Below are 72089 nucleotides of genomic sequence, written 5' to 3'. Positions count from 1 at the left end.
ATTTGCTGGCTAGCTTGGCTCTCTTTGTAGGGCGTGGGACCCTAACATTGATCTCCACAAAAGCCATATGGGTTCAGCCTAGCCTTTATTACAAGGTCTAGCCAAATTCATTGTTGAACACAGTGAACCCCTGAGCCCATCAGTATGGGCTTTTAGTAGGCCCAACATTTACACTAAATGGTCCTTGGGTCTAGTCACCTTATGAAGGCCCAAGGACTATGGACTTAAGTAAGATTAGCCCATCAGGTAAAAGCCCTAAATGGTCTTACACTTAACCTCTCGACCCATAATGATCAAACACTGCCTGACAAGAGAGGACCTCTCCCTCAGTTGCAAGGTGCAGTGTTGCACTCTCTACTCATGATGGATCTTGGGAATTAAAACCTTTTGCAAACATTTTTCATAAAACATAATATATATATATATATATATATATATATATATGTATGTATGTATGTATGCATGTATATGTATATATATTGCAAAACAATCTCAAACTAGTTTAAAATCCACTACCGACAGTTTAGGTTTCCATCAGAGAGAGTGTTGTCCTCGATCATTCTCTTTGTTCGACAAAGGGGCTGATTTTGTCACTATGATCACCCACTTAGGTGAATTCTTAGACTGCTCCAACATACCTAGGTTTTGACCCCTGCTAAGGACTTCACTGATTGGCATATCAAAGATAGCCCAATCCAACACCTAGTGTTGTATCATAATCGAGGCTAGGGGTTAGGTGTAACTTTCCAGTTTTTCCCATCTGTCTCCAAGGTCCAGGGTACAACTGGAAACTGGTCCGGTTCAGAGTTTTAAACAAACCCACACTACATGCGTTTCGGGTCTAACCCTGGTAGCTAAGACAAGCCACCCCAACCGGCTTGACAACACATTAGTGTTAGCATTGGTAGGATAAACCTCCAATGACTATGAACATTCTAAACTAACACGAGTCTCATAAGTGTCTAGTTTAAGGGTATTGCATAGAAACACACCAGATATAACATGAATCAATTATGTACTTTTATTCATTTACAATAAATGCCAAATGTACATCAATTTGATTGGAGCTAAGGGCATACACTGTCTAATAGTCACCTCTTTGATACCCACTGCTATTGCTCTAGAGGTTTCAATCCTCACCCTCATCCTTAGAAAACGACCCTAGCAATGTAGGTCCTCTTCTTTCTCTACATCCCTAGTCAAAACTTGCTCAATAATCTTAGCCTCCTTGGCCAATCTTCTTGTCCATGTAGTAGTCATCATCTCCACCGGGACGTCTAAGACTCGGACTGTAATGACCATGTCTGAAAAAACCAACTCACGAGGAACAACGTTCGGCTCCCACCTCCTAAATAGCAGAGGATAGTCTTTTACCATCCACGTTTCTTTATCAAGCACCCATTCAAGATCCGCAGCTTTCCTAAAGGAAATCCACATCACATCCCCCATCAGTCATTCAACTTCATACTTCATCGTTCTACTCCACAGATTTCAGACCGCATCTAAAGTGCCTTTTGCATTGAGTTGTTTATCTGCAATCACCTTGCCAAAGAGACATCGGTCGAAAATATTTTGCCAAGTTTCTCCGTAACACTCCATGATGATTGATTTCAGAGAGCATACCTACAAGCTCCGAGCTTCTTGGACACTCCACTCTTCACTCTACGCCGAGAGCACTCACTTCTTGTTTGGAAAGGTAGGAAAACGTGGTGAACTTCTCCTAAGAATATAAAGTTAACAGTCAAAAAATTACAAGAATACTTTATATTTATACAAGGTATCATGACCCATCGGGATGGGTCAGCCAAAACCCAAATCCAATTCGAGCTCAAGAATCAAAACCCTAATTTGACCCTAACTGACCGTTAGGTAAAACCAGATTTACCATTTAACCCGATCCATTAACATCCATATCAGATATATCATCGAAAGTGTTTGTCACGTGGCTATATTAACGAAGTTAATATCTCCGAAGGGATCCAAGAAAGTAGAAAGAGAGGACTGATGTGGATTGGGTGAATGAGGACATGGTCAATTCGTAGCGGTCTTTTACTCGAGACAGTTATTTCATATTTGAACGGCCCCATCAAGTGTCCACGTGGCAAGTAGGTAGGACAAGAGGCCCGGTGAAGGACGAATTTATGTAGCACTTGGGAATATCGGGATACCTCATAGGCTCATACCCCAGTCATCCCTATCCTGTCTGTAGGGCGATGTATCTAAGAGTTGCATACAGTCGTTGTATCAAATCTAAAATGCCAAGTAGTGATTGATGCTCGAGGACCATCCAAGCATTCCTCAGTCGCGCTCTAGAAGTTTCCGTAAAGCCCTAAAATTACATGAAACAAAAACGTAAACTGGTTACAGCTTCAGCCTTCAGACGGAGTTTTTCGTATTCTTACTCTGTTATACAACGCTGCTAACGATTTTAGCTGGAAACTGAAGAATTGCCAATGGCGGAAGAATTGGCGCTGGATTTGGAGGAGCTTCGCCAGCTTCAAAGCATTGCAAAAAGGCCTCGGATTGTCTCCCTCCTCTCCTCCGAGATCCACAACTTGGAGAAGGTCTTTCCATTTCCTTTCTTTTCCATCGTACTTCGACTGTGGGTGTTTAGCAAAGTTGGTTCTGTTTGAAATGTTTGTTTCTCTGTTGATTGATAAGCTTTTGACGTTACCCTGTTAATGAATGCATGCATCTTCTTTCTTGTTTTTGCAATGTTGGAAATGGATTCTGAAAGCATGGATAGGGGATTTATTCCATCGTACTTCGACTGTGGGTGTTTAGCAAAGTTGGTTCTGTTTGAAATGTTTGTTTTTCTGTTGATTGATAAGCTTTTGACGTTACCCTGTTAATGAATGCATGCATCTTCTTTCTTGTTTTTGCAATGTTGGAAATGGATTCTGAAAGCATGGATAGGGGATTTATTTAATCGTAGTTGAGTTGATACATACTCTAAGTGTTGGTTTTTGGGAAGTAGGTTCGTTTCGGGTTGATTTTCCATTTAGTTAGCCAATTTGGGTTGGAACTGCTTAACGTGTAGAGCTTGTACTCTCTGTAGGAAATCTGTACGGGAGTTCGAAAGGGGAATGGGGAGTGAGGGTTTCTCTAGATAGCACTCTCAGAGGAAAACCTCATTATAATGAGCTTTCCTTATTAATGTTAGTACTTAATTAAGAATATTGGAAATTAGGAAGCGGGATTCCCTTGTGTTCTATTCTGTTCTTGCTCATGTCCATAGGAAATTAGGAAGGCATAATAGATTGGATTTGATGGTTGGAAGAAAACATTGATGATTAACAATTTCAGAAACTGAATTTGCATGCAATTGTTGCAGACGATGCAGCATAGGAGTTATCTACATTGTATATTTGTTCACGGTTGATGGTCTATTAGCATAATGCTCACTGGAACTTGACCTTTCTGATTGCTAGCTTCAGCATGTATAGTTGCGTTTTAAGTGATGTCTGTATCTTCTAGTGTAGGTGTACGAGCATAGATTTGCAAACCGCCACAGACCTGGTTTAATCCATCCTAAGTCCATCCAGTCCAGTCTGGTCCAATTCTTAACTCAAGGTACGGAGTGCAGCCCCTCCCGTTGTCTGGCTACTTTCCATTCTCCCCAACGCCCAACCCATTTTTCTCTGCAGACCTTCAAAGCCAACAGTCTTTGCCAAGTCTATGGGCCTACAGTAGTTTCTCCCCACAATTGGTATATGTCTGTTATAAATCTATTCGAATCAAAAGCCATTTGGATAACCTACTACCCCTGCTTTTGTCCTTTCTCGGAGTATGGTTTGTATTGTTTATGATAAACTAATTATTCTTTTATTTGTTGTCAACAGCCTTCAAATACATGTACATGAAATCTGATTGCAAGTAGGGCATTCAAAGTTGATTTGTTAGCATTCAGATTCAAATAGAATCTTATGTGTCTGTTTTAGATTGAACTCAGATCAAACATGGATATTGAATACTGTTTGTAAATTAAGCTAAGAAACGATTAGAATGTTACATGCTATTATAGCTTGATCTCATATTGTTGGGACGAGGCTTAGATGATGATGATGTTATATAGTACTATGAATGGGAAATGAATTTGGTATTGTATATCATGAATAAAATAACTTGTAAACAACTTATTCTTTTGCAATCATACAACATTAGAATTTAGAACCAACTTTACTAATAAATACATATTAGTTTTATGTAGATTTAGGCATATCATAGCAGATAGGATTGGGGTAGATCTATACTCAATTCAATTATAAATAGATTGGATTCAGATTACCTTAATCGGATAGGACTTAAATTTGGAGAAATGGACAACCTCTGTGGCCATTCTGCAATATTTTCAGCTAACTTGATATAGTGTGAAACATTGGATATCTTAGCTTGGTTATGCTATTCTAACTTTTCGAATTAAATTTTCTGTTTAGGGTGGAATCTGTGTTTTGCATAAATACTGAATCTTACTTGATACACTTTGCAGTTATCTAAAGATGCTGCTTCAGAAGCTAGTGCCCAGACTCCAGCACCGGCCATGAAGATGCCAGCAACCACTCCATTGAACTATGTTACACTTAGTTCATTCAGCTGGGATCAAGACAGTGACAAAATCAAGGTATGGGAATAAAACAGAAAACAGTTTAATGTTATACATGCTGAAGGGAAAATATTAGAAAATAATTCATTTGGAGGTGTTTTTCTTAATGCTTGATTGAATAAGTGTAGTGATGTATAGATGGACAGGACGTTCAACAACTAGATTATCCACAAGAGTATTTTCTTTTGTACAATTGCTTGGTTATATACTTGTATGCCCCCCTCCCCCCATTTTTTACTTTTTTCTTTAACCTGTTTTGGACATGCTATGAAAGAACTTTGTCGTTCTGTATTTAGTCATCCTGACGATGTCTTTAGAAGTTTGAGGTTTGTTTAATTATGAACTATATATGTTCTTTCTTCAGATATATGCTTCTTTAGAGGGAGTTGAGCAAGAGAAGGTGGAGACTGTGTTCAAGCCAATGTCTGTTGATATAAAATTCCATGATGTCCAAGGGAAGAACTACCGATGTGCAATACCAAAATTGAACAAGGAGATTATTCCAGAAAAATCGAAGGTGGTTGTCAAGCCCACAAGGGTTATCATAACATTGGTTAAAGCTTCAAAAGGCAGCTGGTTGGATTTGTACTACAAGGAAGATAAGGTATGTATTGCATATTTCTTCTCTAAACTTTGCTAGTAGTGGTACCATAGAAGGAAGCTACTACAGTTAGACTATTTTGATGATTGTCTGAGATAATGAATGACAACTTCATGTCATGTTTTCTAATAGTTGAAGCCAAACCTCGACAATGATCGTGACCCCATGGCGGGAATAATGGACTTAATGAAGGTAAGTTTTCTATCTGTTGCTTGCTTGTTTCAATGGTGTTTATGATGTTTGACGTGGGCCTGAATCCTGTGAGAATACATTATAGTTACAATGGTGTGATGTGCATTTGGCAGAACATGTACAAGGAAGGGGATGATGAAATGAAGCGAACAATTGCAAAAGCATGGACTGATGCAAGGTCTGGGAAAGTAGCTGACCCAATGAAGGGGTACCGCTGAATTAAAGGGCAAAACAGTATGAGAAAAAAGGAATTATTGAAGCGTAATTTCCCACAGTTAATTGTATTCTTCCTTTAGTATGAGGTATCCACTAGAGGGTCTCTGTCTTTTGAAAAGGAGAACATGGTTAAATATCAATCAGTCTTAACTGCATCTTGAATTCCAGGTGCGATGGGTCACTCGATTTTTCACTTCTTGACTTTCTTTTGCATCACAATTATTAGCCGACTCAACTCAGGCTGCGTTTGGTAGAGGTGTAAAATCGAACCGGGGTTTACATTTTACCAACTAATTACATCGGTAATCGATGTAATAATTACATTGAAATTATTTATGCATTTATTATATCGCGCTCTCTCTCCTCTTCTTCTCCTTGCTCGCTTGTTCTCTCTCTCCCTTTCTCTTCTCCTCTTTTCTTCGTCCTCCCTTTTTCTCTCTTTCCATCACCGCCGCGGCAGATCTGAACCCACCTCCGCCTCTTGCTTTCTCGCTCTCTCTCTCTCTCTCTCTCTCGCCACTGCTAACTGACGCTCCTCTCCTTCTGACGGAGTTCTTCCTCGCCCTTTCGGTGCCTCTTCCACTATCAACCAAACCTCCTTCCACACCGTCGATTCGTCTCCGGTCAGTTTCTACGTCTTTTCTTTGAATACATATCATGGAAACCAATTCTTGTTCGAAATTGTATTCTTCATTCTTTTAGTTTTAGCGATTAAAAGCGAGTGAATTGAAGGTTCGTGAAGTATAATCGATCATTTTATCACTTTTGCTGATTTCTTTAGTTGTCATTTTGGCTTGACCTCGACGTTGGGGTGGGCGGTTAGGAACTGCTCTTACTCTGTTTACTGGGCTGTTAGTAAAATTCCTTACTCAAGGACAGAGAATCAGGAGTATCTCGCGTCTGTTCGCAGAATCCTGTTCCGCAGATTTGCTTCCGTTTTGTTGTGCATTTCTCGCCGGCTGAAAATACGAGAGAGTGACTGATCGGTGAAGAATATTATGTACAGTTGTAATAATCAGTTGTCCTAGTCAGCACTTTCTTGTTTTCTTGTTAGTTAGTCGGTTATCCTGCATCTATTTATAGCTGTACTGTGGAGCTAATTAATCAAGAAACACAGACGCAGTTTCTTTTTTTCTTGGTGTTCATCTGCATCCGTTTTGTTTTGATCTTGTTCTTGAATATTTTTTTCTATTTCTGATCATGGTATCAGAGCTCCAGTTCTGAATCTTGTGCGCTACGCTGAAGTAATCTGTATTTGAAGTTTTCTCTTGATTTGAGAGTATCATCTCTGCAAAGATGACTGACGGAAGCGCGAGTACAAGAGATGGAAACAGGCTTCGAACAATCGTTCGGTGAAGACGTTAATGCAGTTGCACTCGTCCGATCATCCTGGTATAAGTCTCGTAACTAATTCACTTAACATGAACAATTACATGATTTGGAGTAGGTCTATGAGAATTGCTTTAAGGGCCAAGAAAAAATTAGGCTTTATAGAAGGTACTTGTGAGGAACCTGATCCTACATCAGCTGAATATGAAGAATGGAGTCATGTAGATTCTATGGTGATTTCATGGATATTGAACTCGATGTCAAAGGAGATGACAGAGGCATTTGTGTACACTCCTACTGCTAGGGCATTATGGTTAGAATTGGAAGAGAAATTTGGCCAAAGTAATGGATCGCAATTGTATCAACTCAAGAGACAAATAACTTCAATAGAGTAAGGTAACAATACTGTTGCTGTGTATTCAAACAATTTAAAAAAACTATGGGATGAACTCAATTGTTTGGTCACAGTTCGAATTGTTTTGGCTTTGGCCGCAGTTAATCAATGGCCTTTGAATCAATTGGATATCAACAATGCATTTTTACATGGTTATCTCAATGAAGATGTGTATATGTCTTCCCCACCTGGATATCTTAAGGCTGCAGTAGGTCAAGTGCGCAAATTAAAACGATCTTTATATGGCTTGAAACAAGCCTCTTGATAGTGGAATTTTGAGCTCACATCTAAGCTTCTACAGGTTGGTTTTCGGCAATCCGCACATGACCACTGCTTGTTTGTTAAGAAGTCAGATTCTGAGTTCATTATTTTGTTAGTTTACATGGATGATATTCTTGTCACTAGCAGTTCCTAGAGTGGTATTACTTTTGTGAAACAGTTTCTGCACAATGAATTTACGATTAAAGATATTGGTCCTGCGAAATATTTTTTAGGTTTTGAAATATGTCGATCACGACGAGGAACATATGTGAATCAACGCAAGTATACTCTTGACTTGCTTACTGATATAGGGATGATTGGTGCTAAACCCGCAAGTACTCTATTGCCGAAAACACAACAGCAGGATACTCCATTTGCAGAACCTGATAAATTTCGCAGATTGATTAGGAGATTACTGTATTTGGGTTTCACACGACCGGATATCACTTATGCAACACAACAACTCAGTCAATTTGTACAGAACCCGTGTGATTCTCACTGGAAAGCTGCTTTACATATACTAAAATATTTGAAAGGTTTTCCTTCCAAGGGTCTCTTTTTCCCCGCTGGTAACACACTTAAGTTGGAAGGCTATTGTGATGTTGATTGGGCATCTTGTGTTGATACTCGCCGGTCCTTAACAGGATATTGTATCTTCTTAGGTCCTTAATATCTTGGAAGACTAAGAAGCAAGCCACGGTGTCCCGTTCCTCCACCGAGGCTGAATATCGCAACTTAGCATCTACCGTTTGTGAACTTCAATGGATCCATTACATCCTCCGTGATCTTTGTATACCTGTTCAGTTGCCCATCAGATTGTGGTGTGACAATTAGGCTGCTTTGCATATTGTTCCGAACCCTGTTTTCCATGAACGGACGAAGCATTTGGAGATTGATTGTCACCTCGTCCGTGAACAGTATAAGGATGGTTTTGTGCTTCCTTCGTATATTCCATCCAAGTTGCTACTTGCTGACTTTTTTACGAAGTGTTTAGCAGCTCCACAGTTTGCTCTTTTACTGTCCAAGTTGGGGCTTTTTGATCCTCATCAGCCTCCAACTTGAGGGGGGGGGGGGGGGGGATGAAGAATATTATGTACAGTTGTAATAATCAGTTAGTTGTTGTCCTAGTCAGCACTTTCTTGTTTTCTTGTTAGTTAGTCGGTTATCCTGCATCTATTTATAGCTGTACTGTGGAGCTAATTAAGCAAGAAACACATATGATGTTTCTTTTTTTCTTGGTGCTCCTCTGCATCCGTTTTGCTTCGATCTTGTTCTTAAATATTTTCTTCTATTTCTGATCAATCGAAAACCGGTTCCATGTCAACTAGATCTAACAAGTCACAAGCTTTTCGTTTTTTGGGTGACAACAAAGCCACTGCTAACTCTAACGGCTAGGTAATAGTTGTTGGGTTTCGTCTCCAATGGAGGAGATCTCCAATAGTTGTTGGATTTCGTCTCCCTTTCTCTTCTTCCCTCTCTGATAAATCTCCTCAAAAAATAGGGTAACCTCTAACCAAACAGGATGAGTGTAAATGGGCACAATCACCGGTCCGTATTTTACACTCTCACCAAACTATCGTGTCTCAATTCCATCGGTATAAATGCACTTACACCAGAAACAAATGCAGCCTCAAAGAAGGGTGTTGGTCATTATTTTTCGATCCTGAAATAAGTTAAATTTGTATTTTAATTAGCAGCAGGTAGGAATCACGCATCTGATAATACTGTTGTATTCCTCTTTCAGACATGTGGCATCCTATTAATTTAAGTAGGATTCAAAAAGTGTGGTTTTTACATCTTAACACTGTCAATAAATAGTTATTTATTAGCTTAATACATGTTTATCTATAAAATTTAATTAAACACGTGGCATGTTAAAATTTAATTAAACAATATCCAGAAGTGGGTTCATCACACTTAAAAAATTGTCAAAATGATTATTTTCAGTTACAAACAAATTTGAATTAAGAACCAATATTCAGTAATTAAATATTGATTATTAATAAGAATATAAGAAAATAATCATCACCATTACTAATTAGAAATAATATTAATATTTAATTAAATAATTAAGTAAATATTACATTCTGATTATTCTTTAAATTTTTATGGTAAAGATTTTAATTGTAATAATTATTATGATAATGAAATCATTAATTAAATACTTAATAATAACAACAATAGTTAATTAATTATTACAATACAAATAATCTTTAAAAATAAAGAGATAATAATAAAAAGTTAGACATTTTTTGTTTATTTAAAATAAAATTATCAAAAAATATTAACCCTGTACTACCTCTAGTAATACTTTAAACGTAGACATCCATTCCACTCATCATATTCATATCCAACTTAAAAGTAATCTAATAAAATTGGAACTCTTTCACTAGTGTTAATAAACTGATGATTTAATGAAAGTGTTATTGATCAAAAAAAAAACTGTACAGCAGCGAACGCACAATGCCAGCATAGAGGGCGTAATATTCTCTTCCTCCCCGTTCTGAATTCTGTAATAGAAGGCGCTAGCTGGATCAGCCTATTACTGCCTCTATTCAAAATCCTAATTCTACATTATTAGCGGAGGGCCCCTGCTGCTCCGTAGGAACTATCATTCGATTATTTTAGTTATCCTGAATAAAAATATAAAATTGTGAATTTTATAATTTTAATTAATCTATAATGGTGTATAGGAATTGAAGGGAGAGTATAAAAGCGATTTATCAAATACTCCATTTAGCGTTAAGTAAATGTTGGAGAGAAGGTGATTTGTTGGAAGAGTAATAGTGATGGCAAAATAAGGGAAGTAATATATGACAGATAAGAAACAAAAGGAAAAGATTGTTGAATAAGTTATGTTATATTGAAAAGCATGAGTATCAATAGGTTATGTTAGAACCAAGATTGTTGAAGTGTATGTTTAGGAGCATGAGTGCATGACAGTACGAGGACCCTATGAGTTCATGTTGTAAAGAAAGCGGGTGCAAATCTTGTATAATATATGAATTTAATTGGCAACCATGCTTATTTCACTTCAGATGTGTGCATTTACACTTAGCAATAGAGAAGAAAAAAGAGTCTTGGGTACAATGTATAGATTTCTCCCTTGTCTATATTACAAAGAAACATACCTACTCACTTCATTGTTCTAGGCAATAAATGGGATGTATCATAAAAGATTATAAAAAATTATTAAATGTTATAGTAACCGCGAAATTAGTTGTTGTTACCTCTCTTCCCCTCACTGTTCTTTTGTCATTCCTTTCATATACTTTTTCACTTGTATCAACTGTTAAAGAGCATCAGAAGTAGGACGACAATCTTGCAAAAATGAATGGGAAGCTTAAATAAAAGAGGGGCGAAAGAAAAAAAAAATGCTTGTTTCAGCCATGTCCATGTAATTAATGCTTGTAGGGAAGCAAATGTTGGTTTCCTTAGTCAACAAAGTTTGCATCTTCATTGATCGCAATATTCTTGCTTAATTCTATCAACTACAGTCCTTGAGGTAGATTGTCGAGATTCATTAATTGAAAGGCTGGGATACCCACTAAATTTCAATTGCTCTCCATTGACCAAAATCATAGTTCAATACAATACTCATCAACAACTCGACTAAGCACCCATTCAAGTTCAAGAAGGTCTAATTCTTCCAACACTAACTGCAAAACTGATTTACCTTAGTAGAAGCATACATCAATTTTATAATTATCAATTGCATCATTCAATTTAAATAGATCTTTCATTGGTTAAGTGGCTACTTGTGCCCTTGTAATGCTTTTAACTTGGGGCGAAGTTGGTAATCCAAGTCTCAAATTCTTCACCTAATTTAATATATGATTTTAGCATAAAGTCCCTTATCTAATTCATTACAGTGCAATACAAATAGGACAAATTTCACAACCAAACACATCCATTTAACTATTGAAAAAGTAAGATTCCATTTCGGGCCCTCTCGTTGATTGGAAAATTATAAGTTAAGACTATGATTTGAACTAAATCTGTTAATCCACTCCTCTGATAAAAAATCCATAGCTTCCATTAGATTCAAGACAACCAAAAGTGCCTACCTACCAATTTTCATCCCAAAATTTCCTTATTGGACCTTTCATCAAATCAAGCTCATATTTCAACAAATCTCATTGATTCGAACTTGTCAACCATAGATCTCAATCATCCTAACCCAATTTGACCAATCAGACATCACCACTATGCTCAGAGACCACCCCCCCCCCCCCAAAAAAAAAAAGACCCAACATGCCAAATTTCATGACTAGATTCATCTGTTTAATCATTAAACTGGAAAGATATCATTTCGACACACCATATTAAATTGCTACGTCATATCTCCCAACCTGAAGCCTCTAAAGGGTGATGGCTGATGTAAGACCCATTCTTGACCCATTAGAACACTTGGACCAATGAAATAAAGCCTAATAAACCAAAAACCCCAAGATATCTCTACTTGAAACCAAGAAAAGACAAAATAGCATTTTAGAGTTCATTAAATTTATATTTTCTACCATTGACAACCCCAAATATGAGACAGTCATAAAAGACACACCCCAAACTCCCATTGGACGCACAAAACCCAAGAAAACCACCCTCAAATCAAAGAAAATGTTTCACCAAATAGAAAAGCTTGACTAGGCATCTGTTTCTTCGAAGAATATTTATCTATTTGTGTGAAAAAACGTTGTTGAGTCCTAGGCACTATAGATGAATGAGTTTTAAACCCTTTCTCCTCCCTTTTTTCTATAAATTTCTATAAATAAAGGCCAACTCAAGCTTGAGAGGGGGGGGGGGGGCAGTTTCCCAACTTTTATAATACACCAATTCTATTTGAAATCCCAAAATCTTTGAAGTCAAGATCAAGCCTCAAATTTGTTTCCCCTATTTTCTAAATATAATACTAGAAACGCTCAACCCATCCCCGTAACTTGCTCAAGCTTTGTTTGAAGTCTTTCTAGCAGCCAGAAAGTTTATTTCAAGGTCACACATGAGAGGTAAGTCTCTTCCACCGTCTCTCTGCTTTTAATTTAGTTTTAGATTGCTTAAAGTCCTAAAACCATGAGAAATTTGCATTCCCAACTTCCTCCAGATTGAGAAAAAGAGGTAGATATGTGAGGGTCTTAGGGAAACCAATACCTAAGACCCGATAACATCACCCTAAATCAATTTTGGGAAAATTTGGGAGCGCTTTCGCCAAATTTCAAGAGCTTTGAGAAATCCTATTAATTCGCGTTTCGTTAGAATTTGAGCCCGAACAACTCCCGTATTGGATTGTTACACAGCTTGGAGAGAGGGGTGCCTAATACCTTCCCTCTCCCAATTCTTAGAATCCAAAATCTCTCGGTTGTGTGCCTTTTCCATGGAGAATGGAGTCACTATCAAAGACTTAAATCGATTTTTCAAATATAAAAGTGAGGGCCCATTTCCTCTAAAAAAATGGGTGGCGACTCCATCCTTTTAAGCCGGCCATGAGCTTTTCGAAGCTCATAGCTGCGACTCCATTGGGGAATTATCAAGACCTTTATAGGGTGTTATTCGGGTTTAATTTCACGTTTTTTTATTGTGTGCTGTGAAGATTTAAGAATTTAAGGAGACCAAGTGACTTGTCTCCTCGCTAGGGACATAGGTTGGGTCTTACTACTCTGAGGTGTGTGTCCTGACTTGGTCACCAAGGACGTCGCAAGGTTGACGACACTCATCCAGTAGGGGAGTTGGACGGTTTTGCTACTAGTCTTGAGTTTGATTTTGATTCTGAGGGGGGTTCTAGTTCTATGGTGGCGGCAGTTGCACTGGTCCCATGAACTAGGGATGCATTGGCCTGAGGGTAACCATGTGTTACTCCAAGGACTACATATGCAGGTCAATGTTCCTCATGTAGTTCATGAGCTCCATGAACTATTGCATTCCAATGCCAACAAAAACCATTGAAGGCTCAACCATCGGAGTTTTCCCCCTAGACAAACTAGCGTCAACCTAGGTATCCTTGTTTTGTGGAGAAGACATTATTGGTAGATGCTTGAAGAGAGAGAGAGAGAGAGAGAGAGAGAGAGAGAGAGAGAAAAGAAGAAGAAGAAGAGTTGGATTTTCGCTCGTTTTCCTACAGACAACATCGATTGATGATGCTTAGATCGCCCACATTCTTGCTGGATGACAGCTCAAATAGAGAGATGCTGAGGTCGGCAAACCGATGTACAAGACAAACACAATCAGAGTTCCCAGGGGTTTGGACCTGGACTGGGTGCTCCGATGCTTAAGTTAGCCAAGATCATTACAAGAAAGCAAGGAAGCTAAGAGCAAAAGAGTAATATAATTTGCACTTAATCGCGCATTCCCTATGAAGAAATGGAGGAGCCTTTATATAGGCTTCGGGGTCTAAGTGAGGTGCTCAAGATATTCGGGGCAATAAGCCTTATCAATCCATCATCCCCGGAGTGCGTTCTACTGATGCTAGTTGTGATCCTTATCCAGCTCCTCGCAAATTGGGTGGAACCGGGGATCATCTTTGCCTAGTGGGTGACATGCCATCGTTTGTTTCAGAACGGTTAGGCGTGCTCCCCGAATAAGGACAACATGTCGCATAGGTTGGTACCCCAGTCCACAGCTGGCTACTTAGGTCGTTGGTTGCCTAGGTCAGGGGAGCACAAGTTGTCACTCAAGGTCGTGGGCCTGCTCTATCAAGGTGAGGTGCTCCACCCTGTTGAGGAGCGACAAGCATGTCTCTTGCGGGTCAAGGTCCACTTCAGACTGGTTGGCTCTACTCGATCTTTAAAAAAGTAGTCTCCACATGGCACCAATATGTCATAAAACGGTATGAGCTCGCTACATGGCACTTCGTGATTGGCGAGCCAAATCAACCCTCATCAACATCTAGGCATCCTAATATAATAAATATAATGTATTTTTTCCTATATACCATTATAAAATATACATTTCCTATGTATTTATACACTACTCGTGGTTATTTTGTCATTAAATTTAGTGGTATTAATATAATTACGAATTTTGTATGCATTTCGTAGCGTATCCAAGCATTTTCATATTTTTCCTTTGTATTCATGTGTTCCTAAAGCGTACCCATATCTGTATCCATATCCAAGTTGTCTGATACGATACTTTAATCCTTAATGTATACACATGTTTCTATGGTGATGTTTGAATGGTATGCTTCCTTTATTGCAAGTTATTTCAAGGTTCACTTGATGTGGATAATCTGAAGACCACTAGTTCTTCAGATGCCCAATGATGAAAACCTTTTTGGTTTGGTGTTTCAATCACTTTACGGATTGACACTCATCCAAATTAATCATTTAAAATTTGGCTTATGCATTGGATCACTTGAGAAACGAAGGGTTTGTTTCTTCTCCTTCAATGTGCAATTGTGCTTTGGCATTCACAAAAATGGCACTATAGGAAAGTGTTGAGGGAATCAACTTTACCCCTAACATTATAATGGCTATTGCTAATGCACATATCAATGAATTAGTTAATCAAACTCAATGAAAATACGGTTGTGGGTGATTTGTTGCACCAAAATATGCAGGTCTGGGCAATAAGATGGCAGCCTCCTCTTGTTGGATATTTCAAAATCAATATAGATGGGTCCTCTTGCTCTAATAAGGCAGGTGTTGATGAACTTCTATTTTTGGTCAAACTGTTAGGCCATGTTTAGTTCAACTCTCATTCTTTCTCATTCTTATCCAATATGAAATTCGAAAATGGACAAGAATAGGTAAAAATGGGCAGAGTGAGAAAATATTACTATGGATCATTTTTTTTATTCCTAGAAAATGATTTGTTTTCACACTGACACCGGTCCTTTGTTGCTCATTTTCATTCTTCAAAAAACTCTATACCGACGGTCATAAATTGTTGGCCTACGTCTTCAAAACCATTGGCATAGATATTTACTAGTGGATGAACAATACTTAATGTTTGCTGGCATAAGTTTCCACAGCAGACCACCAAATAAACATTTATGGCGGCTGTTTTATAGGCCTAAGCCATCATCAACATAATGTTTCTTTAAAGAATGAAAATGAGCAAGATGGGGCATGATGCCATGATTCATGTTGTAGGCTACCTTAAATTTTGTACTATGAGCTGATTTTTCATTCAAAAAGATTGAAACCATGGTAAAATTTTGTAACTAAACACTCTAATATTATTCATTCTTTGCCCAAACATGGTCCCTGCAACAAACCAAACATAGCCTATTTGCCCATGGTCCTTGATAAAGTGGCCAAATCCTATACCTTTCTATTTGCACTGAGGTAGTGAGGTTGGATTATCATGTGCCCTTGCTAAAAGTGATTGCTTGTCTCTCGTAAAGCTTCTTTTAGTGGGAAAGAATCCGTCCTAATTACAGAAGTTCGATGCCTTTACTAATTGTGCACTCTCCTTTAAGGTCGTCAATCTTCACCCCAACCCATTTGACCCACCCAACCCATCCACCTATACACACCCAATCGACTGGCATGTCAATATGAGTAGAATAACCCATTAGGGTCAGTGGAAAAGGGTCAGGGTGGGTTGGGTCGAGGGTACCCATTAGGGTCAGGATGGGTTGGGTCAAAGTTAGCTCTATACTTGCCAAATCTAAAAAAAATCAACAAGTGACTCGAATTCAGACCTACTAACACAACTATATCTCATTAGAACAACAAACCACCATGCCACATTTCATTTTGTGATTAAAAGTGAAATAAAATAGATTTTATTAACTTTCGTGTTCACATGCAATTTTACACAGAAGCACTTCTATAAAACAATTTTATAAAATAATTTTATGAAAAAGACTTTTACGAAAGTACTTTTATAAAAGTACTTTTACACGAAAGCATTTCTATAAAAGTACTTTTACAAAAGTACTTCCACAAAAGCATTTTTATACAAAAACACTTTATGAAAGTACTTTTACGAAAATACTTTTATGAAAGCACTTTTAGAAAAGTACTTTCACATGAAAGCAATTTTATAAAAGTACTTTTATGAAAGAATAGAAGCACTTTTTATGTAAGTACTTTTATAGAAGTACTTTTGTGAAAGCACTTTTACGAAAGTACTTTTATAAAAGTAATGCATTTTTTTTGCATTTTCTGCAATTTCCTGCATTTTTTATATTTTTGGTATTTTTCTACAGTTTCTAAAATTTTCTGATATTTTTCTGCATTTTCTACAATTTTTTGGTGCTTAATGCATAATTTTTACAATTTTCTTATGTTTTTCATGCATTTTCTGCAATTTTCTAGTATTTTTTGCATATTTTCTGATTTCTTCTACAAAACTTCTAAATCTTTTGCGGTTTTAGTATTTTTCTGAAATTTTTATAATTTTATATTTTTTTTGCATTTTCTGTAATTTTCTACTATTTTCTACATTTATCTACAATTTTTGCATTTTTTGGTATATGGATTAACTTGACTCATTTTTGTCATGTGACAATCTTGAGAGATTATTCTCTCAAAAGTTGTTCGAAAGCGTGTCATTAAACACCCCAAAACACCAATTTAAACATTTATAATTTTTATCGTTTCTCAAACAACTACTAACGTAATAAATTGGTGAGAACGAGTCATATCCATAAGGAAGCAAGTGAAAAATTAATATATACTTAGATCCGGACAAGAAAATGCAATCAAGAATGGCAGAAAATACGAAAATAAAATCTATTATTGCTGAAATTAAATGTTTCAAATTTAAACAAGACAATAAATAAAAATCAGAATTTAATAAAGTATGAGAATCAACAAAGGAAATAAAAGAAATAAATAAAAACAAAAAAAATGATCCAGAATCCGGATTCAGTGGCGATAACTGTAGATCGATCAGACAGCTTGCAGAAACCCCTCCTGACAAGAACCGCACATCCGTCCTTTCTACAACCCTCAAACCCTTCAAGACACCTTAACTTTGAACCGAACAAATTCAAATCTATTTGTATATATAGATAAAGATAGGTGGATTATTATAGGTGAAAGTGGTTAAAGACTAATATAAATGGATCAAATGGGTCAATATGGATGAGTTAGAATGAATTATAACCCTTACCCAATCCCCCCATTTCCACCCTTACTCTCCTTTATTCGTAGATCATCTAAATATCTAATCGAGTGGCAAGTTGTTCAGCAAAATTTGCTTATTCTATACAAATCATCTATACTTAGGTCTGTGGAGCCTTTTTTATTCATGATATTATTATATTAGTCATCTCTTAATTAATGGATGCTTTGTTTATAAAAAATGTACGGGTCAATGTTGATGACAGCTCAAATCGGGCCAGATGTCTAACCATTTTGAAGATGTCATTATACGCTTCAACCTTTTTAAAACCGGGAAGATGGAAGACAGTATTGTCTAATGCCTACTAGTTCATTCCCACCATGGTCTAATTGTCTGGTTTGGTCCGGTTCTGACAACATTAGAAAAGACCTCACCTCACATTAAATGATATGCCAAATCAGCAAAAAGGTGTTACTTGATGTATTCTCTAAGACAACAATATTGTTTTGGATGATCTGGCGGTCAATTTCATTCTAAAAAATATTACCACCCAACTATAAAAATGCCTAAGCGTGACAATTCAGGATATATGACCATAAGCATTTGGCAAAAGTTTTAACGTTGGCTACTGATGTAATATGCACTATGTGCTGTAAGGGCATATTTTTATCTTTTCTCCTTTTATTTTGTACGGTTGTCCTAATCTATATATACAAAGGCTTGTAATCGGATCGGATTCATCTAAATCGGAATTCGATTCAACAGGATGTTAGCTGCATCTGACTCCGATGGGATTGTGTGCAGGGCATACAATTCTTTACTTGAAACAAAAGTAATTTATTCAGAAATGAAAAGATAATCTATAATCTATAATTTAAACAATAATAGATCAAATTAAACCTGTAATCTGTAATCTGTGATATATAACCACTTTTAATCTGTAATTTGTAAGGTAAGTTAAACCTGCAAGAGAATGGCGAGAATGAAGAAAAGGGCAGAATAAAGAATAGTGAATTGGCGACGGCAAAAAAGAACGGTGATGACGAGAGTAGTAGTCATGTTCTTGTTGGTTGTTGCAGAGAGTGAGAGTTAAGAGAGGAAAGAACGGCAAGGCGACGGCAAGACTTAGTCTTGTTCCTGTTGGTTGTTACAAATAGAGAGTTGAGAGAGGAGAGACAGCAAGGCAATGGCGAGAGTTGTAGTCTTGTTCTTGTTGGTTGTAGATAGTGAGAGTTGAGAGAGGAGAGAACGGCAAGGCAACAGCGAGAGAGAAGAAAACCTGGGATGAGAAGAAAATGTTGAGTGATTTAGGGTTTAGGGCTGGCCGACTGGGGGTTTGAGGAACAGATTTCCTCATTTACCCCTAAGAGATTTTATTTATTATATTAATGTATTATATAATATATAATATATAAAATATATTTATATTAATATATACCGGACATGGATTTTCATCGGATCAGATGAGGGTGACAAACTGAAACTTCCTAAGAGATCAGCTGTTACCTTCTCTTCCATTTCTTATTTTTTTCTTGGACTGGAAACTCTAGAACCTCTCGGACTGAACAAGGGCAGAAGCTAAACTCCTTTTTTCTTGGTTCTTGGTGTTGTTACCAAGAACAGGTTAAGGTTTGCCTTAACCGAATGGTATAAGGGAAGTTTAAAGACTCTTTGTGGGTCTGATGATCCAGAAACCTATGTGCATGTGGAAATTTTGTAGGTCAAGAGTGACCTGGTTCAGCTGGTTGGTACAACAGTAGTGTATTGATGATGTGGTTCATAGACTTGGAGAGGTCTGTTCAACCTGTGAATGTGTGTGACAGCAAGGGCTGTGGTTGTGTTTTGGCAGTTAAAAACACTTAAAAGTGTTGTTCATGAATTCTGAAGATTCTGCAACCTCAAGAACCACCACTAATCGGGGTGGAATGAACAGAGGTCGTGATTTCTTTTATTTTTCAATGACTATTACCCCTTGGAATAGCAGAAATTACTTGGCATGGTCTAAGGAAATGCGGTTGTATAGGCAAGGCAACATATATCAATAGGAAAATAAAGGAACCTAGGGAAAGTACTACTGAATATAAGTGGGACCAAGAGAGCAGCATGATTATGTCCTGGCTCTAGACATCTCTATGTTACCATCTGTTTAGTAGAACTTTATGTGGGCTGGGACAGCAAAATAAATATGGGAACAAGCGAAGGCAAGTTCATCATAAGTTTGAAATCTAAAAGGACCACAATAAATGGGGCACAAAAAGTGATTAGATGCACAATTAGGTTGTGTTTGGTTTGAAGGAAAAAGTAGGGAAAGGTAGGAAAACCTTTACAAACATTGTATAGGGTTCCCAGCCTTTCCCTTCCTTTCCCTACCTTTTCCTTCAAACCAAACATAGCCTTAATGAGAAGTGGGATTTAATCATGGTTCGAAGTATCGATATGCACGATCCACAATTTTTGCATATATTAATTGTTTTAAAAAAGTCTTAAATTTTAAGATTGAGTCTTAAACTTTAAGATTTTAACCAAGCCATCTCTAGAAAGGATATTAACCATTGAATATTTCCCTTTTTCCCTAAATCATATTATTTAGAATTTTGATGGGTTTAAAAGCTATACAATATGATGCACACCAATATGTTGCGATTCTTTGAATTTGATTTAACAGATTGAATGACCCAATATTCAGAACCAAGGCATTGCTAAAATTTATTAGTTACAAACAAAATCTTCAACATGTAAGCAAGGAGAAAGAAGCTTAGCAATTTACTATTCTGCCTCACTTCAATATGGAAAGTGTTAGATTACTACCAAAGCATTAAATAGGAGTGAGAAAGATGCCAAAGCCTATAAACAGTTAGTCTCACAGCAAAGGGTGCTTGCTTTTCTTCTAGGTCTGAATCCCATGTATGAACCCATTTGGGTATAGGTTTTGGACAACAAGGATCTTCCTTCTGTCCAAGAGGTATATGCTCTTGTTCAATCTGAGGAAAGTAGGAAGTCTGCTATGAATCCTTTTGAGGGGGAGACCATTGCTTTAGTTGTAAGAGGTAATATAGGTTCAATAAGAAAGGGGGAAAACCAAAAAAAAAAAAGATGACAAAGATAAACTATGGTTTACTCGCTATCAAAAATCCAAGCATACCCGTGGGACTTGTTAGGAATTGAATGGGAAACCAAAATAGGCACAAGAACTGAGCAAGAAATCAACACGAGCATAGCAAGAAGCCAAATCAGAAGCTCACCTCAGCAAACTTAGCATCCCATGAGCATTAGGGTGGTTTCTCTACCATAAGTTCTCAGGATTGTGCCTTGTTCTGATCCCAAGAAGGATATTATCAATTCCTTCCATGACCATTTGGAGCAATAACGGTAGGGCCCTTAGACAAGCATATTCTGGATCCACACCTTCAACTTTGTTTGCTTCCTCCTCAAGTAATTCAGCCTCTGCTTTTCATTTATCTACTAATAACTTGGAATCCCCATGGATTATTGATTCCAGTGCCTCCAACCATATAACCGATAAGTCAATTTTGTTCCAATCATACTCTTTTCTCTGATAGAGATAAAGTGAGGTTAGTTGATGTGTCCACTGCTGGTCGGGGATCTATATCTTTGTCTTTTGGTCTTTCATTGTCCAATGTTTTACACGTTCCAAAGTTACCCACTAATTTGTTGTTAATTAGTAATATTATACATGCCTTAATAACCTTTCTTCTACATTCTTGAGTTTTCAGGATTTGGCCTCCCGGAGAACAATTGGTAGAGGGAACATGCCCGATGGTCTCTATGTGTTGGAGAATAAAGTTGATCTTGTAGTCTTAGAATCTTTAACTCAATCGAGTAAGAGGCAAGTTATTTTATGGCACCACCGTTTGGCCACGTCTCTTGAGTCATTGAAGTACTTGTTTCCAAATTTGTTTTAATCTGTGTCAGTCAGTCATTTTGTGTCAAGTGTGTCAACTTAGTAAAAGCATTATAGAACCCTGTTTTCTTTAAGTATAAAAGTTTGGACAACCTGTTTTGATATAAAAACTAAAAAAAAATAAGAAAAAAAAGATAAGAAAAGTTTTCAGCTAAGAAAGAGAGAGAATAGAGATAGAAGAGAATTGGAGAAGCTCAAAATTAGGTCTGGCCGCCCCTTTCATTAGATTAACTACTCGTGAATAAAAGAGAGTACAAAGACAAGTATGCCCTTAGTCAGCCACTTGTGAGAAGTTAAAAACACTCTTAACTTAAAACATAAACTAATGTGCCTAAGGCCCAACAACTCCCTAACTATGTATGCTATGTAAATAAAAAACATGTTATATTAGCCCAAAACTCAATACCACTCAAGTTGGGAATAAATGTCACACATTCCCAACTTGCGTAGATCAAGCTCCAGTTTGTTTCTTACAACTCCTTTTGTACGAACATCAGCAAGCTACAAGTCAGATGGAACATATGGCAAGCAAACTTTTCCAGATGTCACCCTTTCCCTTATATCTATCCACTTCTATATGCTTCGTCCTATCATGCTTTAATGGGTTGTGAGCTATGTTAATTGCTGCCTAATTATCACAATATAGCATCATAGGTTCTTCGGCCTCAACTCCAATTTCCCCTAACAAGGAACGGATCCAAAGGAGTTCTAAAATACCATGTGCCACGGCTCTGAATTCAGCTTCTGCACTTGACCTTGCCACAACTGTCTGTTTCTTACTCTTCCATGAAACTAAATTACCTCCAATAACAGTACAAACTCCTGATGTAGATCTTTTATCATCTAGACACCTTGCCAAATCAGCATCTGTGTAAGTCTCTAACTTCAACTATCCATGGTCAGCGAACAATATGCCTCTACCTGGGTGTCCCTTCAAATAGGAAAGTATCATAGCCTCCCAATGCTAAACTTGTGGAGCATGCATGTATTGACTCACCACACCCACTACATAAGAAATGTTTGGTCGTGTTATACATAAGTATAGCAACCACCCCACTAACCTCTGATATCTTCCAACATCCTTCACTAATTCACCATTTGAAGCATTTATCTTGTGGTTGTGATCAATAGATGTATTAGATGCCCTTGCCCCAAGTTTTCCTGTCTCCTGTAATAGAACTAGAACATACTTCCTCTATGAGATGAAGATCCCATGCTTGGACCTTGCCACTTCAATGCCCAAAAAGTACTTTAGTTCCCCAAGATCCTTGATCTCAAAGTCTTTGTGTAGATTCTTCTTTAGGGTATCAATCTTCTCAAATCATTTCATGTGACTATAATGTCATCCACATACACTATTAAAACTAACCCCAATGACCCCCTCCTCTTCACAAAAAGAGTATAATCAGAATGAGTTTGAGTATACCCAAACACAACCAATGCACTTCTAAACCTGTCAAACCAAGCTCCGGTGATTGCTTTAAACCATATAGAGACTTCTTCAACTTGCATACTTTCATTTTTCCACATTATTGTAGAAGCCAACTAGAAGGTCCATATACACCTCCTCCTGCAAGTCCCAATTGAGAAAGGCATTCTTCACATCAAGTTGGAAGAGTGGCCAAGAGTATGTAGCTACTAGTAATAGAAGAATCCGAACTGAACCCATCTTTGCCACTGGTGCAAAAGTTTCCAAATAATCTATGCCAAACCAACCTCGCCTTGTACCTTTCTATACTCCCATTAGCCTTGTACTTCATTGTATAAACCCATCTACGTCCAACCGTCTCCTTGCCATCAAGAAAATCCACAATCTCCCATGTCTGATTTTTAATTGAAGCTTTCATTTCCTCCTGCATAGTTGTTTTCCACTCAAGGGTGGAAAGGAAGGCCCTGTAGGAAGGGGTTAATCCACTATAGGAAAGATAATGTGAGATGCAATGAGCAATACACCTCCTCTTCTCTTTTCCGAAGGCAATAGGGAGATCAAGGTCATCTGCAATGGTGTTAGGAGCAGGGGTAGTAGTATTAATAGGAACTAAATCATAAAGGAGAACAAGAGGCATACCTGGGTCCAAGGTTCTAAATATCAATACAGGTCGATACGCCGGTAGGGCGTAGCGACCTATATTGATGCTTTTTTTGTATTTTATTTATTTTTTTTCAAAATCGGTTCAAAGGAGTCGATTTAAGTCCCGACTACCCTTTGAACCATGGCCTGACCCAATACACCCCCTGTAGGGGTGTATCGGGAAGGCCCTGCTACGTAATGATATTTTGAACCTTGCCTAGGTCTATGTCAGTCAAACCTGGAATCTCCAATGAGCCTATAAGGAGCTATGTGGGTCCCTCTGCTATGGAATCAACCTCCCTATGCTGTTGTAGGCGTTATCATGTGAAACACTAAGAGACAGGACACAATAGAGGTGGCAAAGTGGGTGAAATAGGTAGGTCAAACACTAGAATAGACAAAGGAGCTGGAATAGGAAGTGGTATAGATTACTCCCTTTCCCAAAACACTCCCCCTAAGAACCCCCGAGAAAAAAGTTGTGGATTCAAAAAAGGTGACATCCATACTAACATACCGAATTCCGGAGATTGGATTATAATAACAATACCCTTTCTGATTTCCTGCATACCCAAGGATGACACACTTCATCTTAGGATCTAGTTTTGAGTAATGAGGACCAAGAACATGGACAAAGCATACACATCCAAACACCCTTAGAGGAATATGGAATGTCCCCCCATTAGGAAAAAAAGGTTGAATAGAGTGTTATATCCAAGAACACGAGAAGGCACCCGATTAATTGAGAACACTATTATAAGAACTACATCACCCCAAAAACGAATTGGAACTGTAGAGCTCAACATCATAATTCTTGCTACTCCATAATATGTTTGTTCTTCCTTACTGCTACACCATTCTGTTGTAGAGTGTATGTACAACTGCTATAACAGATAACTCCATGCTCCAATAAGTATGATGCCAAGTTTTTTTTCAGAGTATTCCCTGGCATTGTCTAATCTAAACACTTTCACTCGTACCCCAACTATGTTAGCACCATCTGATGGAATTGTTGAACCAAAGACGCTATACCTCATTATGGGATCTCATCAAATATATCCAAGAGTATAGAGAATAATCATCCACAAACAAAAGAAAATACCAATAGCCACCCATAGAAGAAACATGGTATATAGCTCCCACACATTAGTATGAACAATATCAAAAACAGAAGAACATCTTTTATTACTTAATTTAAAAGAATGTCTATGATGCTTTCCAAGTTGACAACCCTCACTCCAAATTTGACAAATGATAGACTCAAACAATTTGGGAAATAAAACACAAAGAAGCAAAAGACAAATGTCATAACTGATTATGCCAAAGTATAATCTGACCCATTGACTCTGACTCAATACTCTTGCTGACATGATGACTAAGAAGTGCATCAAGAAGATAGATTCCATTTACCTCGCGACCACTCCCAATCGTCCTCTTTGATTCCAGATCCTACAAAACACAATGACTAGGGGAGAAAATCACTGAATAGTTCAAATTCTTTATCAAGCTACTAACAGATAAAAGATTAGTGCGTAGTCTAGAAGCATGAACGATAGAAGGTAGGGTAATGGTATCAGTTACCCTAACAAGACCCTTCCCAACAATGAGAACATATGATCCATCGATTGTGGAAACTTTATCTTTGTTAAAGCAAAGGTGGTATGAGGTGAAAATGGTGGAAATATTGGGCATGTTCTGAGGCTCCTGAGTCTATAATCCAAGGAGGTCCCCCCTTATCTGTAGTGGATAAATAATTTGCAGTGGCATGTGAACTACCTATGTGTGCAAACGAGGTAAAATGACTACCTCCTGATCCACCTACACCTTGCTGTCCACTTAATAATGAGTTGGAGATGGTTGTACCCTTCTGATTCATAAACTACCCATATCTCTCTAATCTGACCCTCACTACAACTGCTGCAACAGACTCTAGAGAGGTTGTAGTAGGTGGCCTTGATAAATCACTAGTCATTGCCATATTTACATTTCCCTTCTTATTTCTGATTCAACTCGGTACAAGGTGTGGGTAAAGCTTCCAGCAGGTATCTCTGGTATGTTTGGGTTTCTTATAATAGTCATTGATCAAATCCCTTTTGTCCTCCTTCCTCGGTTCATTTCCACCCTTGTCCCCACTTGGTTTAGGCTTAACTGTACTAACCATAACTGACTGCTAAGGCATGGGTTCCTCATCATCACATTCCTCCTACTCTTCTCTCCAGACACAAAGGCATATGCCTGGGAGAGAGTTACATTGTCTCGACAAAGAATATGTTTCTATGCAATATCATACTCAGGGTTAAGTCCGGCTAAAAACTCAAAAACCCTATTCTTCTCTACCAGCTTCTGATAACTTGTTGCATCTTTTCTACTTTCCCAAACCACAGTCTCCAAATGATCCATCTCCTGCCATAAGGTTTTGAGGGCTGAAAAATAAATAGCAATAGACTAATATCCCTACCTAGTAGCAATCACCTAGTTTCTCAACTGATAGGTTCTCGCAACATTCTCATTCTATGAATAGGCTTCTAGAAACATTACTTATATGGGGCAACATGGATTGCACAGCCAAGTCATCACCATGTAGTTCTCCTTTACCCACCGGGAATGGTTAGTTTCAGGTTTCTTTTCCTCATTGGTGACATACCCCAATTTCCCACGAGCACCAATAGCCATCTTTGCAGATTGTGACCATTCTAAGTAGTTTGTACCATCCAACTTGACTGTAGTGATGGTTCCAGCCCCGAATAGGTCTCCAACACCTCCTCTCTTGGATCCCATTTCTCCTGTAAATTTGTTTTCAACTCCATAGCCCTCCATAACTCCCAGAATAGATTAGGAAATCAATTTGAGATGAAAAGAAAGGTATTTATCTCCTTTAGAAACCTCAAACACCCTCTTGGAACCCTAAAAGCACCTCACTCCAAAGATTCCATTTTTTGTGGGAGCGAGGAGAAGAGAGATAAGAAGTTGTCACTCTCTCCAAAGACTTCCAAAAAGGTCGGGACTTGAATCGTCCCCTTCAGAAAACCTAAAGGAACCCTAGAAAACTAGAGCGCCACTTCCTAGGTCAAAATTAAAGAGTCCTACTATATCAGGACTCTCCCACTTTCTCCAGTTCTTCCTGATTTTGGTCTAAAACCCTAGACCAGCTACAAGGGATTGCAATTCCACAAAAAAGAATCTAAAAACTGGGCTTACCTACAGTCTTTGATCAGCCCTTTACCTCATCATGCAACCGGTCAATCTAGTGCTGCATGATGGAACAGCTCAAGAAATCTTTAAACTTGCTCTGATATCAAGTAGAAAAGTTTGGACAACCTGTTTTGATATAAAAACTGTAAAAGAAAGAAGAAAAGAAAGAAAATAAAAGCTTTTAGATAAGAAAGAGAGAGAAGAGAGATAGAAGAGAATGGAAAAAGTTCAGAATTATGTCTAGCCGCCCCTTTCATTAGATTATATACTCATAAATAAAGTACAAAGACAAGTATGCCCTTAGTAAGTCGGCTACTTGTGAGAACATAAAAATACTCTTAACTTAAAACATAAATTAATGGGCCTAAAGCCCAATAACTCCCTAACTATGCTATGTAAATAAAAAACATGTTATATCAGCCCAAAACTCAACACTTTACATAATAAAAAATCATATTTTCCTCTTTATATTATCTATTCTAATATTTGGGAACCTATTAACATTCCAAGTGAGAATGGATACAAATATTTCATCTCCTTTATTGATGACTTCTCACGATACACTTAGATCTATCCTATGCATTTCCAAGAAGTCCCTAAAATTGTGAAAGACTTTTAGCGTATGGTCTACACCTAATTTCAGATAGGGATTCAATTTTTTTCAATCAAATAATACCAATGAGTACTTTCATGGTGACCTCACAGATTTCTTTGCATTTTGTGGTTCCCATCACAGGAGCTCCTATGACAAAACCCCTTAACAAAATGGAATGGCAAAGAGAAAAAATTGCCATCTTCTAGAAGTTGTTTGGGGACTGTTGTTACAAATGAATGTCCCAAAACAATTTTGGATGGATATTGTTCTAACTACTACTTATGTTATTTCAATAGGGTGCCATCTCGGTTACTAGAATATAAGTCTCCTCATCATCTCTTCTTCCCCAAGACCCGAATGTTTCCTATACCTATGCGTGTCTTTGGGTGTCCGTGTTTCATTCTTGATCTCTCTCCTACTCGTGGTAAACTTGATCCCAAAGCTATTGTGTGTGTTTTCCTTGGTTATCTTCCTCAGAAAAACTATCGTTAGTTTAATCCCGTATTAAAAAAATATTTTCTTTATGGATGTTTCTTTCTTTGAAGATGTTCCCTATTTTCTTATTTCCCCTTAGGGGGAGAGTCCAGTTGAGGAAAGACAAAAATAGATACATGTTTTATTACTTTCTCTTCCTAATCATCCTCCATTTCGTGTCTTCCGAAAACAACATTACAAAAGTTAAAGCCAACAGAGTTCAATTGCCATAGAGCCGCTAGAAGCTATGCAACCAATGCCATCAGACTCTCAAGGGTTGGATCCTTCACCACACCCAAGTACCATTATTCCAGTTGATACCCCTGAACCTATTGATATTGACACTTCAAACTATGATATGGATTTCCCTATTGCAAAAAGGGTGTCAAATCATGCACCACACACCACCCCATAACTCATTTCCTATCCTATGAAAATAGCTCATCATCATTTTGTGCTTTTTCTATCTGCCGTTGATAGTGTTCCTCTCCCTAAGAGCATTGTAGAGGCTTTACTTGTTCCTAAGTGGACAAATGCAATGAAGGAAGAAAATCAATGCCCTACACAAAAAACGACATATGGGAATCAGTAGATCTTCCCAAGGAAAAGGAGCCAGTGAGGTGCAAATGGGTGTTCTCTATGAAACACAAGACAAATGGCACTATTGGAGAGGTACAAGGCTTGGCTAGTTGCAAAAACAGGTGGGTTTTAAGCAGTGTCAAACTAATCACACACTCTTTGTAAAGAAGGAACAAGAAAAACGACAACCTTGATTGTCTATGTGGATGACATTGTTATCACTGGAAATTGGGTCTCAAAGGTACAAAGGTTAAAGAGTTCTTGGCTACACAATTTAAAGTGAAGGATGTAGGGCCTTTATGCTACTTCATTGGAATTGAAGTTGCCCGCTCTTAACAAGGTATCTTCATTTCTCAAAGTACACCTTGGATCTTCTAAAGGATATAGGAAAACTAGGAGAAAAACCCACTAACACCCCTATAGATGTCAATCACAAGCTTGGGGGACAGTAGTGAGCCTTTAAAAGATCTAAAGGCAATACCAAAGACTTGTGGGCAGGCTTCTCTATTTATCTATTACTAGGCCCAACGTTACATATGTCGTGGATGTCCTCAATCAGTTAATGCATGCACCCAATGCAGCAAACCTAGAGGCAGCAAACAGGGTTCTCAGATACTTAAAGAAATCCCCAGGACAAGCCTTCTCTTTAAGAAGCATGGACATATGAGGGTAGAGGTTTACACTGATGCTAATTGGACCGACTCAGTGGATGACAGGAAATCCACCGGCAGCTACTGCACCTTTGTAGGAGGAAATCTTGTTACTTGGAGAAGTAAGAAACAAAGTGTGGTGGCCAAATCAAGTGCAGAGGCGGAATATAGGGCCATGTCACATGGAGTTACTGAAATACTGTGGACAAAAAACCTATTGGGTGAATTGGGCTTTCACTTTGATGATCCTATGTCACTCTATTGTGACAATATAGCTGCTATCAATATTGCAGCCAATCCAGTTCTCCATGATAGAAACAAGTACAATGAGGTAGACAAACATTTTCTTGTCTTCTCTCTTCTCTCTTCTTTCTACCTGACTAGAATCAACTGCCAACCTAATACAACCCTCTTTTATCCAAACAACCCTAGAGGACTCCAACTACATATTTGATCAGATTAATATACTCTATTAGAAAATAATCTACTATTACAATTACTAAAATAATTTGCAAATCATCAATCAAATGGTTAAAAGTTATATTAATCTTTTCCATACAAATGGTCTTTTAGGTGAGATCCTTTTGGACAAATAACAAATATGAACTCTACTTGCAGGTTAAAACAACAAATCTATTTTAAAGAATTTGATTGCTACAGTGTAAAACTATTGAAAATGAGTCCCACAAAAAAAAATCATATGAAAAGTTATATGGTTTAAGAATAATTGCTACAACACAAATATGGAAACAGAATGCGACAGCTGACAATTTGAAAGGGGATTGAACCTGGCCTTCATTGGAGAATCTGGCTACCATAGTCAGCATTGAATTTCTCGTAGCGATGAGCATGGAGATGAGCCGATGGTCTGGTGTTCTTCAAAGCAATCTCAATGTCGTCTTGTGTGACTGGACCAACCTTTGGCAACTCTGAGATCCACAAATAAAAATGTTCCAGATATCATTATTACATCTCTATGAAACACTGCACATGTCATGGACCATATACTATTTATCTATGCAGAAGTAAACTCACAAAAAAGGAAAGAAAATGGAAAGGTAAAATAGATGCTAAGAGTTACAGATTTCACAGATGTGAACTGAAAAGAGCATTATCTCAAGTGCAATTATATCCTATCTGAATAAAACCGATAGAGCTTTGTTTGATTAATTTAAGTTCACTGCATTAGATATGTTCAATCTACAAAAATAGATCATCCAGTTATATACCTTCCTCAGGCACCACTTCTTGCCTGTCCTCCAATTGTATCATTAACCGTCTCAGTGGCTGCATTGCAGCCTCTTTGCAGACTAACCGGATATCTGAACCAGAATAGCCTTCTGTCCTCTCCACCAGCAAATCATATGACAACTCGTCTTCACCAACCACTGATGGCAAGAGTTCTTCAAACATTGCTCTTCTTGCTTCTGGTTCCGGAAGAGGTACAAGGATCTTGTTTTTTATAAAGTCAATGGAGAACTTTGTATACATAGTAAATGTATAGGATCATCATCCATATCCCAACTATATGGTAAATATATAGGATAGTATAGATAAATGCATAGACATACATGGATGGTTAAATACATAGAGCTCTATACTTGCAAGATCAGAAGATCTACTCCCAACCCTATGCTTAAGTGACTATCAGCCGAGTGTGTAGAAAGTAGGAAAGAGGGAGTACACCATAGTCCTACCGCATCTGGGTACTGCATCCGTCCATGATGGACTAGCTAATCACCCATCCTGTCCTTTCTTTATCTTAGTACGAGATGTAATTATCAAGAGGAAAAAAAAAAGACATAAGACATTTTAGTTTCCATTACAATAATAATAACATAGAATTTTCTGACAGAAGTTTTAATTGTGACACCATGAATTGGCTAATTAAAAGGATACACGTTTCTCCAGACGCCGGAGCATAGCTGCATCTAGTTCCCAAGGAAGATTTGTTGCAGCCAAAACAAAAACAAGTTCATCTGTCCGCATCAAACCATCCATCTGCCCAAGTCATCAAATTTGAGAAAACAAATACAAACTATACTGAACTTCATGTCTAAAATACTAACATGATAAAGAAAAAATACTGATTTTACTTGATAAGAAAGAAGTATTGCTAAAATAAGAGGTAAGAGATGTAATTGAATAATAATAATAATTAATAATAATATGACATAAAAAGAAAAAGGTAATCAAAGAAGAACAAAAAAGAGAAAAGTAGTAGGTAGTTCACGATTCATCCACAAACAGATAAGTTTAATCACTATCATCTAAAGGCCATATAGAGAATAATTTTTTAATTGTATGCAAGCACAGAACAACAGCTTCAGTGGCTCCAAGGTATATTAGTATTATATTAACAGGATACAATGAGCAAAGAGGCAACACTACAATGAAAATTTTATGTTCAACTTAATGTAACGCAGCATTGGATTTTAGTAAGACTATCTAGTATGATTTCAGTGAAAGAAAACAGGAAGTTTTTTGTCACTTACTCTAAATATGGCATATAGCGTCTGGTTGTTAAGGTTCTGCATCTAGGGCTGTCAATGGACTCTGAAAATCTGAACCCCAATCCAACATTCAGTCTTACTAGTTTGGATTTGGTTCTTAGAACCTGCATCTGTTATTAAACAGATGCAGATTTTACCACATTCAATCCAATTATGACTAAAATTTGTTATATATGTTATAATTATACATAACTATATAAAGTTTGTAATTAATAAATTTAAATATTTTATATTTATATATATTTATTATATGTGTAAGTTAAATTATATATTGAATTTTGGATCGGATTTCAATTGGAATGTGGCTGGACCCAAATCCAAACCCAACCCGATTACAGCCATAACTGCATTTTGGACTCAGTATAAAAGGATATTCTGTGATACAAGGATAATTGTACATGCCTAGTATACTGGTATCATATCCAATACTTATCGGATAAAATAGTGGAAACTGCATGGATAATTGGGGGGGGGCTGGCATTACTTCGTGTAATGGTAAAATCTTGGGATGGCATGCATGAGAATGCGGGTTCAAGTCTGAAGGCAGCCACTTTGTGTGAAAAAAAAATGCCAAAGGTAGGACCATACCCAGTCTGCCCCATCCAAGACTAAAGATTGCTGGGACCAACATTGTGTAATGGTCTTTTTGGTCTTCTTTGGTATGCTTTAACAAATTACACTACAAAAATATCTGCACATGTTAGAAGGTAATTAAATTTGGCAAGACATAAGTCTTGAGAAATGACTTGTATATGTATGTATGTATTACATACACATGTTAGATGGGATACCTGTACCCACATCCATGTCCAGAATTTTTGGACATGTCCATGTCCATATCTGGGCATCATAGAGGGTTTGCCATGTAGGTGGCTAAGATGAAAGATTTCTTATATGCAAGGGAAAATAGGTAATAAGTCTCTAATATCTCGAGTTTCAAGGCATGAGTTTGGTATTTGGAATTCGTTTATTTGTTGTGAACCAGAAAACGCCTCTAGGACTTCTAATATTATTGGAATTTTCCAGTTCATGGAATTTCCTCCAGTAAGTTTACTATTTTCAAGAATAATTCCTTTACAGTACATGGTTAACAATAAAAGGAACTTCAGGAATAATGAATTCTTAATATTATTTTCTTTCAGGAATAAACGGAACTGCCATGAATGCCTAATGAGCAACTTTTACTTTCACAATGCCCCAGACTTGTAAAACTTTAATCTAAAAATCAGGTGTTTATCACCAAATGAACTTACTAGCTTTTTCTCTAAATAAAAAAATGTCTCTCAACCTGTACTTGGCATCAGCATTGATTTTTTTACAGTTTCATGAACTTGAGAAAATAGAAATCACCTGAATCAGTAGTTCAGTTTTCAAGCGGCGGCTTGCTTCATGTTCACTGCGCCCTTCACCTCGTTGACTAATGATTGCATCAATCTCATCAAGAAATATGGTTGATGGTGCATGATGCCTAGCAAGCTCAAAAAGAACTTTCACCAACTTCTCTGAATCACCTGCAATGTTGCATAAAATTGAAGTTACACCTCCATTGCATAACATCAAAATTGCATGTTGAGTAGTATCTGTATTCATATCCATTTTTGGACATCACGTTGAGTGATATCTAGTATAATAAGTTAATGAGAATAATGTCTAACATTTTCTAAATACCAATACACATTTTTCATAGTGATTATAGACTATAGAGTTTTCATCACTCAGATGTTAACCAAAATATTTAATGATTTCCACAATATAGCTGTTACTTCTAATAGCAACTCTCCAATAGGTAGCTGGATAAGGATGTAAGAGGGATGTATGTAACTCGTATCTACATTTCAGGAAGGTGACAAGGTGAGGTTCATCAGGCAAAGAAGATTAGAGATCTTAAGAAGGTGGTCGACAAGGATGTCCAAGTTAGTATAAGTTTGGGTTTGTTCTTTTAGGATGGAGAGTAACTTGTGTAGATGAATGATTGTAGGGTGCTATTTATCAAAAAAAATGATTGTTGGGTGCTGGTTTGTTTTTCTTTTAGGAGATTTAGAATGATATGGTAGGATAGTGTCGATTCAAAAGTAGTTAATTTCATGGGCAAATTGCAATATTGGTACTCTTTTGACTCTTGAACATGTGATAAGAGAAATGCAAAAGATTGCGAAGGACATAGAGGCTGAATTTAAGTGGGTTAGAAGAAGTGCTAACTGCAAATGGGTTAGCTGATTCCCTAATCAAATAAGGGGCTATGAGGCAGAAATTGTTTTGGGCTTCTATGTGATTTGAGTTTGAAAGTTGGGATTGGCATTCTTGTCACCAAGTTGTACTAACTACTTCTCTAATCAAGCCTAATAAAAATAAAATATATTTTCTGCTGATAAAAAAAAATATGGTGGGGTTTCATGAGTTTGGGTGTGCTGTCTGTGGCTTTGATTGTTTTTCCTGTATTTCCTGAGCTTTTGTCCTGGTTACCAATGTCTAGGCATGCAACTCAGGTTGGCCCAAGCTAGCATCTTACGCTGCTTCAGGCTCAGGCCTTCAGGCCAGTCCATTGAAATTTTGACAAAATCCCAACTTGAGCCTACTCAAGTTGCACCCCCACATGATGTCCCTTCATTTTCTTTAGAATAGAGAGTACGGGTCTGAATGTTTTGTCTGTTTGGGGGTGGTTTTTTCAGTAGTCAGAAAGGTGCCAGATGGTTTTGACTTTGGGTGTTTGGATTTGCTTTAGTGCCTTTTATTTTTTATTTTTTTACAGGTTTGTAGGGTTTTCTATTGAGTGCTTGGGCTGTAAGGCCTGGGTACAGATTGTATACCTTATTTATTTCAATGAACTTCTTACTAAAAGACACTCTCCAATAGGCCTAGAATGAAGTTTCTTGATGCCTTTTTTATCAATAACTTCAAGCTTTCAGTAAATTTAAGAAGATGGTATAGTACAATGAGTAAGAATACAACATAAAGTCATTGAGAGAAAAAAACTCTTATCTCGCCCCAAAACATAGACCCCTTGCTTGGCTAAAGTATTTGCAAAGAAATTAGCACTGCGCTTACACCAACTTAAGTATACCTCCATGTTTCTTGTTAGCCACTAAAATTTTTTCTTCTATTGCAAATCACATCTTCATTTCCTCACTTTGAAGCCAATTTACAACCAATTGAGTCCCCTTCCATAATTAACTTCCTTATGTTCAAGTCCCTTGCCCTTTGCACTCCCCATCATTGCTGAAACCTCCACTCTAAGAGAGTCTCCCCCTTCCCTGCTGGTCCTGAATGTAAAGCACAATTGTTTCCCCTCTTCATCCCTAAATACACCTCCAATTCCTGATAGTCCTGGGTTCCCCATGCTACTACCATCAAATTTGAGTTTGGCAAACCATGTTTCTAGTGGAGACCAAGTATGAATAATAATAGTCTTGTTTGAAGCAGAAATCACCACTTCCTTCCAATTTCTGAGAATGTCATCAGTTGTAACATTAGAAAAGATGTAACACCACTACCATAAAATTTGATCTTTGCATTCTAGTCCGTTTGCTTCTTGTGCTCCCTCTGTCTACCCAGGTACAACTGTAAATTCGTTTTTAGTGGCTGACTTGTGTTTTGTGCCTGAAACAGGTGCACCAACAGCCCACCCGCAAACAGAAGACTGCACAGGGAAAAGTTTAGAGGGAATATGAAAGTGAAGGCGAACAAAATCTGGAATATGATTTGCACAGAATTTGAGATTTTGCAACGGAAGGAAGATACAGTGGAGAAGAATGGCCAACATGAAAGTGAAGGAACTAAGTTAATTTCAAAAAGTGAGAAGGGGGAGCAAAAGGCTGAGAAACTGAGGAGGGGGGGAAGAAGAGATGAAAAATGATACTAGGGAGAATGAAGGTAAATAGGAAAAGAAAAAGAAAAAGAGAACAGTTGTGGAAAGGCTAATCTCTGATGTTGAGGGAGACTTAGAGTTTTGGAGGTCCTCTTCAGTTGCTCTCATGAAAATCATTAGCTGGAACTTGAGAGGCTTAGGAAGTGCGAGGAAGAGGAGGGTGATTAAGGATTTACTAAAAAGGGAAAAGTCTGAAATTGTGATGTTGCAAGAAACATAACTATCAGAACCGGATGAAAGGTGGATTAGGAGCTTTTGGAGATCTAGGAATATAGGTTGGACCTCGTCTCCCTCATGGGGAGCCTCAGGGGGACCGGGGAATCATCACTCTTTTGAATTTTCAGTCTCAATCATAGTTTTCAAGGCGCCAAGGCGAGGCTAGGTGACAGGGGGGCACCTTGTCGCCTAGTCACCCCTAGGCAATGGATTTTTTTATGTAGAAAACATAGAACCTAGGGTAGTTCCCTAGGTACCAGAACCATATTTCCTTAATAAATTATTCATAATTTTCAAAAGAAAAGTATAGAGTTCATATTAAAGTATAGAAAATCAACATATTCATGAGAAAAATGAAGGAAAAGAAAATTCAAAAAATATAGGGGTTGAACCCTTACTTTTGTTATAGGAAAAGAAGAAAAGAAAATGTGTAGTAGTAGTAGTAGTAGTTAGTGAAGGTAGAGTTCGTGAAGAGTGGCAAGCAGATTTCTAAAAGGGAGCTAAAGAGACTTCAATGGGATTTGAAAGAGCAAAAGAGAACAAAGCCTAGGGCGGATAAGGGAAAATCAGTGATTGGAGCTCAATGAAATTGTTAAGTTGGAACGTTAGAGGGTTGGGAGGCCAAATAAAAAGAAGTTTGGTAAAAGAATCACTGAGAAGAGAAAACCCAGATATAGTCATTCTCCAAGAAACAAAAAAAGAAGTGGACAGGAAGAGTTTCTGAGAGCAATTTGGGAGATCCATGGAAAGAAATGGGTTGTTCTTCCTGCTGTAGGCACTTCAGGGGGAATTATCATTGCTTGGAATGAAGAGGAGGTCTCGGGCACTGAAATTGACAAAGGAGAGTTCTCAATCTCAGTTCTTTTCACCAATAACAATGATGGCTTTAACTGGATTTTGACTGGAGTATACGGACCAAACACTCCAGCAGATAGGCAAAGACTCTGGGAAGAGTTGGATGCTCTACATGAATTTGAGGATATCCCTTGGGTAGTAGGAGGAGACTTTAATGTCACAAGATTCTCTAAAGAAAACTCCAACAGAAGAAAAGTAACTAGAAGCATGAGGGACTTCTCCAGTTTTATCTCAAGACATAACCTCTGTGATCTCCCCCTCCACAATGGCCAGTTCACTTGGTCAAATCTGCAAGAAAACCCAACAAGCTGCAGACTAGACAGGTTTCTGGTAACTTCAGATTGGATGGAAAAATTCCCAAATCTCCTCCAAGAAATCAGACCTCGCTGCATCTCAGATCATTGGCCTCTAGTCCTGAGAACAGATACGGTCAAGAAATGTAAACCCCCCTTTAGACTGGAGAAAATGTGGACGTTACATAAAGACTTTCACAAAAAGATAGCTTCCTGATGGGAGGAATGTAAAGCTGAAGGCTGGGCTGGGCATAGATTGCTGCAAAAATTGAAATTCCTGAAAAGAAAACTGAAAGCTTGGGGGAAAAAAGAATTTAAATCATTTGCAGAGGAAAAAAGTGCCATCCTTTTGGAGTTGGAAGATCTGGATAACAGGGAACAATCAGGAGTTCTGGACGAAGATAGAAGAAGGAGGAGAGATGATTTAAGGAATCTTTGGGAAAAGGTAATCAGAAAAGAAGAAATCTTCTAGAGGCAAAGGTCAAGAGTCAAATGGTTAAAGGAAGGTGATAATAACACAAAATTCTTCTACAGCTACGCGATGGGAAGGCGTAGAAAGAACCTTATCTCAAAAATCAAGGTGGACCAGAGGGAAGTGGAAGATGCTGAAGAAATCACAGAAGCATTTCTTAATCACTTCAAAAATCTCTACTCCAAGGGAAGTGGTAGGAAGTTATATTTAAGAGATTGGGAAGGACCGACTCTAGCAGAAGATAAGAGAGAATGGCTCGAAATGGATTTTGAGGAGCAAGAAATAAGAGAAGCAGTTTTCGAGATGGATGGAGATAGAGCCCCGGGCCCGATGGCTTCCCCATCTTTTTTCAGATATGCTGGGAAATCGTAAGAGTGGATCTTTTGGAGGTCTTTAAGGAATTCCACTCCACGGCAGTTATAAACAAAGGAAATAACTCTGCGTTTATCTGCCTAATCCCAAAGAAAAATGGTGTCATGGAAGTGAAAGACTTCAGACCAATAAGTCTAGTAGGGAGTGTGTACAAAATCCTGGCAAAGGTCCTAGCAAAAAGATTTAGAGAGGTCCTAAAAGAGCTGGTCTCTCCAAATCAGTTTGCATTCGTGAAAGGAAGACAACTTGTAGACAGCATCCTAATTGCAAATGAAGTTGTTGAAGATAGAAGAAAGAGTGGAAGGAAGGGCTTTCTTGTGAAGCTAGATTTGGAAAAAGCTTACGACAAAGTAGACTGGGACTGCCTCCTCCAAATTCTGAAACTGAGGGGTTTTGGAACGAAGTGACTGCAGTGGATGAAAGGCTGTATAAGTTCAACCTGGTTCTCAATCTTGATCAATGGAGAGCCCAAAGGTTACATTAAAGCAAGTAGGGGTCTTCGACAGGGCTGTCCTCTCTCCCCTTTCCTTTTCACTTTGGTAATGGATATCTTTAGCCAGTTCATGGAAAAAGCCAAAACCCTAAACTTAATAAGGGGTTTGAGGTAGGAAGAGATGCCATAAATATCTCCCACCTCCTATTTGCAGATGATGTCATTCTGTTCCTAGAAGCAGATTTGGAGAACATCAGAAGTATGAAAAGAGTGCTTCAATGCTTTGAATTAGTCTCCGGGTTGACGGTTAATTACTCAAAGAGCAGCCTAGCAACTATAAACCAAATTGAAGATTCTCTTCTGGGAAGTTTCAAGGAAACACTGAATTGCCGAGTGGAAAACTTTCCCCTTTCTTATTTGGGATTGCCCCTTGGTGGGAATCCAAAATGTCCAAACTTTTGGGAGCCAGTGGTGGAAAAATGTGAAAAGAAATTAGCTACTTGGAAACGTTGCTATCTCTCAAAAGGAGGCACCCTTATAAAGGCTTCTCTTGCAAACATGCCTGTCTATTTCCTTTCAGTATTTCAGATCCCAACCAAAATCAAATCACAGATCAAGAAGCTCCAAAGAGACTTCCTATGGGAAGGTGGAAATGATAGAAAAAGGCATCTAGTAAATTGGAGTCAGGTTTGCAAGACAAAAGAGGCTGGAGGGTTGGGAATCGGACACCTAAAAGAAAAGAACAATGCCCTACTCGGAAAATGGCTGTGGAGATTCCCCATTGAATCAAACTCCCTATGGACAGTTATCATCACCAGCAAGTATGGGTTAAATGCCAACGGTTGGGACTGCAATCTCCGCTCAAACCGGCTAGTCTCCTCAGCCCCTTGGAAAGGTATCACCTCCATTCATAACCTCTTCTTTTCTTTCACAAGATTTAGGGTGGGTAATGGAAATAGAATAAAATTCTGGACTGATCTGTGGTGGAGGGATTCCACCTTGGCAGACTCCTATCCTAGGATTTACAGCCTTACCCTAAACAATGATGCAACCATTTCTCAGTGCCTCCCCTATTCCTCCAATGAAAGCAACATTAACTTGTGCCTCAGAAGACCCTTAAGGGAACCAGAGATAAGCGAGTTAGCTGACCTCCTCCTCTCCCTCAAAGAAGTTTACATTTCCCCAAACTCCCAAGATTCCCGAATCTGGAAACCACACCCAGGAGGTGAGTTCTCGTCGAAGACTTTTTTCGAAGCTCATGTAGCAGAAAACCGAGACTGTGGTTTCCCCTTCAAGAAAATCTGGTGCAAGCTTCTCCCCCCATGTTTGTATCCTCTGTCTTTGTGAGGGTGAGACAGCTGATCACCTCTTCATACACTGCCAGGTAACCAGAAACATCTGGAACTACTTCCTTCAGCTAGCTGGGTATAGTTGGGTGGCTGCCAATCACCTTCAGGATTGGATTTCTCAATGGCATGGAAGAGGCCTGAGCAAGAGAGGGAAGGCTTACTGGCTGATAGTGCTTCAAGCAGTATTCTGGGAAATCTGAGAGGAAAAGAACAATTGTCTGTTTGAAAATAAGGCAAAATCTAAAGGTGAGCTGCTCAATCACATTGTTTATCACTGTAATCAGTGGGCTTCCAGCTTAAAAGAATTCAAAGGAGTCGATATCAACAACCTCAACAGGAATGTGGTCCACTTTCTGCACTCCTCCCCATACACTCCTCACACCCCTAGAGTCCCCTCAACAAGAAGGGCAAGAACTTGGACTCTAAATTTTGATGGCAGTGCCCTGGGTAACCCTGGAGTTTCCGGTATAGGGGGAATCCTAAGAGATGAAAATGGACTCGTTTGCTGGGTTTACAGTGGACCGATTGGATTAGCTGACTCTGCAAAGGCCGAATTATTAGCAGCCCTTACAGGGATTCGCCTAGTCAGCAAACTGGGAATTCAGAACTTCTCCATCGAAGGCAACTCAGCAAACACCATAAAATGGTTAGGACAACAGGAAGCTGGACCGTGGAAACTTAGTCACTTCTTATCAGAGGCAATTGATCTATTGGCTCTTATGAATTCTTCTCTGTACTGGATTCCAAGGGAGCTAAATGCTACTGCAGATGGTTTAGCAAAACTAGGTGCCAATCTGGAGTCCTTGTATTGTGACAAATTTCCTCCTGTATAACTCTCAGGGGTCTGTCCCCTGTCATGTATCTGTACACCTCCTTGTGTACCTCTTTCTCTTTTTTTTGAAACCAGTTAATTTTTCTCAAAAAAAAAGGTTCAATGAAATTGAATTTTGATGGGAGCAGTCAGGGCAATCCAGGGCACTCTGGAATGGGAGGGGTCTTGAGAAATGAGGCTGGACATACTGTACTTCTTAATTTAGGTCCTTTGGAATTTGGGGATTAGGTCAGAACAGAACTATTAGCAGCCATACAAGGAGTGCAACTCACAAATCAGTTAGGAGCAATGTTTTAAAAGGTGTGGGAGGCATACACCTAGAGGCACCCCTCCAGGCGAGGCGTTCCCAAAATGCCCTGAGGCGTATGCCAGAGGCGTTGACACCTCTGAGGCATACACCTCTTGCGCTTTTTTCATGAAGCATGACGCGCATCTGGTATAAAAAGACAGAAAAAAAAAGAAAAAAAAAAGGAAAGGAAAGGAAAAGAAAGGAAGGGAAAAAAAAGAAAGAGAAGAAATAAAGAGAAAAGGAAAGAAAAGGAAAGGAAAGGAAAGGGAAGGGAAGAAAAGAATGAGATCCCCCCTTCCTCTTCATCCTCCTAACCCCCCTCCTCTTAAGGAGGCTTGCACCTCCCTACGTTCGGGAGGCTTACGCCTCTTGCGTTCTGAACTACGCCTCACACCTCTAGGTAGTGGAACGCCTCGCGTCACGCCTCCGCGTTTTAAAACACTGGTTAGGAGTAAGACAGCTTGTTATAGAAGGGGACACCAAGGTGGTGGTGGGGTGGTTGCAAAACCCTGAGGAAACCGTATGGTGCTACAGAAATGAAATCCAAAAATTTAAGTGGCTGACAAGGAATGTTAGTACACAATGGGTGGGGAGATCAGCAAATGCTTTGGCTGATGGCTTAGCTAAGCAAGGGACAAATAGTGAAGTTCTGTTTTAGGCTCAGCTGTAATGGTTATCTTTTACTTTTCCTTTTAAGTTTCTTTGTAATCAGTTGAGAGAGAGTGCAGCTCGCGCCTCTCCACGGGCTGTTATATGAGATTTCCATTATCTATTAAAGTAATGAAACTATCTTTATTCATCAAAAAACATTAGAAAAGATTTCTAGAGACTTGAGACAGTGGGCCACCCTAACCATTATCGTTTCAATTAATCCTTCCTTGCTTCTTTCCTTTTCCAAAAATATCCTTGAATTCCTTTCTTCCCAGATTGTCCATAATCTTGCTGCTTTAGTGCATTTCCACATTAGCCTTCCCCACTTATTTGCCCACGAAAAGGAAGTTGGAGCAAAAAGGCTTTGCACATCAGTGGGAGGAGCCTACTTGCACCCAAACAAAGAGAGAAACCATTCCCAAAGGGGTAGGACTTCATTGATGGCCTTCCAAGGAGATGCTTGATTTGCCCTTGCCAATGCTCCAGCATCCCATTCATTATCCAAGAACCCATGAATACTCACAATCACCCTTGCCCATAACTCATCTCTCTCTTGAGGCATTTTCCACAACCACTTCCTTAACAGAGCAGTTTTCCTCCTTTGTACATTCCCCATTCCCAATCCCCCTTTATTTTTATCCCTACAAACCACTTCCCAGTTCCCACAAAAAATCGCTTATTATCTTCTCTAATCTCCTTCCCACACCTACTGGGATCTTGAACATTGACAAGTAATAGACCAGTAGGTTTGAAAAGATAGATTTTATCAAGGTTATCCTTCAACCTAAGGATAGATACCCTTTTTCTAACAGAGCAGTGTTCCTCATCTGTATGTTCCCTATTCTCACTCCCCCTTTATTTTTATCCCTACAAACCACTTGCCACCTTATCCTATGGTCCCTCTTACCTTCCCTTGGCTCCCACAAAAAATCTCTTGATGTCTTTTCTTCTTTTTTCAATAAAACTATCCTAATTATACAGATATAAGGGAGCTTCCAATCCATCCCTTCTTTTTTCCTTATATTACCATTTTCTTTCTTTCATCTTTTCTTCCCTAAAACAGGGGCTACTCCCCTTCTCTTCTTCTTGAGAATGAAATATTTTTCATCAGTAACTGTAGAAATTTATTAATTTATAAACAGAATTATGTAATATGTACAATATAAACAGAATTAGGGACCTAACAAGAGTCATGATTCCTTTCATTATGCATATATACTTACTTCCATGGTCCTTCACTCCCATTTCTAAGTCATCCAACAACAACAGCTCAGGAATCTCCTTCCACTTAGAGGTGCAAGTCGAACAGACTAGACTGGGTTTTAGCTCAACCTAAGAGTTGGGTCTAAAGTCGAAGCCTGGGGTCAAGCCCAAACAAGCCTAGCCCAGATTAAAACTTAATGCACTCAGGTTGGACTTAGGCCCAGGCCAGATTAAACCATACATATATGCATATATGCATACATGCATACATATACCCATACACGTATACCAATTTTTAGTGTGGGTATATGTATGCATGTATGCATACAATATACATGCATGCAAATATTTGTCTATATATGCATATATTACTGTACATGTATATAATTGGGCCAGGCTCAGGTTGGGATATGGGCATAGGGCCGAGCCCAGCCTAAAAAATTAAAATGCCCGAACTTGTGGGCCCAGGCCTAGCCTGAGGATCAAAAATCCCAAAGGTTAGGACCATACCCAGTCTAGGACCATACTTTTGTATGTCAAGTATTTATCAATTTTTTTCCAAAGTTGTGCCTTGCTTTTCTGACTATTTGCCCCACCTTGCACCTTGAGCCTTGGGCATTAAAAGGCCTTGGCAGTTGGCACCTTTCTTTCGCCTCTCACTTTAAAACACTGTCTTCAACCAGGTTCCCATCTAGGACGGAGGGTGGCACACTGTAATACTCTCTTCATTCTACATCTTTATGTGCATACTACTTAAATAACTTTTTTGACCATTCATCACAAAAAGAGGAAAAATAATGTCAAAAGGGATTGTAGCATACCGCGCCATTTGCTAACAACAGATGAAGCTGAAATATTGAAAAATGTGGTTTTACACTCGGTTGCAACAGCCTTGGCCAGCATAGTCTGCAAATGTGAAGAATAATTCAATTATTATACTGTCCTATCGGACTACATAATTCAATAAGCAATTAGTCATACTTAATATCAGTTGAACCTCATAAATAGACAAGGAAATGACATAAGGTAGGATTTGAATTAATGATTCATGCATAAGACAGAATTATAATAAAGGTTAAAATTGTATAAGGAAAAGCTTTGACTTCCCTCTGTTCACATGAGTTTATATGACCTCATATAGCCACTGTTCACAAGGTTTGAGGAAAATACCCCAGTTCAACGCATATTCAGAATCTGTACTGGCTAGACATTATTAACCTATTCCCAAATTTCCCAACCAATAAGATATGGTGATTCGATAAGAACTTAACTTTTCTCATTAATTCAAGGCTTCAGGTTAGGCCAGTATAGATGAAACATCATGAAGGAAAATTTTTAGGCAGGAATGGAAATGCCTCCTTTGTATGACTATTATGATCAGCTAATTCAGTAGCTAATTTTCTGTCATGGGAAGAAGTCCATAGATTTGAGGTAGTGTGGGGGTCCAGCCTTGCTTGCTAGTCAGTAGTCAGTGAGGATCTTTTGCATAAGGTGGGGAATTAGGTGAAGGAAAGGAAAGAGTCAATTGGCTGACCACTGGCCATGGTAAAACTATTCCCTTTTTTTATTTCATTTAGGAGTGTATATGCACTATCTTTCTTCTTTGACCACTAATTTTTTTCTCAAGTATGAATAAAACATGCATGCTCTGTTGACTGTTCATCATCATCATCCAAGCTTTATTCCAACTATATGAGGTCAGCTACATGAATCTTGTTTTGCCAGTCCATTCTGTTTAATGCCATAGAACATAGCTGGCTTTACAGCTATTTTATATAATTTTCCTTGTGATCTAAGCAGACCTGCATGATCTGTTACTTATTATAAAAAAAAGAAAAAAATTACGAAAGGGAAACTCCCTAACCTCTATTCTGTTATAAGATAATTGTTTCCTTTGGGAATTGGGTCAGTGCTAAAAGCCATTTTACTTTCATCAAGATTTCAACTAAAATATCTCTCTCTTCCTAGAAAGGCCTGGAAATAGTATTTCTATATATTGTGCTAAGCAGTCAGCACAGATAGAGTATTGAATAGACACTGGAAATGGGAATCTTTTCAAAATTCCAAAGAATAAATATAAATTCAGGTATACCTATAAAAAAATATATAAATTCAGGTATTTCATTCAATATGCAAGACCATGCTTTAATTTCTCCAGTAAGTATCCTTTTGGAGTATTTGAATTGTACCAAAAAAAAAAAAATGAAACTTCTAGGTTTTATAGAGCTTTCCAGTGAGAACATCTGTTTTGTTATAACATTTTATAGATGCAACTCCAGAGAAACATGGTTCTTGTAAGTTGCAGGATGGTGAGAAGGTAATAAGTGTTGAAGCACATTCTAGGACAGCAAGGGGAAAGAAGGGAAAGAAGGGAAAGAAGGGAAAGAAGGGAAAGAAAAAACAAAAAGATCAGAAGTGGAGAGATTAATTTCAGATATTGAATTTAGTGGGAGAGGGAAGAGGAGGAAAGCACCTAAATAGTGAGTTGGAATGTAAGGGGGCTTGGGAGTTCTAGGAAAAGAAGTATAAAGGGCATACTAAGAAGAGAAAAGCCTGATGTTGTGATGATACAGGAAAATTGCCAGCGCTAGACAGAAGATGGGCAAGAAGTGTGTGGAAATCAAGAGGTGTGAGCTGGATTTCAGCTCCCTCTTGGGGTGCTTCGGGGGGAATAACAACCTTTTGGAAAGAAGATGGGGTGGAAGTTTTGGAGGAATTGATAGGCAATTTTTCAGATTCTATGAAATTTAGAAACTTGGAGGATGGAGCAGTTTGGGTATTAACCAATGTATATGGGCCCAACAGATATAGAGAGAGAAATGAGTTACGGGATGAGTTTTATGCAATTCATGGTTTGTGGGAGGGACCTTGGTGTTTGGGTGAGGATTTCAATGTAACTAGATTCACAAGGGAATTAAATAATCCTCAACAGACCATTATCACCAGTATGAGGAAGCTCAATAACATTACCAATAATTGCCAATTAAAGGAATCTCCCTTGTTGCAAACCATGTTTACGTTATCTAACTTTCAGGAAAACCCAACCTGCTCCAAACTGGACAGATTTCTCTTCAATGAAGGGTGGGAGAATCTTTGGAGGGGTCTAGTGACAAAAGATCTACCTAGAGTTACCTCTGATTATTGTCCTATTATGCTAGGCAAGGAACCTTTAGGTGGTGCATCAAGGCCTTTTAGATTTGAGAATGTATCTGACACACACGGACTTTATACAGAAGGTTGGAGAATGGTGGTAAGAGGAGTTGAGGGGTGTGAAGTGGAAAGGAGTCTGGTTCCACAAGAAACTGAAAATGTTGACGTGCAAAATAAAAGACTGGAACAAAGATCATTTTGGGAGACTAGAGGAGCAGAAAACCACCTTACTTTCTTGTATTAAGGAATTGGACGAGAAGGAATCCCAAAGAATCATGAATGAGCAGGAGAAAGTTAAGGTGGAAGCTGAAGGAGTTGGAAAGTGTCCTCTAATAGAGAGGAAATTTCCTGGAGGCAAAAGTCTAGGAATAAATGGATTAAGGAAGGAGATGGAAATACCAAATATTTTCATGCAATAGCTAATGGGAGGAGGAAAATTTGTGGCTAAACTAGAGATAGATGGAGAAGTGAATCAATCCCAAGAAGAGATAGCAAGGCTTTTTGTGGACCATTTCAAGTCAATTTTGAGAAGACCCCTATTGTCCAAAGAAAGATTGGAAGGTTTAGATTGGCCTAGGCTAGAGGAGAGCCACTTGAGCTAGCTAGAAAGGAATTTTAAGGAAGAGGAAATAAAACAAGCGGTCTTTTCTATGGATAGATCACAAGCCCCAGGACCAGATGGTTTCACCATGGCTTTCTATCGGGATTGTTGGGAAATAGTTAAGGAGAACTTGCAGTATTCAAGGAATTTGAAAAGACATATAATCAACCCTGGAGCTAATGCCACTTTCCTAGATCTTATTCCTAAAAAGATTGATGCTAAGCAACCTAAAGACTACAGGCCCATTAGTTTGGTGACTAGCATTTACAAAATTTTGGCAATGGTGTTATCTTTGAGGATCAAGGAGGTTTTACCCAAGGTTCAAAATATCAATACAGGCCAATACACCAGTAGGGGCGTATTGGCCTGTATCTTTGGTCACCTTTTTATTTATTTTTCTTTGAAACTGGTTCAGAGGGGTCAATTTAAGGCTGGTTTACCCCCTGAACTAGACCAAACCCCAAAACTCCCCCTGTAAGGGCATATCAGGAAGCCCCTAATACGATATGTATCGGTCGATATGTCCCAATACGTTGCGATTTTTTTGTCCTTGGTTTTACCCTCTCTCATTAGCCAAGCTCAAGGAGCTTTTGTACAAGACAGGAAAATTATTGATCAAATACTAATAGCAAATGAGTGTGTGGTATGAGGAGATCTAGGAATCGAGGTTTTGCTTGTAAATTGGACCTTGAGAAGGGGTGTATGATTTGGTGGACTAGAGTTTTCTCTTAGAGGTGCTTAGGATCTGTGGCTTCAAGAAAAGATTGTGTAACTGGATCTCGGGATGCCTCACTTCAGTTTATTACTCTGTGCTAGTCAATGGAGTACTTTTTTTTCAGACAAGGTGATCCACTCTCCCCTTTCCTATTTACACTAGTGGCAGATGTGCTTAGTAGATGGATTTCCAAAGAAGATTGGGAGGAGGTAACAAGTGGCTGGAAATCGATAGAAGTAGTGTTTCAATGACTCATCTTCAATTTGGAGATGATATTATCATTTTTTGGGAGGAAAGCAATCTAAGGATAGTGAGAAACCTTAAGGATCTAATAATTGGTTTTGAGAGTGCCTCCAACCTTAAAGTCAACTTTGAAAAGCATTGTGTGGTAGGTGTCAATTTGGAAGATAGTGAGGTTGAGTCCATTGCAGCTTTGCTTGGAATGCTCTAATGCCTCCTAGCCCTTGACTTATTTGGGTTTACCTTCGGGTGGGAATCCTAAGGAAAATAGTTTGTGGAATCCAGATGTGGAGAAATTTGAAAAAACATTGGCAACATGGAAAATAATTACATTTCCTTGGGGGGAAGGGTAACTTTCACTAGGGATACACTTACCAATCTTTCGGTGTATTTCCTTTCAGTTTTCAGGATCCCCTCTAAGGAGGCTAGAAAATTGGAAAAGTTGATGAGGGATTTTTTGTGGGAACCAGGGGGTGAAAAAAGGACCATTTACTTAGTTGGGCCTTGGGCGATAGTTAGTCGCGGCAAAGAGGGAGAGGGCTAGGTTTAGGAATTTGGTTCTTAAAAGTGAAGCCTTATTGGGGAAGTGGTAGTGGAGATGACCAGTGGGGAGAGAGTTTGTGTGGCATAGGGTGGTGGTTAGTATTCATGGTTGTTCTAATTCGGGCTAGGATGCCGAAGTATCTCGTCGGGCTACACTATCAATTCTTTGGAATGCAATACATGGCATTCTTTCCAAATTTCTCCAATTTGTAAGGTATGATGTTTGTCTTGGAGACCTAGTTCTTTTCTGGGAAGATAGTTGGGTGGGTAATTTACCTCTCAAAGATATTTTCCCCTCTCTTTACTTTCTTTCCCTTTATAAAAAAGAGCTTATTTCCTCTTTTCTCTCCCCTTCAGTCCTCCCTCTTTCTTTGAATTAGGATTTTGGATTCCGTAGAGGCTTGCAGGAGGCTGAATTTCCTTGTGCCACTGAGTTGCTTTCTTCTCTTGGCAATGTTTGTTTAGACCCTTCTTTGGATGAGAGTGTGGGCCCCTACTTCTCAAGGCTCTGTTACTTGTGCTTCCTTTTTTGAATCCCTATGTTCTAGTGATGTTACTAAGTCTTTCCCTATACAAGAAGTTTGGACTAAGCCTATTCCCCCCACCCAAAATTGTTGTTTTTTTGTTGAGAGGTGTACCATGGTAAAATTAATACCTTGAAAAACTATCAAAAGAAGAGGCCTTTTTTGTGTTTATCCCCAAACTGGTGTATCTTGTGCAAAAGGGCAAAACCCATAGTGAGGATTGCTAGCACTTAATGATTTCCTACCCCTTTTCTGCAGCTCTGTGGGAATTGGGTGTCTGAATTGTTTGATTGTAAGTGGAATCTTCCATCAGAAGTAAAACTGTTGTTTAGCCTGTCTACCTTTGCTTGGCCAACAAAAAGAGGGAGATGCATGTATAGATGCTTCACAGCAGCCACGCTTTGGTCTATTTGGGAATAAAGGAATGCTAGAATCTTTCATGACAACGAGAGGACTCTTTCAGTAGTGAAGGAGTATATTTTCAGTAGTGAAGGAATGCTAGAATCTTTCATGACAACAAGAGGACCTTTTCCTTTGTTGACTTGTGGAGAAGTTGGGCTGAATAGCTAATATATCCTCTAAGAAAAATAAATCTATAGCAGTTTGGGCACCTACTCCAAAAAGTTTTATTAAATTGAATTTTGATGGAAACAGTCAAGGAAATCCGGGATTGTCAAGCATTGGAGGGGTCTTGAGAACTGAGGAGAGCAAACTCTTATCACTGTTGTCAGGCCCGGTGGGAGTAGGTGATTCTACAAGAGATGAGTTGCTGGCTGCAGTACAAGGAATTCAGATTGCCAACCAACTTGGCAATCTGTAGCAGTTTGGGCACCTCCTCCAAAAGGTTTTATTAAATTGAATTTTGAAGGAAAAAGTCAAGGCAATCCGGGATTGTCAAGCATTGGAGGGGTCTTGAGAACTGAGGGAGAAAACTCTTATCAATGTTTTCAGGTCCGGTGGGAGTAGGTGATTCTACAAGGGGTATGAGTTGCTGGCTGCAGTACAAGGAATTCAGATTGCCAACCAACTTGGGGTGGAGAAATTACTGATTGAAGGAGACTATAAGGTGATTGTGGGTTGGTTGCTGAACCCAGATTCAGTTATTTGAAGCTATAGAGGTCTCATAAAAAAAGTAAATGGTTAACAAGATACACTACAATTAGAGTCCAATGGGTGGGTAGGTCGGCAAATGCTTTAGCAGACTCTCTTGCCAAACAAAGCATATCTAGGGAAGAGCTATTTTGGACAAGTTTGTAACTTTTTTCTTTCTTTTCTGTAACGTTTGGGAGAGACTGCACGTCGCGCCTCTCCAAGAGATGCATGTAACAGCTTATCTTCTTTGGTAAATGAAATTATCTTTCAATTATCAAAAAGAAAAAAACATTTTATATTTTACAAGCAAATAAAAGAAACTCTACTTCCTAGTTATGTTGCATTTTCTTGGATAAAAGCAACTCTTGCCAAATTTATTATGTATCAATCTTTGACATTCCACTGGATTCAGATAGAATGATTGCTTATTTCCCATTTTCTCTTACACATTGCATGAAATTATTTGGTATTGTATATTATGAATCTATCTCTTCCCTCAAAAATGTCAATGTGGAAATTATGAAGTTGCATACTTCCTAGTGCATTTGACATATAATCACAATTATCCCCAGCACAACCATTATGGACATATGATGCAATTAAGCTAGAAAAATATGATACAACTAACAGTATCTTATAAAAATGATTCATTTTCTTTGTAACATTCAGAAAAGAACCTTTGCAGAAATATGCCCAAGTTTCCAGGTTTTGCAAACTAAAACCCATATGTTGGGTTCTGATGCTAGTAGCCGAGGCAATGCAACACAGCATGCAGGTAATGGACAAAGTTACAACGCAAAAGATACGTTAATGCAGTAAATTAATAGACTGATAAATTTATAAACTGATTTGCTATATCCCGAATGCACTGTTATATAAGGATCCATGGAGAAAATGTTTACCATATATCTGTAAATATAATGGATCTGGATGACAGTAAATATCAAATAAAATATGAACATACACATATAACAAGGAAACAGTGATTTCTTCTGGTTAAATAAGAATCCTGGGCTAACGGCATGCACACCTTGTGCTTGGTAGTGCTAGTGGTAAAAGAGAAATGCTGAGAGTCAAATAGTACAAGGCATTCCTGTTGCATAGTAGCTACAACATTGTAGATCTTTCTTTCTCTACAATAAATACATTTTATTTCAGAAGACATATTTTTTTTGCTAATTGATACTTCAAAAGGCACAATTAAAAGGACAAATAGGAACTCTATACTATACCTGAAGCATTCATAACTTATTGGAAAATGCAAAGAGAAAAAATCAACAAGTATTAGAAATATCAACCAACATAAAAATAAAGAATTGCATAACAGACCTTTCCTGTTCCTGGGGGCCCAAAAAGCAGGATACCTTTCCATGGTGATAGAAGACCAGTAAAGTACCTAAAATACACATAAATAAGGTTTTGAGATTAATTTCAGAATTTGAAATGAAGACTTCAATTTCATCTTATAATTGGGTTTGCTACATTTGTACATGATTTTGGATTAAAGTTAAAAGATGATGAGCAACTTAAGAAATTTATAACTGTAGACTTCCATATGGGCTTATAGGGATGAAATGAAGAAGTTCAAATGGCTAACCAGCACCATGACCTTGATACAATGGATTAGAAAATAAGTTAATGGGATGGGGGACACACTAGCCAAGCAAGGGGTTAAATCATTTGTATAGAGCTCAGTTGTAGTTTAGTCTTTACATTTGTATTTTTTGGGTGGGGGTGCACCTTGCACCTCTCTAAGGGATGCTTGACCTTTGGGCTTGGCCACTTTCGTTGTTTGGGAGTAGTTGGAGTCCACCAGCAGAAGTTTGCATGCTCTTCAACCATTCTACTTTCTTTTGGCCTACGAAAAGAGGGAGACTTATGTGGAGATGTGCACACGCTGCCCTGATTTGGACTCTTTGGGAAGAAAGGAATGCTGGAATCTTTCAAGAAAAGGAAAGGAGCAGTCGGGAATTGAAAAACTGTGTGGTGACTAGGGCAATACTTTGGCTGAAGAATTTGGAAATCTTTCATCAGTTCTCTTTTAATGATCTTTGGAGAAATTGGTCAGCAGTAGCGAGGTGTTCACCCCTAAAGGACAAATCAATTACAAGCTGGTCTCCTCCATCTGAAGGCTCACTGAAGCTGAACTTCGGTGGAAGTAGCATGGGTAATCCAGGATTATCCGGAATGGAGAGTGTTTTGAGAAATGAGAAGGGAGAGATTCTGTTGCTCTACTTAGGTCCTTTAGGAGTTGGGGACTCTATCAGGGCAGAGCTATTAGCTTCTGTACAAGGGGTGCAATTTGCAAACCAGCTGGGGGTACAGCACCTAATAATTGAAGGGGATTCCTAAGTGGTGGTGGGCTGGTTGAAAAATCCCGAAGATGCTATATGGCGCTACAAGAATGAAATGAAGAAATTCAGTTGGTTGACAAGGAATATGTTGGTCTCTGTACAGTGGGTGGGGAGATCAGCAAATACTTTGTCAAATGTGTTAGCCAAGTATGGGGTAAATAGGGAAGAATTGTTTTGGGCTCAGCTGTGATTCCTGAATTTCTTTCCTAGTTTACCTGTAAGATTCAAGGAGGGGCTGCAGCCTGCGCCTCTCCTTGGGATGTTGCATGAATTCACAACTCTAAATCTCAAGACTCTCAGTCTCAAGGCTCTCTACAGTGGGTCCCATCCAACCAGGCGAACCGTCACTCACCAGATAGGCGCAACCCGAGATACCTGAAGCCTAGTGATTTGAACAGAACAGGGTTTGAAGATTGGTTGAGTGAACAAAACAGCAGTGACGATTCTGATAGAGACGAAACTGTAAGTTTGGGATGTCTGTTTCCGAAAAGCAATAATGATTTACTTGAAATAGAAAGTTTGCATACAGAGCTGTTGTTTTTAGAGGAAGAGATTGAAGAGGCAGGTGGAGGGAAAACTAGAAATGGCAAAGAAAATGGTCCTAAAGCTGTGAAAACTCCTCTTCCCTTCGTCGAGGGAGCTGACCCTGAGTCTAATGAATTACAAGATGTTGGTGGAGAGGGCCAAGAATCGCCATGAGGATGGATGTGGGTATTCCAGTGTCGGAAACACAGAGAAAGGATTTCCAAGTGGGTAGGTTGTCAGGAAGTGATTCTTTCACTATGTCTACTTCACAACTTTGTCCAAAAAGGGGAAAGGCTTTAAAACCATTTGTTGCCTGTCGACAAATCAATTCCAGTGATTCTAGTCCTACCCCCGTCTTACCAGGTATGGGTGTCAATTCTTTTTTAGGTACTGACTTGTGTGCTATGCCTGTAAAAAATATTCCAGCTTCCCATCCAGGAGGTTCTGATGCAAGAGAGAGGGTGATAGTGGAAGGAGGAGAGAGGGTGATGGAAGGAAGTAGTAAGGGGGAGGTGAACAGAATTTGGGAATTGATTTGTACAATGATGGAGGAACTAAAAAAAACGGAAGGATTCTTAGAGAGATGTTGTAGCCAAAATAAGTGTGAACAGGGTAAAATTCTTCCTCAGACATTGGTTGGAAAGGATGGAGAAAAAAAAGAGGATGATTGTTGTATTAGGAAGGGGGGGGGGGAAGGAACAAAGAAGAAAAAAAGATTTGAAGTGGAAAGGCTAATCTCAGACATTGAGGGAGATTTAGAATTTAGTGGTAGAGGGGATAGGAGGAAGGGCCTAAAATGAGGAGATTATGGCCTTTTCATGGGTGTTTTTGCTATTTTGTCTCAATGAAAATTATTAGTTGGAATGTAAGAGGGTTAGGGAGTGCAAGAAAGAGAAGGGTGATCAAAGACCTACTCCGAAGGGAAAAACCCGATATTGTGCTGTTACAAGAATCCAAAATGATGGAATTAGATGGGAGATGGGTGAGGAGTTTTTGGAGGTCTAGAGGTTTAGGTTGGAGCTCGTCTCCTTCTTGGGGAGCCTCGGGGGGGATCGTAACACTGTGGAGGGAGGATGTGGTGGAAGTAGTGGAAGAATTGATAGGCAGATTCTCAGTTTCCATTAAGTGTAAGAATGTAGACGATGAGTGTGTATGGGTCTTAACCAATGTTTATGGCCCTAATTCCTATAGAGAGAGGAATGAGATGTGGGAGGAACTATATGCAATCAAGGGGCTATGGGATGGCCCTTGGTGCCTGGGCGGGGATTTTAATGTCATTAGATTCTCTGATGAAACCAGTAATCCCCAACAGGTAATTACAACAAGCATGAGGAAATTTAATGGTTTTATTGAAGAATGTGAATTGAAGGAAATACCTCTGCTACAAGCCAATTACACTTGGTCCAACCTTCAGGAAACCCCTTTGTGTTCGAAATTGGGCAGGTTCTTATTTAACCTTGCTTGGGAGAATAGTTTGGAAAACTTGGTTGCTAAAGCGTTACCCAGTGTGACCTCCGATCACTGTCCTATCCAGATAGGTACTGAGTTTTTTCCTACAGGACCCAAACCCTTTAGATTCGAAAATATGTGGCTTACCCATCCAGATTTTGTAAAAAAAGTGAAGGAATGGTGGGGTGAGGAGGAGAGGGGGTTACGATGGAAGGGGATCAAGTTTCATAAGAAATTAAAAAGGTTGAGAGCCAAAATAAAAGAGTGGAATAGAGATCATTTTGGTAGAATTAAGGAGCAAAAATTGTGCCTAATCTCTCGAATAGAAAACTTGGATGTAAAGGAATCTCAAAATGGGTTAACCGAGGAGGACAGAGTGTTAAGGAGACAATTGAAAAAGGATTTGGAAGAGGTGTTACTGAGGGAAGAAATAAGTTGGAGACAAAAATCTAGACACAAGTGGATTAAGGAAGGCGATGGAAATACTAGATTTTTCCATGATTTGGCAAATGGGAGACGAAGAAAGAATCTTGTGACAAAGCTAGAGATAGGAGAGGAGGTGATTACCAACTAGGATGACATAGCCAGAAAATTTGTGGACCACTTCAAATTGATTTATAGAAGACCTTTGAGTGAGAGAGCAGTTGTGGAAGGGGTGGAATGGCCAAGAATTGATGACGGAGTGGCAAAGTAGCTGGAAAGGGATTTCGAGGAAGAAGAGATTAAGAAAGCCATCTTTCTAATGGATAGATCCAAGGCTCTAGGTTCAGATGGCTTTATAATGGGTTTTTATCAAGACTGTTGTGAGGTGTTGAAAGAGGGTTTAGTTGAAGTCTTTAAGGAATTTGCAGACAATCACATTATAAGCCATGGAATCAATGCCACCTTTTTGGCCTTGATACCTAAGAAGAATGATGCCAACCACCCAAAAGATTATAGGCCTATTAGTTTGGTGACAAGCATCTATAAAATGCTGGCTAAAGTGCTCTCGTTAAGGATCAAAACAGTCCTCCCTTCTATCATTAGTGAAACCCAAGGGGCTTTCATTCAAGGGCAACAAATAACAGATCAGATCTTAATTGCAAATGAGTGTGTGGAGGAAATGAAAAGGTCTAGGAAGAGAGGTTTCATTTGTAAATTGGATCTTGAAAAGGCCTATGATTTGGTGGACTGGGAGTTTCTATTAGAGGTTATGCGAAACTGTGGATTTGGGGACAAGCGGTGTAGTTGGATTTTTGGGTGTATCAGTACCTATCACTACTCTATTCTGGTAAATGGTATGGTGAGGGACTTTTTTCCAACTTGCAGGGGTGTCAGGCAAGGGGATCCACTCTCACCCTTCCTTTCTACCTTAGTAGCTGATGTGATTAGTAGGATCATTACTAAGGCTGACAGTGAAGATGCCATTAGGGGTTGGAGAATAGGGAGACACCAAGTCCCCGTCACCCACCTTCAGTTTGCAAATGACCTAATGATCTTTTGTGAAGGAGGTTTTAGCGAAAAGGTAGCAAACCTAAAGGAGCTAATCAAAGGATTTGAAAGTATTTTTAATTTGAGAATTAATTTGGAAAAGAGCTGCATAGCGGGTATAAATTTAGAGGTAGGGGAGGTCGAGGCTATTGCGGAGTGTCTTGAGTGTTCCACCTTTGCTTGGCCTATGTCATATTTAGGGCTTCCTTTAGGGGCAAATCCTAGGGAGAGTAGATTTTGGACCCCAGTGATAGAAAATTTTGAAAAGAGATTAGCCTCATGGAAAAGGAATTATGTCTCTTTAGGAGGGAGAATTACCCTAATAAGAGCTACCTTGGCTAACTTACCTACCTATTTTTTGTCTGTATTTAGGATACCAGTTAGGGAAGCTAGGAAACTGGAGAAGTTGATGAGAGATTTCTTATGGGAGCCGGGACAAGGAAAAAAGGATCACTTGGTTAATTAGGAAATTGTGTGCAGAAGTAAAGAAGAGGGGGGTTTGGGACTTGGGAGGGTAACTAGAAAAAATCAAGCTCTATTAGGGAAATGGTTATGGCGATGGCCATTGGAAAGAGAGAGATTGTGGCATGAGGTGTTGGGAAGCATTCATGGGAGGTCAGAGAATGGATTGGATGCTGGTGTATCAAGGCAAGCTAAACTAGCAGCACCTTGGAAGGCCATTCACAACACCCTTCCTCAATTCCTCAATTTTATCAGGTATGAAGTTTGTTCTGGCAATACTGTTCATTTTTTGGAGGATATTTGGGTAGGAGACACACCTTTAAAGGATTTGTTCCCTTCGCTATTTTCTCTTTCTTTGTACAAAAAAGAAGTGGTCTCAAAATTTGTCTCACCTTTGGGAACACCCTTAGATCCTACTTCGGATTTTGGGTTTCGTAGAGGACTTAGGGAAGATAAAATTGAATCTCTTTCTGTCTTGCTTGGTTGTCTTAATCAGGTTTGTTTGGATCCCTCCAAGCCAATAAGAGGGTATGGACTCCTAGACCCAATGGAACATTCACTTGTGCTTCTTTCCTCAAGTCCCTCTCTCAACTTTCAACTCACCAACCCTTTCCGTCAAAAGAAATTTGGTGCAGGCTAGTTCCCCAAAAAATTATGGCATTTAGTTGGGAAGTATTCCATGGGAAAGTAAACACTCTAGATAACCTACAAAAGAGAAGACCTTTCCTTTGTATTTCTCCTAATTGGTGTATCCTCTGTAGAGCTCACGGTGAGAATTGTTACCACCAATTAATATCTTGTCCCTTTTCTACAGACCTTTGGGCTTGGCTACTTTCGTTGTTTGGGAGCAGTTGGAATCTACCAGCAGAAGTTCACATGCTCTTCAACCATTCTACCTTTTATTGGCCTACAAAAATAGGGAGAATTATGTGGAGATGTGCTCGTGTTGCCTTGATTTGGACTCTTTGGGAAGAAAGGAATGCTAGAATTCTTCAAGAAAAGGAAAGGAGCAGTCAGGAATTGAAAGACTGTGTGTTAAATAGGGCAATACCTTGGCTGAAGACCTTGGAAATTTTTCATCAATTTTCCTTTAATAACCTTTGGAGAAATTGGTCAGCAGTAGCGAGGTGCTCATCCCTAAAGGACAAATCAATTACAAGCTGGTCTCCTCCATCCGAAGGCTCACTGAAATTGAACTTTGATGGAAGTAGCTTTGGTAATCCAGGATTATCCGAAATGGGGGGTGCTTTGAGAAATGAGAAGGGAGAGATTTTGTTGCTCTACTCAGGTCCCTTGGGAATTGGGGACTCCCATCAGGGTAGAACTTTTAGCTGTTGTACAAGGGGTGCAATTTGCAAACCAGCTGGGGGTACAACACCTAACGATTGAGGGGGATTCCAAAGTGGTGGTGGGTTGGTTGAAAAATCCTGAAGAGGCTATGTGGCATTACAAGAATGAAATGAAGAAATTTAGTTGGTTGACAAGGAATATGTTGGTCACTGTACAGTGGGTGGGGAGATCAGCAAATACTTTGTCAGATGTGTTAGCCAAGCAAGGGGTAAATAGGGAAGAATTGTTTTCGGCTCAGTTGTGATTCTTGCTTTTCTTTCCTAGTTTACTTGTAAGATTCAAGGAGGGGCTGCAGCTCGCGCCTCTCCCTGGGATGTTGTATGAACTCACTCTAAATCTGCTTCTGAATTAATAAATTTATTATCATTCATCAAAAAAAAATTCACAACTCTAAATTAGCTTCTGAATTAATAAATTTATTATCATTCATCAAAAAAAAATTCACAACTCTAAATTAGCTTCTAAATTAATAAATTTACCATTATTCATCAAAAATTGTTGTTTTATTAATAAAATTTATTGTCACTTGTAAAAAAAGGAAATTTATAATTGTTTTGACCATTCGATATCACTAAACAAGTGATCTAGTCTTTTTCAATTTTTTCATTAGGTATATTTGTATAATATATAAAATAAATAAAAAAGAGAGAATAGAAGCAAAAAAAAATCCCCTCATAATACAAGTGTATACTATTAGTTCAGGTAATGAATTTATAACTGCTTACCCCTTCTATGTATCAAAGAGAATAGATTCCCAGTCATTACAAAAATTTGAAAGACATCGTTTCCTTCAAATTTGAAGCCAGACAAAATAGAAGCCTAGAAGAAAATTTGAAAATTGGAAGCTTCCAAAGTCGATCTTTCCATTCACAACTTGGCCTAGACATCGTTTCCTTCAAAAATTCTGTTATTCCATATGAGACTGGAAATTAAGTACCGCCTTTTTTTGCTAAAGCCCCTTTTAGGCTCTTAATCAACTAGACTTGCTAGATCATTCAAGATGATCCCAAGACTTGTACTTACCTTTTGCTTTTCCTGTTTCTGTTTTAGGTGGAACTTGACTAATTTACAATCATGTATCTTTGTTCAGAACTTTCAATTTCAGTAATATAAGGAAGTATCTTCAACAGAAATTGACATCATTTTGGTTTTGGATACTAAATTAATCATTTTATAAAGAAAAATTAAAAAATTACTAAAGAGAAGGATAAAAGAATATTGAGCTATTTCAATGGCTTGATCCACATAAGTGAAAAGACCTACTTGGGATACTTAATAGGCATGACAACTGCTTCCTTTAGAAGTCTTTTGGCATTCTCTAACCCCTTGATGCTTTCCCACTTCACATCTGGACTTCCACGGATAATGTCCCTGGTATAAAAGCAAGAAATGAGAAACAGCATTAGTAGATTATATAGATTGTAGTTGGGAAACACAAAATGTAACCAATACCAACTTAAAGGTGAGTATTATGAAGGTATAAAGCTTTGGCATTTTCAATTACCTACATACTGCTTAGCCAAAAAATATATATTACCTACATAAACTCTCAGCCAGTGCACGTGTTTCTGCAGACTCCAATGGTGGGAGCGAAGGCTTCTGCCTGCAAATTTAAACATGAGAAAGCTCAGCAGGCTTCTCCAAGAGAGGCTATGTTGGTACAGTTTTATACTATTAAAGATAAAATATCTTATTGTGTCATCACAAAATTAAACCCTTCATAAAACTTCATGTCAGAAAAATGATCTAGAAGGAAATAACCATAAAAAACTCCAACAATAAAGCCTTAGGAAAATGAATTTTGGAATGCATCATAGTCTCATAGAAAGGATTATTACGGTTACTTATATTATACATTTTACACATGGTTAACAAAATTGCTGTATTCAGAAGTTGACATTTTCCCCATTTTCTTCATTCCCATGGCTCATGGAGGTGGTTAGTGTATTCATATCTACATAAATTCAAATTGAGGCCAAGGGGTTTAGCTTAAAATCAATATGTAGACCTAATCAAGACATCTATGAGGGTAAAACAACCAATGTTAGAACTCCTATGGGAGGCATCAGAGTTGCAATTCTGATGGTAATCAGCAAGGCTCAAAACTTAGCCCTTATTTGTTTGCACTAACCATGGATGAATTGACTAAACATGTTCAGGAGGGGATTGCATGCTTTATTGATGGCATGGTATTAACTGATGAAACTAGAGAGGGATTAAACACAAAAGTGGATCTATGAAGTATGAATAAATGTCTTATAAACATGAGGTCTTAAAATAAGTGCTCATTAGGTAACCCAGGGCCCTCTGGAGTTGGGGGAGCATTCAGAGATGTGGAGGGTAGACTGGTCGCATTATATTCTGGTTCAATAGGTATGGGAGACTCACAAGGTTTGAGGTTAGTCCTGCTTCAAGGTTTGAGGTTAGCTAGGAAGTAATGGGGACTCCACAATCTTGAGGTGGAAGGAGACTCCGAGTTACTAATAGGATGGCTGCAGACAAAATGTTTGGGAGTATGGACTTATAAGACAGCAAATGAGGGAAACTTCTTGCTTAACAAGGGAAGTTGGGGCTCTATTTAAATGGACCAGGAGATCAGCCAATGGTTTAGCTGATAACTTGGCAAAGCAGGGGACCCTTAGGGGTAATCTTTTATGGAATGTGTTGTAATCTTTGAGATAAACTCTAGGGTCAACACTCTTGTTGTGGGTGCTTGACATTTGTACTCCTTAATATAACTTATAAATGAAAGTTACCATTTCCAATAAAAAAAAGAGGCCTTAAAATAAGTACGACCAAAATAGAATATATGCAATGAAAACTTAGTAATAGTATGAATAGAAATATGGGAATATTAAGAATTGGGGACTAAGCGATATATCAATATGACCAATTTTTTACCTTTTGTTTTAAGGTAAATAAAGAAGAAAATATATTGAGATTATAACACAATATACAAGACTGCTTGGTGATTAGGCGAGGTGAGCCTCCAAGGGCACCTTTACATCAGCCACAATTTTTTTAATCTTTTTGTCTTCTTTACTCTCTTTGTAATTCCAATCCCAAAATAAACCCCCTTCAACCTAAACTGAATCAGGAACAGCTCGATAATTTCTTTGGTGTCTAAATCGTCTAACTACACGAGAATGGACCTCAACATTCTTCCTTTCCCCAAGATTATCATTAATCCTATCTAACTCTAAGATCGTGCTCTTCTCAAACACTTGTTCTGCTTCACTTGGTAAACAGTCTTGCTTCTCCACCTCTGTTGTTGTAAAGACTCTAGTATGAGTCAAAAAAACCTTCACTCTACTCTTGAAAAGCCCACCAGTATTTTCTTCCACTTTCTTTTGATGAGTAATGGAAAATTTTATTAATTCAGAGATTCAAACTGATACAAGCATCCTTTTGAGAGGCAGGAGCTGCAGCCTCTCCCAAACAGATTGCAAAAAGGAGCAAAAATCAATCAAATTACAACTTAGCCCAAAACAAATGTTCCCTACTTGGCCCTTGCTTGGATAACCAATCAGCCAATGCATTTGTCAATCTTCCCACCCACTATATTGTCACAAACATATTTTGTGTCAGCCACTTAAATTTCTTGATTTCATTCTTATACCACCACATAGCTTGCTCCAGGTTCTTCAACCACCCCACCACCACTTTGGAATCCCCCTTGAATCAATAGTTGCTCCACACCTAATTGACTTGCAAACTGCACCCCTTGTAGGGCAGCTAGTAATTCTACCCTAGTAGAGTCCCCAATCCCCAAAAGACCCAACTAAAAAAAATACAACCTCTCCAAATTCATTTCTCAAGGCACCCCCCATTCCAAAGGGACCTGGGTTGCCTTGACTGCTCCCATCAAAATTTAGCTTCAAAGAAACTCCAGGAGGGGGTACCCAACTTGTCGATACCCTATTCTTTAAAGCTGAACGCCTAGCTACTGCTGGTCAATTCCTCCAAATATCGTTGAAGGAGAAATAGTGAAATAACTCCAAAGTCTTTAACCAATGTATTATTCAGCACACACTCCTTTAAATCTTGACAGCTTCTCTCCTGTTCCCGGAAAATTCTAGCATTCCTTTCTTCCCAGTATTTTCTTCCACTTTCTTAAAAGCTTTCCTAGCAAGATCTTCTCCGCCCAAGAAAAATAAACCTAGTGTTTTACTCACCTCCACCTCTTTGCTAATAATTGTTTTTTTTTTGATAAATGTCTTTGCTAATAATTATTTCCAAATCAACTGTGCTTTCAACTTCATGTGTTTCACCAATCAGAATCGCATCTTCCTCCACATCAATTTCAGCCTCCAAATCTTCATCTATAGGTTTTGTTCTGTACATCTTTTTCCTATGGTTGACCTAAGAACCTTTAACCCCATTCACTTCATTCTCTTCCCTTCCATCCGCTCCTCCATTAAACCATTCTTTTCCTGCTCCTTCCCCAAGCAAATCTTAACTGAGTTTGCACCTATCCTTAAATCCTCTCCTCATCTTCATCTTCCTCTCCTTCCAAATTCTCCGAAGCTTCTTCCCTTCCACTTATAACAATCAGTCAAGTTCTTTTCCTGTTATCTTCATCCACCTGCTGAAACCCACTTTCTTCAAGAGAACCCAGCAGCTTGTCCAACACCTCATCTGCAAACCCCTTGTCCTTTTCTTCATCAGCTCCTTAAAGATCATCAGACCCCGACTCTGCAAGACCGAGCCCAATGATCGTCTCCGTATCAAGACAAAAAATGTTAACTACTCTCCATACGGATCCATCTACACTTCCAGAAGAAGTACTGAAACTTTCTCCACAGCATCGGCAGCTTCCTTTTCCCCCAACTTCAATGAAGAAAAGGAGAGGGGCCTCATTCAGACCTAGCAGCTTCTCACTTTGTCCCAAGTCGGTCAAGTTCTCATGGAAAAAAAGGGATACCTTGACTCATTCCCCTCCTTAATACCTCCCACATGACCACTAAAAGCACCGACGAGCCATTCCGACCCATCCTAGTAGAACCAAGCCTATGACAAGTCATCCCCCTCTTCAAATCTTTTCGACCCTAACTCAACATCTGGCCCAAATTCCTTAGAACCAACATGTAGCCCACCATTACAAACAACCTTCTCACTAGCTAATTTAATATTGCCATGAGATGGACTACAACCCATAACAAGGAAGAGATTGAAGCGAAGGACACCCATAGAATCAGAGATAGATGGGAAATAGGGTGCATCTAGATTCTAGAGTCCTATAAATGGTTATAAGGCTAGTGTTATTGCATAAAACTAAATTTTGGCCAGTCAAGAAGCAACATCTCCAAAAAAAAATAAGTGTAGATGAAATGTGAATCTTGAAATGGGTGAGTGGGAAAACCAGAAATGGTAGAATCCTAAATGAACTTATTTGAAAGAACCTAGGAGTAGTTCCAACAGCTAATAAAATGAGGGAAAGTCAACTAAGGGGCCTTTTGATAATGACTGAAGTTGTTGAGATAAATTTATTGCTTTATCTTTTAGTGGATAAAATAATTACATAATAAAATATTCAAAGGTAGAGTAATCTATCCAATTTCAGCTTCAGCCATAAAGGAGTCCACAGCCTCCTTAAAAACTTATTCACTAAAAAACAAAGTAATAAACTTTTCAGTTTAGTCATTTCATCTGTTAAAGAACAGCCCCTCAGATGGTTTGGCCATGTTTTGAGAAGACCAGCTACAATACAGTACTACTGCATAATTTGAAGAAATGATCTGTTACAAGTTGAAGAATCTAGAAGAGCTAAGTGTAGGAGTAACCATGGGCTGAGACAGGCTTCTAAAACAGACTATGAATAATCAGCCCTACCAAAAAGGGCATGGGTTCCTTTTCCAAAAGAAAAGAGGAACATGGGTTGAAATAGTGAGAAATGATGACCTTAACATAACAATGGATAGAGCATTGAACAAAGCGGAATGAACTGTTGCATGGACTCCCCTAAACGGACGATGTGCCAATGTCGAACAGGCATCAGAATCCAAAACACCATGAGTTCTTGAGGACACTTCCATGGAACATTTCCCTTTCATCTCCTAGATTATTTGACATAAATGATAGTAAAGGATGAATGCCATTTTTCATATCAACCATTACTCAGTAACAGAGGCAGCATTTAAGACCCTTTTTTTGCAGATATGTAATGCTAGAATTCAAAAAAAAAAAAAGTATGAATCTAATAGTATATGCTTTTCAATAGACATGTGCACAAGTCCATGTTTTATCATCTTGCTGAGTCAGACTCTTGAAAACGTATCAGATTCTGACTCCCCAACCCCCATGTCTGTGTTCATGCAACACTAGTGGAATGGCAGAACATCATATAGTTGTTAACCCCATATAGTTGGAATAAGGTTTAATTAAGTGTAAAAATCAATATGCACAAGAAGTTCTAATAATTTTCAAAAATAGTCCCAAAAATATGTAAAATAATACAAAAAATGTAATTACAAGTAATTGGTTTTCTCCAATTCTTATTTTCATCCTTATTGCTTGATCTACACATAAATTCTTCTATTTAAAATATATCTTACAAATATTTAAATATCAGAAGAAAGCAATGTTTTGAAAAGCATGGAAGGTGTATACCTGGAGGTGACCCCAAAAAGTCCTAAAGTGCATGCCAGAGACATTGATGCCTATGAGGCATACGCCTCAAGTGCATGAGACGTGTTATAGGTGTACACCTCATACAAAAAGATGGAAAGAAAAGAAAAGGAAGAAGGAGAAGGAAAAAAAATAAGAAAAGAAAGAAAGGCTGTGTTTGGTTGCAGTGTAAGTTCTGATTTATTTTTATTTCAAATTTTATATTATTTTGTTTAATTGCAGTACAAACGGAGTAAAATAAGACCTGGAGCAGAATAAAGTAAAGCCTAAAACAAAATTAAACCAGAATTTACATTCTGTTCAATTGCATTTCCATGCATTTGTACTAGTTCAAACAAAATTGCACTAACCAGATTTCGGATTTTCCGGACAGGTTCCTAAGTCTGAAAATGACAAAATGTCAGCTCACACACAATTGTTTAGATGCTTAGATACATGATTCATTTCAGAGATCAGCATCTTTCTCTACAAGAAAATGGGAAACGTTGGTTGTCTACCAGGAAAACCCCTATCCAGCCTCAATGACTGGAATTCAACTACTCACATTTGTCATTCTGAGTTTTCAAACGGATTCATGTTGTAAACCTATAAAGGCATGCAACAGTTACGCTGACGCAAATATTATAAGTCATTCAATACAACTTGCAGAACTTCACCCTTGATAGGCCTGATAAACACTGTGAAATCATAAAATTGGTATTTACAATTAGAAAACGCGCATAATGAATTTCAGCATTGGAAATAGTGAATTAGTGATCCATGAAGTGGGCGTACGGTCTTTCGGAAGGAATTCCATTAAGTTGTGATGGGCTTTTTTTCTCCTGGAAAAACAAAAAAAGAGTAATCATTAAAATACTGCATCAATGATAAGAACGGCATAACCCCCTTCATTCAATGCAATAGAGGCAACTAACCTGACGCCGGAACTCCTCATAGATCGCCATATCAGATGTGTTCTTGACGTGCCCAGTCCCATTGATTGATCCATTTGAAGAACTCCCATTACAAGCAGCAGTTTGATCAGCCCCTGCAGCCTCCTTCTTCTCAGGCTCCCTTTTTCTCCCAAACTTTGCATCATAAAACATCTTAAAATCCTTAAAAGAAGGGAAAAGAATATTAACTAAATAAAGAAAGAGATTCCAGCAAGATTCTACTTCGCTCGATCCGGTGATCCACACATGCACAAGCCGAAGTCAATGAAAATTCAAACAGAGAAGAGTGATGACATACATTATAAAACAGTAAATGAGAAGACCTAGCCGTAATTCGGAAGAACTGAGAAAGGCCAGATGACACTTAAGGGGAAAGTCTATGAACTTATCGAAGACAAGATCGACATCAACAGAAGAAAGAAAGCAAGAAACCCAGAAAACTCATAATCTCGAATTAATAGAGAGCAAGAAACCATCGAAACTGAAAAAAGGGGAGGAAACCAAGAGGAGATTCATTACCAGGAATGACCAGCGAGTGAGAGAAGGCTCCTCCGCCATTGCCGTTGTTGTCGAGAGAGGAAAGGAGACGGAAAGAGAGAGATCCCCAAATTCACTCTCCCTCTCTTTCTTCTCTCTGTTTCAAACCCCCTCCCTCTCTCTCAATGATCAGAAAGCACTTGACTCTGTATTAAACTAGTAAGAGCGTGATTTTTCGTCGTTCCTCGTTTGGTGGTCTCTGGTCTATTACAGAGAGGACTGAGGAGTGCTGAAAATGAAATGAGTAATAGAGAATATGTTCATGTGCTTTATTTTATTTTTAATATTTTATATTCAAAAATAAAATTTTATAAAGATTCATACTTGTTCGATACCGTCTCTCCTCACATCTCATGTGACCCCCCCCCCCCCCCTTCGATCCATTGACAAGCCTGAACCTGATGTGGCATATCTTGTGAATTTATTTTAAAAATATCCTTAAACTCAATTTTTATTGAGTTTAAATTTGTATTGGTACTCTTAATAAAGTTGACTGATAATTCAGGAAAAACTTCATGATATAAATATAAAATATTTAAATAGATAAACTATATATAAATACCCTATACACTATGGGAGTAGTGCTAAATACCCAAATAGGAATGTAACGTAAATTCCATCTACTTCGAGGGTGATAAGAGACCTCCTCCGATCAACTCTCTGACTCGTACAATTACCCATAATCCATTACCTTTACGTGATTTATCATGAGTCATGACACTCTTTTCACTATTAAGGCTGCGTTTGGAAGGAGTGTAAATTCCGGTTCAGTGCATTATTGCACTTCGGTCCAAAATTGTGTTTGGAAACAGTGTAAAAAAGCCTCTATTATCGATGGAAATTTGCAAACACCCGATGATTTACATCGATTTAGTGGTGGAAAACTACATCGATTTTTTCGAAGTAAAAAATCATGCCCTATTTCATCGAGGGAAATAGAAGAGGAATCTATGCTCTTCCACTAGCACGGCACTCTGAGATCTGAGCAACGACTGTTATTCTCAGATTTGAGATATGAGTAGTTCAAAACATCACCAACAACCTTGAGAGTTTGAGCCTCAGCGTTCAAGTCTGCGTTGAGATCTGAACAATGAACCTCTTCTCTGTTGAATTTTGCATTGAGGTCTGCATTTAAGCAGGTGAGAGAACAACGATCCTTTTCATTTCTCCATCCGATTTACTGAACAGATATTGATCTAGTGTTATTTTGTTCTTTTATTTAGTTTTTTTCTTGTTCAAAGCTCCTGACCAACATCGTTTTTAGATCCCTTTCAACGTATCTCTAAAAGTGAAAGTAAGATTTCTCCTGTAGCTGATTTTCATTTTCAAATACTGCTGCAAGATTTCTCCTGTACCTGATTTCTTTCAAAAACTAATTGCATACCCTATTGACATATTACTGGCTCAAGTCTCCTAGACCCAATTTTCTTAATTTCTGGTCTTTCTTTTTCCTTTTGGTTTTCAGTAATCAAATTATTTATGGTGGTAACTCATGTCTTTTTCCCTTCAACGTATCTCTGGTCTTTCTCCAGAGGCTTCAGCCGATTTTTAGCTAATCAGCAGGATTCCTTCATTTATTTATGGTGGTAACTCGTGTGTCAGATTCAAATTGCCATCGAAATATAGTTATCCAAACCTGTGACCAGGCTGTGTATTTAAACATGATTCATCAAAGATGGAGAGAACCCAATACAGACCAATGAAGAGTTTTCCTGTAAACATAATACATACTTCTTATATAGATGTGGACCATGTGGTCAAATTATGGTTTATCAGATAAACTTTGTTCTTCAGAAGCTAGCAGGGGAAGCTGGGATCGTAATTCCAGTTGAGATCAAAAGGAAGTTTTTGATAAGAGTCCATCTATGGATGGAGGGAGGCATTCATAAACTATTTTAAATCTTGCCTTTTTGTGTGTCTCTGCTTTCTTGTTTTCCCGTTTGTTTACTAATTGTGAAGTAATAAGACTGGACTACACGGATAAGCATTCAGAGAAACTGCAACTAAGAAGATGTATGTTCATAATATTAAATTTAATTTACTGTTTTGGAGATCATCTGAGAGCCATTATGTGATTTTGGAGATCATTTCAACTTGTTTCCTTGTATTTTGAATGCATAAATTCATCACGAGAACAATAAAATGCACCCATCGAGTTGGGTTCTTGAAATTCTGGGATAGTGGCTATTTGGCTTCTTATAATGAAACATTAATTTGCATCCTTATAAAATATCCAAACAGTCACAAATTAACACCCTTGTGTTTATCTGGTCCACAATTGCATGCACCTCAACCGGAGGTGTAATATTTTGCCGTGCCTAAATTTGCATTTACACTCCTTCCAAACGCAGCCTAACTGACCCATAAAATAAGCAACAAACTAATAACAAATTTCACAAATGGGCCCACGTGGCTCTCCACTGCATGCATGGCCCAACAACTAACTGAAAACACCTACTACGTTGCTCTTCTAGTTCAAACCACATTCAATAAGAACTTAGTGGGTCCATGACACAACACAAAAAGAACCTCAACTTTTAAATGTAACAATCAAATACCTTCAACTTTCAAAAATCCACACTTGTCCAAAGGTTATCTTGAGCATGTACACCTCGAAACATTTTAAATTTCCAAAAGTATCCTTCTCTCCCTTCTCTATTCTTTCACTCCTCCATACTTCTCTCTCCACCACTACAATGAACCCAAAAAAATAAATTCACATCGGTGCCCCAGTGTCATGGGGCTAGTTACGAGGCCCCGTGCAACAGTCGATTGGATCGAGTAAGCCTACGAAAATAAACAATAATATACAAAAAGGCATACGAATTAGTCAAAAGGTTCTTTGTATTGCTAAAATAGTGATAAGTACAAGTACACAATTTAGTAATGAGGGAACCTCGTGCTTAACCTTCACACGTTCTTAGCATACTTGACAACTTACTTTCCCTCAAAGAGTAAGTTAAGCTTTTGGGGGAGTGATAAAAGGAAACATCAAAATGTTGAAAAAGTATGCTACATAATCACAATAATGTCATTGTCGTCCCCCATCTTACAAAATACATAGATAGCAGCCCCACCCAAGACACACTCATGACACACTAAAAGTGTGTTGCAGACATGGTGGACGATACTTGAGGGCACGATGAAGAGTTCACTTGTGACACCACATCACATTCCAACCGTGTATTGAAAACATCTCCCAATGTCAATGCATGTTGAGATATGCATGTGGGGTGCTTATGTGATCTCCAAAAATATATTGACAGGATATATTGGCCTTTGTTAGAGATGCCAATTTCATAAACAATATCAGAAAATTCTAGTAACCCCTATTGATCATTGCTAAAATGCTAGCTTTGATCATGTTCAGTGTTTCAAAGCTCAAGCAATGGATTCATCAAACTTGTGAAGATCTTAAGATCCATAGATTTGGAGGTGAATTTAAAATCTTAGCATGAAAGTCAAATATACAATTTGGTTTTGTTTATTTCCCCACCTTCGCGCATGCGAGAAAAGCATCCCCCAACCCCCTCACATGCATGTAGTGGTATATATTGCTTTCTTCCTATGGGTCCCTACTCATAGAGGAGACAAGTCTACTAATATACTCAAAGCTATTTTTTTCCTAGACAATGTGGGACAAGAGCTCTTCACCTACATGCAAGAGGAGAGAAGAGAGAAAAAACAAAAAGCCAAAGCAAAGGGGAGGGAGGTGAGATTCTTGAAATTTGGAATCTCCTTCCAACATGTCTTATGAGTTACATCCTAATAAACTATGAGTGAATGGACACATATATGTATCACTGGGTTGACCAACACTCTATTTATAGAGTGCTCTTAGTCATAGTCATAGGGGTGAGCATTCAGTTTATTGGGTTTGCGAATAAACCAAAACTTTTAAAACTAAATCAAAAACGAATTACAAGAAAACTGAAATTTTCAATTTGATTTTCGGTTATTTCAGTTAAAACCGAATTTCATTATAATATACTATGTATAATATATTAATATATAAATATATAGCATATTATATATTATATGTTATATATTATATATTATATATTATATAATGAATTTTAATTTTATTTTTTCAATTAATCAAATTTTTAATTGTGAAAACCGAAATTGAAATTTTCGATTTTAACTAAATAATGCTCATCCCTACTCAGTCACCCGAATGGACACAAATGTGTCCTTTTAGATAGTGCACTTGTTCAAAGAGACACGAAGAGAAAATGTTTAAAAGGAAAATTAAATTTTAATCGGTCAAACCGATTACAAACCAAATGGTCAAAATGGTAAAACGTTAAGGTGATGCGCACATGTACACATCCACACCCACACCCTACCACAGCTTAGCTTAGTGCATACGTGTGGGTGAAAAGCACCCCTAACCCCCCTCATATGCATGTAATGGTATATAGTGATTTCCTCCTATGGGTCCATACCCATAAAGGAAGCAAGCCAAATAATATAAGTAGAAGAAGAAGCATTCTTATTCATAATAATATTAGAATATTTCCCGAAGTTAGTTTTAGGAGCACCTTTCCCTTCCGATGACCTTCAATTCTTATTCAAATTCTTTCATTAATTCCTGTAATTAATGATCCCCTATAATTAATTTTGTTTTGTTAGTGTAAAACTTAAAATTTTAGATATTGCAAGATTTGAACCTTTGTCACTTGATTTTAACAACCACAAGTTCGCCAATGAGCCACACATATATATTTGTTATGATTTTATGTATTTTTAATTTTAAGTAAATTTTCACTTTTCTTAATGAGTGAGAAGTTTCTATTAATAAATGCTAGAATTAAATATTAAATTTTATATACTAATAAATATTAAGATTAATTATATTGGTTTTTGAAAATTAACATTCACATTTTAATTTTTTTTTTAGATTTTATTTTTTCCATTAGTTTTCAACGATTACTAATTGTGTCCCGATACACTTTATATAAACCATTAAATTATGGTTTTTTACATTTAAATGATTTATTTACAATCATATAAAATATGTAAATATAGTTAGTAATATATTTTTTAAGATTTATTTGAATTTTTTACTATATTTATGTGTATCTTGATCTTTTGTTCATATCCAAACCATATTTTGATACATCTCTTAAAACTGTCTTTCCAATATACCTTGTGTTTCCGATACTTTAAACTTTGATTGGAAGCACTCCAAATTTGACAGACAAAATTGTATGAATAATAGACATTTTAAAGTTCATTGGACGAAGTTGTTGCTCTATGTTCAGTGGATTCGGCTTAGTCAAAGCGGATGTCAAGTAGGTGCAAGTTATAGTAGATGTGACTATTTTGCATGGTGTGGTCGTTCTAATTAAGGAAGCTTTGTTTCAAAGTGAATTTAAATTTGAAACAACTGGAGAGGAACGTGCACCAGAGATGGTTCATAGGAAATCAAGACACAATAAGCTGACATGATGTGCGGGATTAGAAGCTGTAGTGGACGGGATACAATCATACAACGGGCACAACAATCCAAACGAACAACGATTCTCTTGACTTTGTTCTTTTTTTGTGACCTTCATGTTTTTAAATATTGTTGTGTATAATACTGATTCTAAGTTGATCATGAAACCATTGACATTGCAGCTACTTTCTCAATGTTTAATCCAGCAAACAAACTTTCAAATAGTCATCATGTGATTGTCTCTTTTCTGTAAGTAAAGTGTTTCCATTCTAAATATTTTTTTAATAGAGTAAGGTTTGTCTCTCTTAGAGAAATGTTTAAATTAATCAGCAAATCCACTGCCAATTGGATCATAATTGCCTAGCTCAGGCTGATCGAAAAGGTTTTAATAAGATTTCTTATACTAACCAGCAAATTAACAAATTCGTGAATCCAAATTTTAGCCTTAATCAGCATGTGTTGTTAAGAATGCAGAAGAAAACAATGGTCCACATAGTGTTGACATTGCAAAACTGTTTGATTCTCAGTTCACTTACGTTAGGCCTAACAGATTGGAGATAAACTTCAATATGCAAGGTCCCCGTATTGTCGATTTTGCTCAAGTCAACCTTAGTTGTCTAGTGAAGAAGTTGCACAGAAATTGCTAATGGATTTTCCTTGTTTTCGGCTTTCGAACAAGTCTTGATTGACTTATTTTTGCATCAATAGAATTCAGTCATCAACTATGGAGTCCAAAAGCACATCAGCACAGTGAAAACCATAAGAGTATTCAAGAAAACCAAAAATATATATTTTATATATATTTATGTATATTATATATTATATATATTTATAATATATGGTATATTATAAAAATTGAAAAATAAAAAAACCGACGGTTAATCGAACTGGTCAACTGGCTGGTTTCAATTCGATTTCAGTTACTGATTTTCCAAAAACCATTAATACCAGTTCACTCCTAAAAAAAGCCCCACGGTTTGATTAACCGAACCATAAACAACCCTAACATAAATTAAATTCATCAAGCAAGTTTTATGAATACAATTGGGAGCATAACCCTTGGAAAATGTGAGAAGAGCTTTGTTATTCTGTTTCCTCAAAACTGGTATTAGTCATAGCTTGATATGGTCCAATTTCTGACGAGGCCTTTTCAGCTTTTTTTAGTGATGCAAAAAAGAGAGTTTGGAATATAGTTCTTTTAAAACTAAAAATATGATTTAGCCTTCCAAGCATTGAATCCCTCATTTCCAACATATATGTTATAAAAATCACACGCTTCCTTTTCTGTTTTAAAGGCCATGCCAATTTTTGGAATCCACTCTTCAGGAATGCAAGATAATTTTTCGTTGAGTTTATTTTGTAAATTGGCATCAAATCATCAATATCTTTTGTTAGTTCATTTATATTAGCTGAAATGTTTACCTCAACTACATGATTGCTAACATCAATATGTTCATGTTCATCTCCATCTAGATCGAAAACCAGCTTTTGCATTGAGTGTGGGCCAACCTCTATCTTATCTTTATCCTATTAAACATGACACAATTTTAATCAAATTGTGAAATATAATACTTTTTTTTGGTAATTCATTGTGAAATATAATACAAATTTTGTCAAACTTGACAGAAAAAAAAAGACAAAGTAATAT

At 38.1% G+C, this 72089-nt stretch overlaps 2 protein-coding genes across 6 annotated transcripts; one reads left to right on the top strand and one right to left on the bottom strand.

Annotated features, from left to right (window-relative positions):
* Window positions 1-2278: 2278 nt before the first annotated feature.
* Window positions 2279-5767, top strand: LOC104613492 (uncharacterized). The gene is made up of 5 exons (XM_010281321.3): window positions 2279-2564; window positions 4490-4621; window positions 4968-5207; window positions 5337-5396; window positions 5510-5767. The coding sequence occupies exons 1-5, from the start codon at window positions 2454-2456 to the stop codon at window positions 5612-5614; spliced, it is 648 nt and encodes a 215-aa protein (XP_010279623.1). The 5' UTR covers window positions 2279-2453; the 3' UTR covers window positions 5615-5767.
* An 18979-nt stretch (window positions 5768-24746) lies between these two features.
* On the bottom strand, window positions 24747-65266 carry LOC104613493 (uncharacterized). 5 transcript variants are annotated; one of them, XM_088900320.1, is made up of 12 exons: window positions 64981-65262; window positions 64444-64596; window positions 64304-64350; window positions 58440-58505; window positions 58166-58273; window positions 50622-50688; window positions 43249-43333; window positions 32948-33108; window positions 30984-31085; window positions 30314-30536; window positions 29873-30013; window positions 24747-25043 (listed from the first exon to the last, which is right to left on the bottom strand). In XM_088900320.1, the coding sequence occupies exons 1-11, from the start codon at window positions 65017-65019 to the stop codon at window positions 29880-29882; spliced, it is 1185 nt and encodes a 394-aa protein (XP_088756446.1). In that variant the 5' UTR covers window positions 65020-65262; the 3' UTR covers window positions 24747-25043; window positions 29873-29879. The 5 variants fall into 5 exon arrangements, with proteins under 5 accessions (XP_088756446.1, XP_010279625.1, XP_010279628.1 ...); XM_010281323.3 differs by having other exon boundaries at window positions 64444-64623; window positions 64981-65260; XM_010281326.3 differs by lacking the exon at window positions 24747-25043 and having other exon boundaries at window positions 29604-30013; window positions 64981-65266.
* Between the last annotated feature and the right edge of the window lie 6823 nt (window positions 65267-72089).

Source organism: Nelumbo nucifera, chromosome 3 (genome assembly GCF_055504915.1).
Source record: "Nelumbo nucifera cultivar China Antique chromosome 3, China Antique-T2T, whole genome shotgun sequence".
NCBI classification, from domain to species: domain Eukaryota; kingdom Viridiplantae; phylum Streptophyta; class Magnoliopsida; order Proteales; family Nelumbonaceae; genus Nelumbo; species Nelumbo nucifera.
The sequence above is the reverse complement of the archived record's forward strand: the minus strand, read 5'-3'. Positions and strand labels throughout refer to the sequence as shown.

What these genes read in the sequence shown, in the direction of transcription:
- LOC104613492 (XM_010281321.3), top strand. Translation starts at nt 2,454, where the DNA reads ATGGCGGAAGAATTGGCGCTGGATTTGGAGGAGCTTCGCCAGCTTCAA. An exon ending in AGATCCACAACTTGGAGAAG is followed by an intron (nt 2,565 to 4,489) that starts GTCTTTCCATTT and finishes TACACTTTGCAG; the next exon opens with TTATCTAAAGATGCTGCTTC. An exon ending in AAGACAGTGACAAAATCAAG is followed by an intron (nt 4,622 to 4,967) that starts GTATGGGAATAA and finishes TTCTTTCTTCAG; the next exon opens with ATATATGCTTCTTTAGAGGG.
- LOC104613493 (XM_010281323.3), bottom strand. Translation starts at nt 65,019, where the DNA reads ATGGCGGAGGAGCCTTCTCTCACTCGCTGGTCATTCCTG. An exon ending in GGCCCCCAGGAACAGGAAAG is followed by an intron (nt 43,334 to 50,621) that starts GTCTGTTATGCA and finishes TCACATTTGCAG; the next exon opens with ACTATGCTGGCCAAGGCTGT. An exon ending in TCCGGCGTCTGGAGAAACGT is followed by an intron (nt 30,537 to 30,983) that starts GTATCCTTTTAA and finishes ATAAAAAACAAG; the next exon opens with ATCCTTGTACCTCTTCCGGA.